The sequence below is a fragment of the Atractosteus spatula genome, chromosome 2 (assembly GCF_055471065.1).
Source record: "Atractosteus spatula isolate fAtrSpa1 chromosome 2, fAtrSpa1.hap1, whole genome shotgun sequence".
In the NCBI taxonomy this organism is placed as follows: Eukaryota; Metazoa; Chordata; class Actinopteri; order Semionotiformes; family Lepisosteidae; genus Atractosteus; species Atractosteus spatula.
The window spans coordinates 8,027,503-8,098,728 of NC_142707.1; the positions used below are offsets into that span (position 1 = coordinate 8,027,503).

The window sequence follows — 71,226 nt, forward strand, 5'->3', positions numbered from 1 at the left end:
GATGTGGACCACAGACATATAAATCTATCTAAATTAAGGAAGATTTTATAACTGTTTTATCATCTGTTACATCAAGGTTTGCAGAAGTGCAATGGGATTTATGCTGTTCACAGTCTGGAAGAATCTCAGTTAGGGCTGAATGCATAACATGTTATGTATTATGTTTATTAATTTTCACTTTAATCAGCAGTTTAGTAGTTTGCTCATATTTGTTTTGTTCTTCCTAGTTTGTGATGGTAATCACCCTGCTTCTGCTTTCACAAAAATAAGTCTTGGGAGACTCTCTGATGCTATAGTTTTTAAAGGTACAGTGTTGCTCTAAACTCCACAAAATCACAGGCACATAATACGACATGCCTGCATTTTTATTTCTTCATTCTGCAGTGGGTGTGCCAATGTTTGTGCACCACTAACTGAAACATGACAAGCCTGCAACTTGCATCTAAGGATCTGTCCCTAGCAGTTTGCATTGACCAGGCGATACAAAGACTGTCTTTTGGTAAAGAAAAGGGAAACTCATGTTGCCTTCTCTGGAAAATTCCTGCTTGCCTGTCTCATTGTGCTATCGTTAACGAATCCTCATCTGGCTCTAATTTGATTAAAAAACAACTGCTTCTTTTAATTTCCATTACTGAGTCATGTGGGCATAGTTCTTTATCTGTTCTGAGTGAAGTAGGTTCCGCTGGTTGCAGGGGAAGAAGAGATTCCAAACAGCACACCCCTTTCCAGCGTGGGTCAGCCCCTCCCATCCAGCCCGCCCACCCTTCTCACCAAGGCACTCACTCCTCCTGTTTCCTCCCCTCCCTCCAAAAAATGACCCTGATTTTTTTTTTTGCAACACTTCCTTTTTTTCCCCCCATCCCATTCCCCTTGTTCCCTGCTCAAATAGAAGAGTTAGGGGCTGGGCTTGGAGTTTCTTCAAAGTTTTATAAGACATCTGCAGCTGCCGGGATTTGTGCAGAGCTCTTCAGGCTCACAGAAAGAGAGGCAAGCCAGCCAGAGAGGTAAGCAGAAAACACAAAAGGGTCCCATCCCTTGTTGGTGAGGTTCTTTATTTTCCATTTTCTAGGAGTAACGTGCTCTGTAGGACCCTACAGAAGTTTTCCGCTTTTAAAGCAAGAAAACTCAACTGAGCTACATCTTCCAGACCTTTTGCACAAACGAAAAGCAACTGGGATAAAAAAAGAGGGAAAGAAATCGGGTTTCGACTGTACTTCATTGTCAAAGAGGATTGTTGTTTACTTTTAGGATTCTGGATGGTTTTCATTCTGTGGAAGCAGGGATTTCAGCAGCTGGGGCACTGAGCCATTCCTCCTTCTCTTGCTCATTCTCCTCTGCTCACACTCTGGAATCTGACGTCTTAGGAGGCCCGTCTGCTTCACTGTCCTACCCTGTGTGAAAGACTGCAGAGCTGGAGATTAATGAGCGATTCCTTCCTAGAGTGTCTTGAGGGGACCTGAAGATTGAACGCTTTATCTGCAAAGGAGGTGGAGGCAGGTCATTCAGTTGTTCTGTTTCAACTCAGAAAACACTGGGAATTGGTACCTGAGGCTCCTGTCAGCTTCCTTGTGATCTCTGAAAGAATGCACTGCAGTCACTTTATTTAAGTGCTTTTTTTTAAGCTTTCCCTTCTTTCACAGTGACAACTTAAGCCAGGCAGTTCTAAGTTTTGAAAGTGATCCTCTTGCAGTGGAGATGGTAAATGCACAGGATTTCCTGGACATCAACTGTGAACAATTTGCTATCAATTTTTAGAAACATAGAGAGATTTCTTGCTGCCCCCTTTCCATGAGCCCGGTTGCTCTCTAGTCCACAGAACAAAAACTCTGAGGATTTCTAAAAAGCTATCTATATCAATTTTGCATAATTCCGAGAGAATATCAATTTTTTAAGCTGCACACATGTTTAAGCTTGCCGTCACTGCACTCTGTCTCTGAAGTTTCTGCCCGGAAATCTGTTCAGGGAAGCAGATTGACACTGAAAGACAATTGCATGTGGCCAAGCCTCTCCTAGATTTCAAGTCAATCAGTAGCTGAGCAGCCCAATCTGCGGACTTTAAACATCACTTAACCGCATCAAGTGAAGCGTGTCATCTGGACTGAAGATGGAGGGGAGGATTATCATCTTTTCTTGTGCTCTGCTCGGCCTGTGTTATCTCATGGTGTGGTGCAGCACCACTGATTTGCAGTCTGTTACCTTGGACCACGATGCCACCGAGCTCCAGACAGGCAGCCTGCGAGACAGGAGGGCCGTCTCCAAGAGGAAGCAGGACCGGGGGGACGAGCCGGAAGGCAGGGTCTTAACGGAGAGCCCTGGCGTAGATCCAGTGCCAAAGAAAAAGGCAGAGAAGGCCAAGGCAAAAACCAAGAAGTCTGCTGAGGAAGTACTCGCAGGTAAGGGGAAGCAACAAGCCAGCATGTCCCTAGTAATGAGAGGTCAGGAACCCCAAGCTCGGAAACCCACTCTCCTGCAGGGTTTAACTACACATGGAAATGATCTGTGAGTGGCAGTGACACACACAGTCAAGACCTGGTATTCAGGTTGACTTATACTGTAAAATAATATAATTAGCATAGTTAAGACATTGTCACAACCCAGGACCACAAGATATTGTTGCTATCCAGAGCGAGGCCTACAGACCCTAATCACTCACTCAATTCTGCCTTTTAAGAAAAAGGAGGTTTCCAGATCTTTGAAGCTTACATGAGACCAAGCACAAAATTTATCAATTGTACAAAGCATTCATTTAATACAATTAAGAAATAACTGCACCTGTGTTTGTGGTCCGGCCAGGTGTTTGGAAAGCTTATCTTCGTAAAATGACACCTTTTGACAAATTAGGCATTTAATTTTACCACATGAAGTGGTCTTAGTCCTAAATGAACAAAAAGTAAAGAACACTGCTGCTCTTCAACACTTCCAGTCCTCACTTGTTTTTTCTAATTCCACTAATGCTCAACATGAATTAAATTAGACGCTGTGTTGTGAATCCTCAGATGTCCAAATCTTTGTTCATTTTAAAGGTGGAAGTGAATCAGGTTGAAGCCATAGGAAACACAAGCTTCCTGTCTTAGTCACAAGTTTAGGAGAAGCTATGTACATGTACAATACAAAGCTACATGCGTGCAGAACTACTAAGTGACGTGATAATTCCAGTTCAGTTTGTACAGGTCAGTGGGGAAGAGCACTGCAGATTTAAGTAAGGTTCCAACCAAGAAGAAGTTCTATCCATTCAAGGAATGTTATAGGTTATAGTGGCTAATTGATCCATCTGGATCTCACCTGCTGTTTCTTGAAATAAGTCATAGTGTGGGTTTCAACAACATGGCTGAGTAGCTTATGCCGTAATCCTACGTCGTAAGTAATGGCATGGATAGGATTCAAACTCTGTCCTCTGTAAAAGTAGCACCACAATGTAAACGGACACAGCCAACCAGGTACAGTATGTTTTATTCTGGAATTTCTTGAGTCAGTGTCTAAATTACTATATTATTACTGTATAACATTCACTAAATGCTTGATGTGTGGAATTTGTCTTTTCAATGTACCTTCTGTGTTGCTGAGCATAGCTTAGAATGTAGCCTAACGGTGACAATGAGAGGGATCAAAGTTCTGCCTCACAGGCCGTATCACTCTCCATCTCCCTGACAGCTAATGAAAAGGCAGTCAAGCAGTGATCTTTCCCTTCAGGCTAACACGCAACTTCAGTCACGCTCCTGGGTCAGAAATTTCATATGCGACTTGAAGTGGGATGGAAAACCACAAGGCAAAAGCAATGCAAAATAACGACTACAGCAAACCATATTTCGGCAATATTTTCTGTTATTGATGTTGGCGTTGAGAGCTCTGTGAAGTTGCCCCCCCTACAGACAGCACAAACGATTAAACCCACCTCATTCCGTAGTGCTACGTTTGTGCCGGTTTGTGCCGTTGAAAGTAACTTCCCAGCTGCTTCCCAGTTTCAACATGTAACTTCCCAGTGCACGCGTTTGCTTGTAGCAGCTCGATATATGCTCGACCTGTAGGAGTTAAGCACGAAGAGGTTCTAAAATTTCTCCTGTAAGCAAATTACACGTTGTGGAAGGCATGAATAACATTAAGATAATATTGACGGATAGATGCGAGTGTGCATTTTTCAGATAACGATTCAGATCGCCTCTAAATGCCCTGCAGTATTTCTAAGTGAACGACGTTTACAGAGCTAAAATACATCCAAAATATGTATCTGACACTTTTATTAGCAGATCGTTCTTGAAATTAAAGGTACGATTAATTGGTTAGAACTGTAATGCGACTATAACAATTCAGTGTAAAGTCTTGTGGGAAGTCACGAATTTCCAAAATAGGTGTCTTTTTGCATCGAAAATAGAATACTAATTTCGTGGGTTTCATACAAGTTTATAAGCATCATGAAAGATCAAACAAGATCTTCAGAACTTAATATTTTAATACCTTCGCAGTTTTTATTCTCATGGCGCCTCACTCGATATTACCCTTGGGGCGATGCATTTACTCCAACCTCTGAAACTCATACATGCCTGCACGTTCTTCTGGTATGTTATGCTCAAGTCCGCTGAATATTTAAAGGCAAGGTTAAAGCTCCGTGAAGTTGCCCCCCCTGCAGACAGCACAAACAATGAAACCCACCTCATTCGTTAGTGCTACGTTTGTGCCGTTGAAAGTAGCGTTTGTGCGGCTTTCGTTTTCGAGATATAGCGCCTGGGTTTTTCGGGGGTCGTGACGTCACTCATCCCCCTACAATGTCGTAGGGAAACCATAGCGGTCTCATTCGTTAGTGCTGCGTTTGCTGCTTTCGTTCCCGAGGTATAGCGCCTTGCTTTTACGGTGATCACGTGACCATGAACGGCGACTTTGACCGCCAGTGACCCCCGTCTGCCGAGTTCAAGCGCTCTGTTAAAGTTTAGCTCGTACCCTTAACATTGCAAAGACAATCAATATCCATAAACATATGAGCCTCCTTAGATGTGAATAATACTAAGACATGACGCATGCCATCAAGTTAACCATCTTTGACATAAACCTGTGGTTGAAATGTATGTAAAATCACCGTGATTGTAAGATCTATGTTTTTTTTTATTTTCTAAGGCACATTTTCCTTTACTTTCCCTACCGTGACACGCTGTTGTCAAACGAGTAACTGTAAGATACCATCGCGACAAGACCTCCGCAGCATGTCATGATAGGCACCTAATGTATAACGCATGTATATGGGGCAGTATTATCGCGACTGGCGCCTTGCTTCCATGCCACCCAGGCACCGCTGTCGCAACAAAGGTCTCATATCAGGATATGATATACCCGGATAGGACGTGTCACAACATATGGCCTCCATGTCGCGACATTTGGGCGGGGCATTTTGTCGGGGTATTTCATATCGCGATATACGGGTTTCATGTCGCGACATGGGGGCGGGGCATTTTGGTCAGGGTATTTCATGTCGCGATATGGGGGCGGGGCATTTTGGTCGGGGTATTTCATATCGCGATATACGGGTTTCATGTCGCGACATGGGGGCGGGGCATTTTGGTCGGGGTATTTCATATCGCGATATACGGGCTTCATGTCGCGACATTGGCGCGGGGGCGTCTGTCATATCGCGATATGTGGACTCCGTGTCGCAACATGGGGGCGTTTTGTCGGGGTATGTCATATTGCGATATATGGACAGTGATGAGCAAGTCGCAGTGGGTATCGCGATGTGATCGTGATGCGCGCACTCCTATCGTGACATGCTGTCGGAGTCCTGAACGCGCTGTGGATGCCATGACATTCGTTGTCTGTTATTCAGTTTTGACCTTAGTGCGACTTCTCTTAGATTGATTAGTAATTGGAAACCAATGGATGTGTTACTGTATATCCAGCGTGCTCGTACAGCACACGTTAACCGCCGCCACAGTATTTGGACCAAGAAGAACATCCATCACCTGTGTATCTACATGTTCTCGGAACTTCCGCTGTGGCGCTGTACCCAATCAGAGTGTCGATTCTCACTCCTCACCCAATCGCGGCCCGACCTGTTCGGGGGTTTAGCCAACACGGGTCTGAGAGCTGTTCAAGCTAGCAGCGCCAGGTGGATCGGCTTGTTTACTGTCAATGAGAATCTATTTTTAAAATGCTTTACTTATTTGCAAAATTATTACATCGGCTTGTTTTTGTATTGATTCACAATGATCCCGTACTCTTCGAAATAAATACATTTTTTATTTGCAATATAACTGTCTCCACTGCTTTCTGTAATGAATACATGGTATTTGAACAATTTTAATCGTATATTTGAGGTAGGGGAAAAACCTTCTGCTTTGTACTTCAAAAATGAATAGAAATGCAAAGTGTATGATCATTATACTATTATGATCGTGCTTTCAATTTTGTTTTTTATTGTTAAATTATATCGATCTGGAAATTAAAATATGAATGTGGGCTCTCGTGTTGTACCAGCGGTAATTTAGAAACTGGTGTTTCTTCACCAATGAAAGGAGTACACAAGCAATACATTTTCTAGAACAGGGTTGAAAATTAAAAGAAAACACCTAACCCAATGAAGTAACAGTAACTCCTCTCTAAATGTAAGACTGTTTATTCGTGTAAAGGCTGCAAAGTCTGGGGTCAACTGATCAAAAGTCACAACTGAAAGATCTGGTAGTCGTGACTTTGCTGTTTTGTACGTCACAGAGTCACAGCCAGGAAAAGAACGCGCTATTTTGAAATATATTGAAACATCCAGCCCACCCGACCAGACAGACTCGGAAAACAAAGTGCCCCCATTGTTTTCATCACAATCAGGAGTTCAAGTACCGAGTTTGTTGGTACCTGTAAACAGCCTTGTAAATAGTCAAGTGATTACCCGAAAAAAAAAACAAGGCGCTATATCTCGGAAACGAAAGCAGCACAAACGCTACTTACAGCGACACAAACCGACACAAACCTAGCACTAACGAATGAAAGCGGTTTGCTTTCCCTACGACAGTGTCACGACCCAGAAAAAACAGGGCGCTATATCTCGGAAACGAAAATAGCGGCACAAACGAATGAGGTGGGTTTAATCGTTTGTGCTGTCTGTAGGGGGGGGCAACTTCACGGAGCTGTCGTAGAGCTAGAGTGTTAGTCTACAGAGAAGTGATGCACAGAACAGCTGCAGCAGAAAGGTTCATGTATTCCTGGCGTGTTGTAACTGCCATTGTCCACTTCTAGTCTTTGACATTTAATAGAACTGTTAACTTAATATAATTTGAATAATTGTGTTATAATAATTTGTAAATGAGGCCAAAACAAAAGAAACTGCTGCTATAAATGACAAAAAGCCTGACACCAAAATTCAGACACTTTGTAAGAGAAGATAAATAACTCTTTTCTCTCTGCTGCAGAGTCAGTTCAGTGTATTAGCAGTTAAGTTTGTGATACATTGCTTTTTTTTGGCTCAAGTGGAAAAACAGCATGTCCTTACACATAGGAAAGACTGAGTATGGTAGGATTTCAGTTACTTTGCGGTCATGTCTGAAACCTAATAATCAAGAATAATCATTAGCAAGCAAAAGAATATTTCTCTTGGACAGAAAAAAATATGGAATATCTTGTACAATCTGGAAATCTGGAATATTCAACATATTCAATTCTATTATGCATTACTTAAAAGACCAGTACTTTACAGTACTATATAATGACTGTAGTATTTCCCTTGTAATACTAAAGTGATTGGATTTGAAATGTTATACCTGTATATTCCAAAGTATATCTATAGTCATGCACCCTTTGATCTGAACTGGCAATCATAAATCTTTCCGTATTTTTCACTTTAAATAAAGGCTTATTTAAGAATGTAATACTGCAAATTGGAACCAAAATAAAAAGAACACTTCAAATCAACATTTTTTCTGTCTTAAATGCTGTTTTGAGAGTGGGAAGTCAAAATACACAATTACAGTATTAAAAGTATTACATTCTTTTTATCTATGCGGTATTTGAAAATGGATGTTTTCAAATTACAAAAAGAGCACCCCAGGAACAGTTTCAGGACACTTTGCTAAGTATTAATTAAATATACATTACCCAAAGGCAAGATAAGCTATTTGGCAGCAATTCCAGACATCATTTCCTATAAAAGAATTTCTACAGATAACTTGAAACAGGATTTCCATGAAAGCTAAATAATGATGATAGACCTTTTATGGCTCAGGCACTGCAGTAAATGTATCAGCTTTTTACCCAAAATAAATATTTTCCATTCCATTAATATAAATAGAGGGTTTTGGTGGGGAAAAACGTTACTACACCACAGTTTCTTTGTAAACCAAAAGCATTCATTATTCTTATTTTGGGAAAAGGAAATAATCTGCATAGTAAAATAGGCTGAGATGGACAGAATTCACAAACCAACAGACTTTCAGATTTTTTTATCTGTGGTCCCTGGCCAGAAAAAGTGTCCTGGATAACTGAATGAAAATTGTTCTTATTTTCAGTCTGATCTCCATTATTTTATGAAAGATAGTGCGTTCTTAGAAACGTCCTTCAGTCTTCCCTATTGCTCTATTCTTCTAACCTTCCTAGCAAATTTCGGATTCTTTGCAAAGACATGCCAAAGATGCTTGCCAGGAAAGATAGGAACAGCATGCAGCCTTTTAGCTCACTGGTAAAGCATAACATTGTACTACAAACAAACAGCATTTCAGCTGGAAAGGACTCAGAAGCCCATGATGACCCGTCATTTTCATGTTTCTGACAATGTTACATTTCAGAGTAAGATAAGATAAGATCACTTTATTGGCCATATACAGTTTCTTGTATTAGGAATTTGTCTTTTCACATACCCCAGCTTGCTCTCCATGAGACACACAGACAGGGAGAGAAGCTTGGGGTCAGAGTGCAGGGTCAGCCATTTATACGGCGCCCCTGGAGCAGTTGGGGTTAAGGGCCTTGCTCAGGGGTAGGATTCCTCTGCCGGCCATGGGATACAAACCAGCAACCTTCCAGCCACAGGCACAGATCCTTAGCCACAGAGCCACTATACCCGTAACATTGAAGACTGACTAGTAAAAAAACAGAAAAAAATCATTTTGTTGGGCAACACACTAGTAGAACTTTAGAATTTTATATTAATTACAATTAATGTAATAATTTGGAATTCAGAGGATTGTGTACTACTTTGATTACCATAAAAATATATGACTGCTCTGGCATCAGTCTAGGGAAGAGTGACCATATACATGCCTGGTCTAAAAGAATTGAATCTTTTTAGGCTTGAAAAGAAATTGTCTGGGAGGTGAAACGATTCATGTGTTCAAAAGTCTCAAAGGAATTGACAGTCTATGCACAGACTGTGCACAGAATCATGTGCTTGAATCTGAGGCACATGTGTGCCTCCAGCAAAGGCTGGTGTGCCCAGGGCGTGTCAAGGTGATGTTAGGTGAAATAACTTGTGTAAACTTCAGAGAAGAATGCTCCGCTTGATCCAGACTAGGAAAGTAGCTGTCAGGGATTACTTACCTAGGCATAGTCTGAAATGTAATCTGGCTCAATGCCCACTCCTCGACATGCCTTACAGTACAGCAGGACACTTTCACACCTACACCAGCCACTCCCCTCCTAGACCCCAAGGGCCAAAAAGAGCCAAGGGAAAAAACCAGGAATGTGTAATGTAGCGAAACAACCTGTGGCAACAGGCTGAAAGACCCACTGAGCCCTGGCAGTGTCTATGGGTTCGGAGGCACTTGCCAACCATTCAAGGAAAAAATAAATAAAATGCAATGTCTCTGCATAATGTTTTTGGTCTGTGCACTGATTTATTTGAAGTTTAGCAAGGCATCCCTACATACCTCTGACCCCATGACCAGTAAGTGAGATTAACAGAATATATAACTGATAAAGAAAAAAAGTATTCAGCAATTTGAGAGCTTATTTTTTTTAAGAGTGTTTGTCTGACTTCACAAGAACCATGACATTGTCGAAGAAAGATCCCAGAATGGTATCATGCAATTATTTCCAAACTGCGTAAGGGGTTCCCGGAGGAAAGAACAGGCATGTGCTGTCTGTCTGTGCCGAGCACGTATAATGGAAAATTGTGTCTGGTACTATGAGTCACTCTCATCTTCATCAAAATCGACGAGCTTTGCTGGCATAGACATCATCCCCATTTTAAACAAGCTAGCTCTACACTGTGCTGAAGTGAGTCCAACACAAAGAACTGCGTTCTTACCCTCGGTTGCATTTGTTTCAGAAAATAAACTACCCCCTAGTGGAGTATCTTAGACATGCCATTATGGTATATGTTAAACTTAATATTCCATTTTTACTTTTTTCCCCCCAATACAAAATAATTATATTATGCTTAATGCTTTGACACAAAGAGCTACGTGAAATTATCTCACTAGTGTCTTTTCAACTTGTGTGTTTTACACTTCCATGTTTAACACTTTCATGAAACTGTCGTGAATTGTGTTTCGTGTATGACTGACACTCAGCAGGGTAATTTCATAAATGGAACCCAGCTCCCCTGCTGAAGGGCCCCTGTTCAGCAGCCTTTAAAGCCTCCAAATCTATAGCTTCTCAAGAATTGCTTCAACTTAATAAGCAAATAATGAGTTCCTTAATAGGTCATTAAGGGCTCAGGTGGGAAGAAAATCTTAAATTGTCTGGTCCCCAAAGACAGGAGCTGTGCCCCCCTGCTGTAGCTGACCACGAGAAATCTGATGGCACTGCCGGCCAAACTGTGATTTCATTATTTTACTGCTATGATATATGTTCCCCTTATCTGCAATAATTTCCAATAAGAGTGTCTATCGCCACAACACCTTAATCTTTCTCCTGACAATAGTCTGGCAATTTAAACACAAATCAAGGCTGTGCTACCAGTCAAACAGTCCAGCTCATGGCTTCACACTGATGATGGAAAGAGCCCACTTGAAAACCCCAATGAAAAAACCCCAAACCCCCAACTCAAGACTTAGGATTATGGCTAGAACCAGTGAAGTGCTCAGCATCTCCAAGGGACTGTACCTTCATGTTCTATGTGTCAGAATTGCTGAATCTGTTTCTCAAGTACACATCTACATTTTGTGCCCTTGCAGTGCAATTTTAGCTATGCTTTTATGGTGTTGCTATCTTGAGACATGTATTAATACTTTTTTTAATACTTAGGTTTGTAATAGCTGGGGCTGAGCTCAGTATAAGCCATGACCCAACAGTGTTGCTGTAACCATTTGACAACCTAAACTCAAGTAATAACTAATTCAATCTCAGAATCAGGACTGAAGTATGCTTTAAAAAAAAAGAACCCCTATACATCACCCGACATCAGCCGTTCAGAGACCATTTCTAGCTGCTTGTCCATAATCCTATTTTAATCAAATAAATTAGGGTTCATTATACGAGTCAAAGCGGCTGTTGTCAGTTGTTCTTCAGCCTGAATTCCTAAACTCTAATCCAAATGTCCTAGTTGTGTCAATGCCACATCTTCTCCTGAATTACTTACAGCTGTGGGGCAACAGCTGGAGCAGGTTAACATTTGTTCTAACTAGAAACAAAAATGAGCACCCTGTGTGCCTTGTATGTTAGGCAACACTGGAGCTGGCACTGATATATCCATACATGTAGAGTGTACTGTGTAACCTTGCTCTTCCTATGCTTGTGTTTCTTAGTGCTTCTTTATTACAAGAGCATATACAGCATTACTTTGCAATCAAACTTATTGTTTCTGTGGAAACCATTGAAAGATATGAACAACAAATGCAATGTACAGTCTATCTTAACACTGAGGGACTGAAGTAAGGAAGACTGGAAATTGGAGAAGGTTAAGATGTCTATATCACAAAGCCCTACCCACAAAGTAAAGTAGTCCTGTAACCTTCGCTGACACATTAAAAGGATCATGAAGGACCATGGAAGCAAATACGTTCATGCCACTTTTTTGGTTTAGTGTAGGAAGGTCTCTAAACCCTAGACATGTGAATGCCCAGTATTCCCAGCCATGGATTGCTAAACAAGAGGAATATATTTATCTTGACTATAGACATGTCAGCAGCGACATGTCAGCTCAGCTCGCTATGTGCTTAATGGTGTGTATTTCACATCCGGTGTCTGGTGTTCAGCAATTATGAGCAAACTTGCAGTTGTGTCAATGTATCTTTTTAGAGTAGTTGTGATGTCTGTGTTGTGTTTTTGTGATTATTTGCTGTATGTCTATGAGCTGTCCCGGCATCTCTTGAGATGAATAAAATCCTCATGCTTGAATGCATCCTCCTTCTTTCTTCGATTTCTCCTTCGAACCCTTAGCTAAGGCCAAAAAAGCAGCTGAGAAGGAGGCTAAAGCAAAGAAGCAGAAGGCGCCCAAGCCCACCAAGAAACCCAAACCTCCCAAGCCCACCAAGAAACCCAAGTCCCCAAGGCCTTCCAAGAAACCCAAGGCCCCAAAGCCCTCTAAGAAACCCAAGGTTCCCAAGCCCACCAAGAAGCCCAAAGAGAAACCAGACAAGGGGAAGAAGGTGTTGGAGGTGGAGGAGGAGACAAAAAGGAAGGAGGAGGAAGAGCGAGTGGAGGAGCAGCCGACAAAACACCCTACTCTGGAGGAGGAGGAGGATCGTATCCTCAGAAAGTTAGGCTGGGACAACCGTAAGTACTACTGTAGATTTCCCATACACTGTGCTAGTACAATCCAACACCATGAAACAAACAAATTCCACACGGAACCTCTACAGGGAATATGTGGGAATATTTGCCAACATCATCCTGCAGTCCAGAGGTCTTATTAGTCACAGACCTCAACAGGCACGGCTTGAGAGATTTTCTGTTACCTAGGAAACATCTCAAGTCACGTACAGCGCTGCTGTGTGCTTGTTCACAAGAAAGGGCGAGGGATGACTCAGTAATGTTTTTTTTTAAATCAAGGATTTTCTGGCTGGTATTTTTTTCCTCTTTTAAAAAAAAACACCATGGTTAACGATGGGAGCCACTGCTCGAGCTCTGGGACAGAACAGCATTGTCAGAATGTTGCTCTTTCAGCACGAGACAGCACGCACTTTGATGTAGAGTAAGGCTACATGAAATAAGGAGGTTACAAAATTGCAAATACGGACTGTGTTGTCATTTAAGAATCTAGACACGCTGAGGTTAATTCTGAACTAAAAAAATACCACTTCTCTTTAGTGACCCCCACAGAACCACCCACTGTGGCTGAGAGAGAGGAAATCCACACAGACCTAGGTAAGAGCTAGCTGTTCTTCTGTTTGGAACACCCCCTTGGCACTAGGGAATAATAAATAAAAAACTCATTAAAGAAAACACAAATGCCAACCAGCTGTTTCTACATCTCCTAGACAACTACACAATTGGGGAAACTGCACTCCCAGGGACTGTATATTGAATTTTACCACAGGAATTATAAATGGGAGTCGAACTGCCAACAACTAACAGTAAATATAAAATCACATTGATTTATTATTTGCAAAAAGCAGTTAACTGTGGCAGAATTTTTGCAGAAAGCTAAAGAGATGTTTCGAGATCCTCAAACAGCTTAATTGAGGCCACTCTTCACTTACACATGTAATCCTGACAGAATAAGAGCAAGACCATAAATGAAATATTGTACTGTAGTAAAGGACAATCACAAACATTTAGAACACAAGCACACGGTCTGCATACATAAAATCAGCCCCTGTCTGTCAACATCACACATTCTGACAGTATACTACCCTTGCATATTAGGATGGATGTCTAAAGTGTTCTAAAGTGCACAAATTAAAGATGTAAGTGTCTATTTGCCATGAGACTGGAATTAAATGTTTGTGTAAGTTTGTAAGGTGGGGTGCTTCTAAAATAATCGGCACAACAAAGTTTTAAACACAAACTTACATCGCTTTGGTGACATCTGAAGGGATGGTGCAACAAAACACTTACACTGTTGAGCAAGGAAAATGTACTGTATAGCATATTGGGTAAGTCTTTAGACTCCTAACTGACAAGCTGTGGGGTCAAGTCCCCATTGTGCTGTTGTTACCCTGTATGAAGCACTTTACCCCAGCTACAGTATGTGAGTGGGGACCAGCACTTCTGGGGGTAACCCTGTGATGCACTTTCCCATCTAGGGGGAGGAGTCAGGTGCTCCCTTGTCTGCTTAACACTACAAAAAACAGTTTTACTGCTTAGAAGAGGGTACCTAACAGTTCAAGGAATTTTACAGTCAAATCATTTTCCCTTTGGAAAGCAGAAAAGTAAAAAGGGATATCTTGTTAGTAATGGTACAAATTCAATATTGATAGTGTCAATTTGATGCTTCTAACCAAAATACACACAGGATGTGTATTTCACAAACTGTTCATGTAACCATTATTAACCATTGCAAACCCTGCTGAAAGTACTTTTTATTTTGCAGTGGATATTGTTTTGAAACCTGAGGTGCCCTTAACCCCTGATCCAGTGAAAGAGACGGAGGAGAAAAAAGATGACTACTGGGATGCAAAGTGTAAGGGAGACTTATTCTGTTTTTATTTAAATGCAATCTCATAAAAGAGTGAGATTAAAAAATAAAAAAATCAAATCAAATCATAAAAGAGTGAGATTTATAGGAGCCGTTTGTAAAATAAAATCTAGGAGCTAAGGCTTTGGAAAGTACTCAGGAGCCTGGCTGTGTGGCGTTGACTGGAATGTATTTCTGTGAAGGCCGCGGTGACTCTTTCAATGTCTCCGAAGGAACACGTTGGAGCACAATGTGGCTCACACAGGCACAGCAGCAAAGACACCCGAGACCACTTCTCTGGTGAAGCATGACCCTTTGGTACTCCCAAAACCTTACAGCAGGGGGTTTCCAAGACTCAATCTGTAGGCCAGTGTTTGTACAGCTTTCCAGTCCAGCTGAGCCCTTATCAAATTGTATCAGTTTACTATTAGTAAAATAGGACAACATTACCAACAACTTCAGGCGCCTGCTGGTGAAGATACACCTGCCCTCTGGGACCAGGACTGGGAACCCCTCACTTAAAGGATTCAGAATCACAATGGCATTTATTAATCCTCAAGCCATTGCCTAACATGTCTAGAGCAGGTATCAAGCGAGGGTGTTTACTTATACTGTAGCTGCCCCTGTGAAGCTAGACGCAAACCATCAAGGGAGAAATTCTGAGATTCCTGAACCCAGTCTGAACAGCGGGAAATGAAAGAGTCAGTTGAGCAGCAGTTAGAGGTCAGAGGTGTTTGAGGGCTGACTTCTGTCACAAGAGAAAACCCTCACCCCATTCTGTTCCACCGCCAGTGTCCTTTTTCTCCCTGACAGATGACATTCCAGAGCCCCTGCCTGAAGAGAAAGAGATCTACCCTGGGCCCTACACCGAAGACTGGAGCCAGGCAGTTACAGGTACTCATCACAGGGGAAGGGGAGTTATCACACTACTCTAATCTGAGGCCCGAGGCTCAGTTCTGAGACTGATGGAAGACAAATTCAGATTAAACCGAGGGACTCCGTGAAAACACAGCCCAATTCAAAGGTTTGCGGTAGTACATCTGAACTGATCTCTGTGCCAAGACCTAAGAATCGTGCTACTCACCTGTGTTGATGGCAGTAGGAGCGGTAGGTTTTTCATTGGTGTAGATGAAAGTTTTAGGCACTGGTACCGTGTATATAATAGTGTATTAAAATAATCATCCAAGGAATATGACTTAAGGGCAACAATTATTTTTTCAGAACGGATTTTGATCGCGTTGAGCACCACGTTCTTCATGTATTAAACTGACCTTTAACTCTGCGTTTTCTTAACAGAGACTAGGGTAAAAAAGTATTCTCCTGGTTAAGAGAAAGGAGAAATTTCCAGCTAGATAAAACCGTGTGAAATCTCAAATGGAGGAAGAGAAAAGCCTGAGAGCGAGCCCTCAAACATTATTTTACTCAGCACTGTTGTGTTGATTTTCTGCTCTGTTCTGCCTCAGCGGAGCCGACCCCTCCTCCGTTCGAAGACACGTGGTACGACATGTATGACTACGGAGATCGTAAGTTTCTGATAGCGGCTGTCCGTTTCCCCCTTGTCCCTGCGCAAGGCTCCGTGGTGGTGCATGTTGTGTGTCCGTCACACTCTTGGCTCAGTTTCTTTTCTCTCTCCAAAACGTTCAAGGCACATACTGTAATAATGCGCTAACGCTGGGTTAGAGAATGGAAACAAGCGATCATAGAAAACACTGAGTCGTCATGCAATAATGTGGCTCATTATTTTTTAGAAGAAGTGTTAGTTGTTAATAGAGCTCGTTTATAAAGTTCGGTCTACACATGCCAGTAAGAAGCTCAAACAAGCTGTTGTTTGTGTCAGCTAATGTCCACACAAGAGCTTCTTAGTTTTACCCTCCCAAGAGGTTAATACTTGGATGCTCACAAAAATATCAAAGAAAGCTAAGAGTCCATCTATTAAAAAAATCATGGCAAAATCTTTGCAAGAACAGCAAGTGAAAAGCACTCTTTTTTTTCATTTAAGGTGCCTCCCCAGTCCGATCTGATTTTTTTTTCACACATGCTAGAACACTTTCACAGTTTCACACAACAATAATTTCTTTATTATTTTATAAAAAGAAGATTTGTGCACTTGAAATCATTGTTCAAAACTTTGCCTCCCTTCTTGAGCAGCAAGGATGATGGTTGTAATCTAGAATAACTGGTAGAGAAAATTACCAACAGCAGTTTTCTGCATTACTCTAACTCTGGGATTCGTATGTCTTTAGCAATCAAGAAGGTAGAGGAGAAAAAAGAAGACTCAAAAAAAGAGAAAGAAGAGAAAAGTGAGTAAATGTATTTATTCAAAGATAAAATTTGCTCAATGTAGCCTGGGGCTACATTGTATCCACCTCATTCCTTTGTAATATAAAGCAGTGTCACCTGTTAGCATCTTTCTGCCTACTGTCCAGAGGTACTGTATTCTTACACACCACCTGGGTGTATATACAGTAGTACTGTATAATACTCAATGGCTCTGTAATGTTGTTCAGTAACATCTCTGATCCCTGATCTCTGAGACTCTTCACACAATGAGTAACGGTAACCACATCAGAGGACACTTACGTACAATCACATGCTGGTCCATGCGTTATATTGAACTAAGTACAGGAAAGGTTTCAAATTTTTAAAAAGGCAGTATTTTGGGAAGGAACGTCATGGGGTTGTGAATTGGAGTGTGCTGCCTTTTTTTCTACTTTATCCAGGATGTGGAAGAGAGAGGGGAAGACAGGGAGAGAGGGAGAGAAGGGCAAAGGGAGACAGTTAATAAAAACAGCAGCTGCTGCCACGTGTTGACTTCTTTGAGGACGGGGGCGAAAGGGAAGGAAGTTTTCGTTCCATAACCACTTGGGATTTCTCTCGACAGGCAAGGGCAGAAAGAAAGATGTCTAACGGATGACACATGTAATGGCACAGGGTGATCGGAGTCGAGTTTTACAAGATCTCAGGCAGCGGACAGAGCTGGAGGACAACCCTGTGTTAGATTCAAAGATCAGTCACATTGAAGGATAGTCAAATGCATGGGTCAGGCTAAAAACCCTCCCATCTTGCTAAATTCCTGCACAAGGCCTGGACAGAAACGAAAGGGGCACAACAATGGCGTTCTGGTGTTTTGCGAACGAAATAAAATGTGGCCCCATGTTTCAGAAAACAAGCCAAAGCAAAGCTGTGCTGTTATTTAACATTTCAGGAATGATCATGCTGTGCGGCATTTTACAAAGTTTGAATTTCTTCCCCTTCCCAGTTCTCATCTTCAGCGTAATTCTGTCCTCAAGAGTACTCATGTGGCTTCTCAGTCTGTGTTACATTTTCTGATTAAATTGCTGCATATGAGCATCACATTCCTTGGCTCTGAAAGAACAAAACCAAATCAAGGGTATGCTGTTCTGCATTACGCTCACGGTATTACAAAACCAAGCTCTCCAGAAGCCTTTTCACTTTCCTGAGATTACTTTCAAGGCAGTTGGTTTCAATATTACCCTACATAGTCAAATTCCCAAGTTGGTATTGGCTCTTCTCCAGTGGGGCAGACAGCTCAGAAAAAAACGGCCTTCATGCTGAAGGACTTCAACTGTCCATGTTGACAAAATAATGTTTGGATTGTCAGATTTACGCCCTCTCCACTTTTACAGAGCGTATCTATTCATAAACACAAACCTAGCTGCCGAAACCGCTGTTGACTGATGCCTGCTGCAAGGACTTGCCTTGCACATCATTTTTAAACTCCATTCATAGTAAGACCAAACTTTTTTTTCCACACCAAAACATATTGTACAGTACTTTCTAAGATCTTATAAAATCTGAGCCACTGAAGGATGAGGGCAGGACTGCAGCCCAAGCCTGTATCAACAAGATCCAATAAACAGTATTATAGGTTTGAACAGGTCAGAGTTGAGGGGGTCAAACTTGAATTTTCACATGCAATACATGCAGGAATATAGTACATACTGTACAGTATGTGCCAGTTTAATGAATACTTCAGAGCTCCTGAGAGCTATGAAACCAGTACAGAATGGGAAATATGCCATACTGCGACAGCCACTGCATTTTCTTCTGCTACATTGGCACTGTCGCGGCTTGTTTGGAAAGGAGTCTAATCACAGGCAAGTGACATCCTGTTGTCCTCATCTTCCATTACAGACAAAGAGGAGACAAAGTGGGAGGAAGAGTGGGAGACGAAACCAAAAGAGAGAATCTACACCGAACCAAAGAGTAAGAGGTTTATGACTGTCCCTCTAGCCCTCAGGGCTGATATAAAGACTGTGAAATACAGAGGGAGCAGTAATGTCACTTGTATATCAACCACTGTGTGTCCACTGTTACCTTCTTTACTGCTCTTTGTGCTGAGTTTGTTCTTTTTAGGTGTGAGATACTGTCTGACCTATTCCCAGTCTGTTGTCTGTATGTGTGGATGAGGTGAGGTTTGGAATTGGAAATAATGTTTTATTATCCCAAAAAATAGATTACAGATGGACATTCTTGAGTCAGATTTGTGCAGTGAGTCAGACAGCTGGCTGATGCTGATATTACAATACAGCTGTTTTTCCAGGAAAAGAAAACGCACGACAATCCCTTTGAGGATTCTGCAAATATACAATTTGCAGTCTTTGGAGTTCTGATAAAAAACACGGACAGGGTGACCTCAGCACCAGATCAGATAAAATGCGTACTGGTGCACAAATATCAGGACATTCTCGTAGTGATTGTCATATTCTGATCTTGTGGAGGTAAAATTATCACACCTTCAAGAAATGCTATAGGACATCTGCTGTGAAAATATTAGATTCCCATAAATTTATTTTTTACGTGCTGCAGGTTCTTGTGCAATTTGCACCGTTGAAGCAAAAGCACAATGTGTCTCGCAATTATTAACTCTGTGTACATTCTCCCTCTATAGATATATCACCAGGCACCTCGGGTTAACTTACATAAAAGCTTGCAGCTCACAAAACCTGTTCAGTGGGACTTGTATGTCTGCTGTGGCACAGAGCTGTGCCCACATAAGGAGAGAAGCAACAGGTCTTTTATGGTGGAGGGACAGTGGGAATTTGGTGAGGGAAGCTAACTGTTGGATAAAAGATTAGGTTTTTTGGAGTCAGTATTCATAGTTTTGTGAGTGACTTGAAACCAGTTGCGAAGAGTTAAAGACAATTGATGTTACAAGCACAGGCTTGACATTTCCTCTTCAGCCTCTTCACTTAAGAAACCACTGTACTGCCTGTTGAAAAACAACTGTGCTTTCCAATAACCAACACAGAGCTCAATTCCTTTTCCTGCAGCCCAGGTCCCAGAAGTCAGATTTTTAGGAAACAAGAGTTTGAATCCGATGGCAAAACAAAAAGAAATGGCACTAAGAAAATAGCCTTTTGTTGGTTCAGATAGATATCTGTTTCCCACACGTTTACAAACAGGGAAACTGGAAGGGCGCGGGCAATCCCATCATGGCTGCAGGATGTAATGTCAGTCTTCAGCATTCTGCAATTAGCCAGCATCTTAGAGCAAAAACACGATCAATCATTGTAAATTTCAGGATCATGCTCACTTTATGTCCTGTAAAACATGATCTGGGCTGAGCTTCGCTGAATTGAATGGCAGAGAGCTCTAATGTCAACAGTGATTCTGTGCTCTTGGCGTTGACTGTGTTGTTTCTGGCAGTGCCTCCAGCCTGTTCAATGTAACTGTCTGGCACTCATTTCCAAACGGCAAACACGACTTGTTGATTACTAGATCAGAAGAGGAGTGTGGTCTATAAAATCCCAGCAAACATCTAACATGTTCTCATAAGCCCTTAGCAATTTCAGAGCTCTCTGGAGATAGACCGCTGCAGTACTTTCCAAGGCAGTGCATGGTAAATCATGATAAGATTACAGCATCCCAAACACTAGTGGACACCAAATCAATTGTCCAGTGATATGATGACATTCTTAACCTTTCTAAAAATCTATCACCTTCATTTAATAATCTACTCTTGTGCCTTAAAAAGATTTTTTAAGCTTGCATTAGTTTCCAAAGCACCAAACTTAATTGATGCTGTTTTGTACAATTTTGCTTACTTGCAGTTTTTGTCAAACTGTTTGTTAAAGATCCTGCAGATTAAATTATCTGCTTAGTTGCCATACCAATGCTAGATTTGTGCATGACACTGCTTCATTTGCAGCGCTGGTGTAATTTTACATTTGCGTTTCTGATCAAAACTAAATACTTTATTGTTTTAATATTAAGACACAATAGTAATGGATTTAACTCGCACACATTAGCACTCTTACCAAGACATCTCAGTATTGCCCTTTAATAAACTGCTCTTGCTACACTGGAAAACCAGGTATAATTCATCTACAACATCTGCGGACTGTGCCAACCAAGAGGGAATATCTAGTGTTTCCAGAGAGGAATTACGGGCTCATGTCTGGTCAGGAATTAGGAGTGCGACTTACTTGAACGAAACCACGATCATGAAAGCAGGCACAAGAGTCATGATTACTGCTAGTAACTGAGTGTCACAGAGGCTGGGGGTACAGGAAGGACTGGGGAGACCTCAGCCTGGTCACCCTGCCGAGTCACTGGGCTCGAGACGCTCCCCTGATCAACAAGCAAAAGAGGAAACCACAGCACCAGAACCTCTGCTGTACTTCTACAGACAGGAAACCGAGAGAGACGGTCCCTAGAGAATATAAAACATAAATCTCTTGCCACTCACCATCCATGGCTTGGCTCTGCTCCCAGTGTTTAAGGAAGGCAACACGTGCTTAGGAACAAAGTAGTATCCAAGTGAACAGACGGAGAGCAGCTAGGAACAGAATTCACGCTTTTCTGAAGAAAACATTCAAAATTGAAAATTTAGGTATTAATATAGAAGTTAGGGATGTTATCTTTGCTGTACAGGAGCTAAATTCCTACTGGTTTTGTAAATATTATGTTCAAATACTCAAAGAATAAAAGCCAAAAAATGATGAACGATTAATTCATTAAAACAATGACAATATTAAGATATAAGTTGATTCAAAACCCAATATTCTCTTGGACAATCTCTCTCAGACAATCCTAGTATAAAATAACATGCTGTACTAGTGATTTTACATCACAGGACAGAACATCCTGACCATAGAGTTGTGATTCATGTACAGTACGTAGCTACAGATATGGCTACACATTGAACAGTTCTGTTTTCTGTGCACTATCTACAACCACCTGGAGATGATGTAACATGGGTCCCAACATGTCTCAACTGCTTTTACTCCTAGAATGCCCCCCACTAGGCATGGAGTCCCACCGCATTGATGACGACCAGCTGCTAGCCTCTTCCAGTTTAGACCACAGCCTGGGCCCCCAGCGAGGACGGCTCAACATGCAGGTATGAAGCAGCACCTAAATCCTGTGGCTTAACAATGGGAGCTCGTAGCGATAGACCGAACACGAGGAGGTCAGTGCAAGCTCATAGCGATAGACCGAACACAGGGAGCTCAGCACAGGCTCATAGTGATAGGCTGAATACCGGAAGCTCACAGTAGGCTTTTAACGAACAGAGGGAGCTCAGCTCAGTCTTGTAGCGATACAGCAAACACAGGGAGTGCAGCAAAGGCTTGTAGAGAAAGACTGAACACCAGGGGTTCAGCGCAGGAGCTCAGTGCAGGCTCATAGCGATAGACTGAACACAGGAGTTCAGTGCAGTCTTGTAGGGATAGACCAAACACTGGGAGCTCCATGCAGTCTTGTAGGGATAGACCAAACACTTGGAGTTCAGAGCAGGCTTGTATCAATAGCCCACTGGCTGATATGGTACAGATGTTTTAACCAAACAAATACCACAAATCATGAAGATTTAGCATGACAGATACAGTTCAACATAGCTAGTGGTGCATGCAATGATGTTATGTTTTTTGCAGCAAAACTACAGTAATTAAGATGAAAAAAATCCATTTCAGTGGAAAGGGAGTTCCAGCTCTAAGGCCAACTACTGTACTCTTGTACCATCAATTTACTGGTTTTATGAAACTTCCACATCTTGCAGAAGTGGACATCTGAATTCCTATATGTACAGTACTATGTTGTAATGGTTGTTTGTAAAAAGAGAACCTTTGTACCAGTCTTACCAGGATGTAGCAGATTAAAGAGTCCTATATCTGATGAAGCTAAGCTTCCAGACCAGTGAAAATTGTAGAATCTGTGTTGCTTTTATTGAATCTGAATCAAGTGTCAAAGAACTATGTTTTAGAAGCCTGTAGCAGAAACCAGAAAATTAGGATTGTGGGGAGAGCGCAGATTATTCTCTTATGTTCAGTTCACTGGACTACAAGTATTTATTTTTAAAGACACGTTTCTTAACCAATGGACATTAGTAAATTTATTTGGCTTTTTCAGTCCAACTGAAAACAGGAGGAACAAAGTTTAAAATGTAATCAAACATGAAAAAGTCTTTCCCTTTTGTGGTGGAAGATAATGCTGTTTAGAATGGGCCTCTGGGGTCAAGATGGGGGAAATCATCAATACTCACAGCTCCACGAATGACAGCTATGCCACCCTGACCTGCTCTGTGTCTTTTGGTTTCTTGTCTGACAAATGATTTCATGGCAAATGAAGTCATCTTCACAGGGTGGGGAGGATGAGACCGAAGTGTACGGTGGAGCATGGTGTGCTGAGAGTGAGGAGACACAGCACTGGTTCGAGATGGATGCCCGCAGGGAGACAGAGTTCACAGGAGTTATCACCCAGGGCAGGGACTCCCAGATACAGTAAGGAACCTCCCATTACATCACACTGGCCAGCTGAAAGGTAGCAGTATTTAGAACAAATCAAACTCAAGCCACAGGACATCACACAAGCCAACAGCAGATATCAAAGTCCCAAGTTTAGGATGGCCAAAACGTTTTCATTTTGCAAAACCTGTTGACTTTAACATTCGATTTATTCCGCTCTTAAACTTGGGTTCATCGTCTTCCAACTTTTAAATGCATCAGTCGACTGTAATAAGGGTTGATACTGCAGGTGCATTGAATCTGGCTTTTCAATAGAGAAAAAAGAACTCCCAGTCTCAGCGCATACCGTAACTTGAGTCAGTGCCACTTCCCAAGATGACAGTTCATAGACAAGATTTGTAAATTAATTGCTAGTATTGGATCTCCCCTATTCCTCTCTTCCTGTTATAAAGCACTGAACATCAAAAGCAGTCACTGTTGTATTAGCTATGGATATTTCACAATGTCCTGTTTTTTTTGGCCTCTGTGCATCAGCTGTATGTTTTCCATTCATCTCCCACCAGCAACGATTTTGTGACTTCCTATTACGTGGCCTTCAGCAATGACAGCCGAGAATGGACAGTTCTCCATGATGGCTACTCCGAGTGGGTGAGTGGAGCCGAACCCCAGCCCCATTGCAGATCAACCACAGGCAGGACCCACACTGAAGAAGCCAGGAGATTTCACTCTCAGATGTATGTTTTTTTAAGGGAAAACAAAAGAAGGAATGTGCATCCATGACGCGCTGAGATAAAAACAGTATTCATATACTGTATAAAGGTTGAGAGCATCAAGAGACAATAGCTTGTTGTTTCTCTCCCCCTCGTGCCTGAACAGATGTTCTTTGGCAATGTGGACAAAGACACGCCAGTGATGTCGCAGTTTGTCGAGCCAGTGGTCGCACGTTACATCCGGGTTCTGCCCCAGAGCTGGAATGGCAGTCTGTGCATGAGGCTGGAGTTCATGGGCTGCCCTGTGTCCAGTAAGTGACAAAGACACAGCCAAGAGATACGTTATCTTATACTATTACTTTTTGTTTCTGATTTTGCAAAGGCACCCTCAGAGTTTGTCACTATTCTTTGTGGTAGATAGGATTGGCACTGGAAGCTTCATACAATATCTCAACCACCAGCATGACTTTTCAAGAAAAAGCTAAAACCAAGCACAAAAAAAAACTTTATTTTTCGTACCTGACCCCCAGAGTTATTTTTTCTTTTAATTTGATTGTTATTGGATATTCATAGAAATGTTTTGTTTAACTATAAGAAAAGCAGGATGATCATCATTTTAGTTTACCAGGTGAGAAAAACTTTCCCCCTTATTCTGTTCTTATGTCAAGACATATCATGAGCTAAGATCATCTGAACATTCTGTTCTCAGAAAAAAAAATCTATGAAGTGACTAAGAAAATCAGTCAGTAACATACTTGCAGATATTTTTGTTGGAAGGTAAAAACAGAAGGGGAATAATAATTAATTCCTTTTCAAAAATGAAAATCTGCAGTAACTTCTTGTCCTCTATCTGTTTTTCTCTAGGCTTTAAAGGACGGGAAACAATCCTTGATCTTTAGTCTCTGTTTCAATCATTTCTAAAGATGCTCCTTTAACAAAAGTTCTCTTTCTTTCCTCAGGGCCCAGCATATACAGCCAGAATGAAGTCACATCAACAGATGACCTGGACTTCAGGCATCACAACTACAAGGAGATGAGACAGGTAATTTTCTCATCAACGCTAAAACACCAGCCTAGAATGTTCTGTGCCTCTAGTATATGATGGTGAAGAAATGGCGAAGACTCAGACTGCACAGGACAACCCTTCCTTTAGCCCCGTGTTCTTAACACAGTTCCTCCTCCTCTCTTGAAACCCAGATGATGAAAGTGATCAACGAGGAGTGTCCCTCCATTACCAGGATCTACAATATTGGCAAGAGCTCCCAGGGGCTGAAGATCTATGCCATGGAGATCTCAGACAACCCTGGAGAACACGAGGCAGGTGAGGACATCGTTCAGCTCAAACCACCAGATCTCCCATCGCTGTCAACCTGTTTCTGGGAGATTTACTAAGAGATAACGGAGTAATTCCAACACAGGCAGCCTATATCCGTACCTCTGGGTCTGGTTAGCTAATTCTCCCTATTCATCCCATTTATATTAGGTGTGCAAAATATCAGCTCTTAAGTTTTTGGGTAGGGATGGTTTTGACGTGGGATGCTAGGTTTAAGAAATGTATCACAACACTGTATACTTTACAAAAGAGTAGTCACTTAAATGAAACACTGACAAAAAAAAAACTTTACCTCCCCTTACTATTAGAAGGGTAGAGGTTATGTCTCTTCCTAGCCTTGTGATGAGAAATGCCAGGCGAAGCACAGACTTCAGAGCAATCCGGAGTCCAAATAACCCTGCTGTGGACCTGTTCTGACAGCCGATACAGCACTGTATGTACAGAGGAAGGTGTCTTGAGTGGGACCAGCCCTTAGAATCAGGCCATCTTCTACAGTTTTCTTCTCATGAATTGCAATTTCCTTGTCAGGGGAACCGGAATTCCGCTACACTGCCGGTCTCCATGGTAACGAGGCCCTAGGCCGGGAGCTGCTGCTGCTGTTGATGCAGTTCATGTGCAAGGAGTACAACGATGGCAATCCCAGAGTGCGCCGCCTAGTGGAGGGAATCCGCATTCATTTGGTGCCCTCGCTCAACCCAGATGCCTATGAGCTCGCCTATGAGATGGTTTGTGGATCAGTTTGCTCGTACTGTCACTTATTCTGTGTCCCTCTCTTTCTGAAATTTTACAATCTGGTTGCGTCTTCAAAAACTAGACATGACTGCACAAACTCAAAATAGAACACTTCATTCTTTATTTCAACAGAAATACCGCAGTATTGTAACTTCTTTATTTTGAAAATGTCACAGTGTATAGCAGAAAAGTGTTGTAGAATTGCTGTAACTCATTGTTTGGAAAAGGGTAGTGTGAAGACTCTGACATTAAATGTACAACTTTTCTCACATAATGACAATTTCATTATTTGAAATTTTAATATAATGAAAATCTACAGATGGAGAGGACGTTACCTTCCAATTTCTCCTTAAGTATTAAGTTGAGGTAGCACAAGCAGTGAAAGACAAGGGGAACTGAAAATTTAAATGACTCAGAGTTTGGAAAATAATGCCAGGCAAAATAAGAGTGGGCAGGCTAATGCACTGGTTCTCAAAAGTCCAGCTGTCAAGACGTAAATTGTCTCTAAATCATCAAGTGAGTCAATGCTTGACTTTCTTACATCTCCTTCTCCCCAGGGCTCTGAGATGGGCAACTGGGGACTGGGGCACTGGACAGAAGAAGGGTATGACATCTTTCAGAATTTCCCTGACCTCAACAGCGTCCTGTGGGGTGCAGAGGACAGAGGGTGGGTCCCCCGCATAGTGCCAAATCACCATATCCCTATCCCAGAGAACTTCCTATCGGAGAACGCTTCGGTGAGTCTGAGGAAAAGTCAAACACGGTCAACGGCCAGTTCAAGCGCCTAAAGTTGACAATTCCTGCAAGATTTCGGTTAAAGTAACAGTTATACAGCTTCCTCGGTGTAAATATACTTACAACGGAGGTGGTGAACACGTACAAATTGGCACTGCGTCATTTTCCGCAAAGTGCACCTTCTTTCTTACTTGCAGCAGTCAACCATTCCACAGAGTACTGGTAATGGAGAAAAAGTCTAAAAAAGTCTGACTGTTTTCTCTCTCATGCTCATCCAGTCAGGATTCAGTCATTCCTTACGGGTTGCCTTCATGGCTGCAGCTCCAGTATCACACGGGGAGAAGGAGAGTTCGAAGCCCCGCTCCTCCAGACCTAGTCATTACTGGACACGCTGCAAGCTTCACGGGCCATTCCAGGACGAGCAGCACGGCTCTAACTGGCATCGCTTCGAGCTTGCAGAAACCACTGCTGGGCTGGGGGCAGAGAACGCTGTCCAGCTAATGCCCATCTTCAACCATCTGTGTGCCACCATTTGGGGAATTGTGATCACTGTTACACATCTTAACTTCACTTTCCTACATTACTAGAACAGCGAAGGAAAGGAGCAGATACATCCTCTATGCCTAGATATATGTCATTCTGTGAAACTGAAAGCCTTCTTACTTAACACCAATTGCTGACAAGCTTTTAGAGCTTCACTGCAATTCAGCCAACTCCTAAGCAACAAGCATACCCCATACTGGATATAAAAAGTGTACTACTGTATATAATTGAACTATATCATCCACTGAGCAATAGTGGGCCTACTGTTCCTTTAGCTTAGAGGGATCCTCTATATTTGTGTGTCAGGTTGCCGTGGAGACGAGAGCCATTATTTCCTGGATGGAGCGGAATCCGTTCGTCTTGGGGGCCAACATCCAGGCAGGGGAGAAGTTTGTGACCTACCCTTTCGACATGCAGCGCCCGGCTGGGAACAACGGGCGCCGGCGGGGGCGCGAGGAAGAGTACGATGAGGAGGCGTGGGCCCAGAGTCAACAGCACTACGACAGCGAGCTCCGCGAGACTCCGGACGACTCCGTGTTCCGCTGGCTAGCCGTCTCCTACGCCTCCACTCATCTCACCATGACTGAGACCTACCGGGGGGGCTGCCACACCGATGATGTCACCGCTGGCTTGGGCATCACCAACCGGGCCAGCTGGAAGCCAGTTGTGGGCAGTGAGTGCACACCGCATCTGACTGGAAAAACACTGCAGTGAGAAAATCCCACACAAATCTGTACACAGACATTCAAGAGGGGTCCGCAGCTGTTCCTGCTGAGGCACAGTTCTTCTGGGGTTATGCTTAGTTTTAAATACTGAGTGAACAGAGGCCTGAAACATGTCATTTCATACAAAAAAGTAAAGAGCCCAATTTCCATCCCCAGCACAATGAGAACGTAATCCTGAAGTCAGCGCAGTTCTTCCAGACTAAAGATACAGATATGTTTTTGAGATTTTTGTACTTAATTTTTTAGAATGCAAAGTTTTCAAAAGTGTACCCAGAATAACGTTTCTGGGGCTATGTTTGACTCTTTCCAGTTCTAAATCTACACTGTCTCCAGGTTCTGAACATGCATTAGGAGGACTAGCTTAGTTTCTGTTAAAATTCTGGTAGATTGCAATATAAGGTAATGTGCAATGAGGAATCTCAATCTTAAGTGAGGCATTACAGTAAAAAAAAGAATGAGACTAATATCCATTGAAAGCATCAAACTATCACGTAACACACAATTTTAGTACTTCAGCATTCTGTCTGTTCTTGTTAGTCAGCTGTTAATGCCAGCTTTTCCACTGTCACTTAGGCATGAATGACTTCAGCTACCTGCACACCAACTGCTTTGAGCTCTCCATCTTTGTGGGCTGTGACAAGTTCCCTCATGAGAGCGAGCTTCCACAGGAGTGGGAGAGTAACCGAGAGGCCCTGCTGGTCTTCATGGAGCAGGTAACTGGGGCCACCAAGCCAGATAACTGCTGTTACCATCAGAATTCTTAATTTCACCTCTTTATGATGTCCTTACCAAGCCTTGCAGCGATATCATTGTTGCTCAGCTGGATCTGGTAAGGCTGGCTTCTAGTGTTCCTGTTGAAATACAGGTAATTGTGCTGAGAGATAATTAACTGTGTCTTCATCTCGCCTGGACAACAGAGCAAGTGAAAGCGATCCTCCAATTATATGACAATAAACCAGTCTTCCAGCTGCAAAATCTTGCCAATTTAGATGCCAGATTTGAAGGAAAATAAAAATCAAGAAACAGGTTTGCCCGCCTTTGTGCACTGATTTTACCTCAAGATGACAGATGGAAAGAAGAGGCTGCCTTCTTATGGTTGTTTCACTGGTGAGCTCCTTGTGCCCAAGGCCATGATACCGAGCTCTACCAATCGGATTCACAGACTTGCCCTAACACAGGCGTGATTCTGATCTATACAGGTGCATCGTGGCATCAAGGGAGTGGTGAAAGATCGTGAAGGCAATCCCATTGCCAATGCTACCGTGTCTGTGGACGGGATCAACCACGACGTTAAGACAGGTGAGGATTTAAGGCTTTCGGGAGGCGGATATTCTTGACAGTTGTTTGCAATCCTGTGTCGTACAGGAGTCACAGGATAAATCCTTATCGGAGTCATAACACATAAGCCTGTGTTCCATTACATATAATTCCAAAGCAAAGTGGCTATTTTAAAGAGTCCTCAGAAAAATAACAGTATAGCATGACCAGAGTGATGACAGAATAGTGTAATATACAGTATTACAATATTGCAATGGCCAGAAACTTTAGCATGAGATCATAAGATGCCGAGGGATATCATCAGTGATTAATCTCACTTGTTTAGCTGCCAACGGGGACTACTGGCGCCTGCTGAACCCCGGAGAATATCGAGTGACGGTGCGAGCGGAGGGCTACTCCCCAGTATCCAGGTTATGTGTGGTGGGCTATGAGGTCGGGGCGACACAGTGCAGTTTCACCCTGGTCAAATCCAACTGGGACCGCATCCGCCAGATCATGGCCCTGAACGGGAACAGGCCCATCAGACTCATCCACAAGAACGGGAGCAGACCCGGGTCTGCGAATGGCAATGGGAACAGGTATGTAAAGGGGAACAAGAACGGCAGACGGCGCCCGCTTTCTCGCCTATCGCGTCAGCAACTCCTCCGATTGTTGAGACTCAAGAGGATCCGGGAGCAAAGGCTCAGAGCCAACGCCACGAGCACAGCGCCCCCTACCACTGAAATGCCCCTCACTACCACCCAGCCTCTCCCGAGCTCCACTGAGCCCACCACTCCAGAAGACATCCCCGCGGAGGGCACACCATACGATTCTTGGTTCATCGTGGAAAGCCCAACCACACCAGCCGGAGCAGGTTTGTGGGACACGCCGGAGCCCACGGAGAACTACGAGTTCGAGTTCAAAATCGACGACGAGTACGAAAACTAAGCGCCGCCTTTTTTTCGTGTGCGGGCAACAGCGCAGTGGCGAAAGTCGTGAAATTCTGTAACTTCGTTAAAATCTATCTTATTTCCAGTTTTAAGATCTTCTTAGTTGGAGAAAAGCAACGCTTCACCCTGCCTCCACACACGCATGTGCACTCTTTCACTATGTTAATTACCGGCGCTTACAGGACCTTTTCCAACCTTTTAGCGTGGCCAGTAGTGACAACATGGTTTGAACAAATATTAACTGGGTGGGGAAGGCTTTGCGTCTCTGTTATTCGAACGCTGAGGAATGTAAGAAGAGTGGATTCTTAAGGCAGTTAAAGACTTATGTGTGAATGTATGAAATACCAATTGATTATTTTAATTATTATCAGTTGGATCTGATTGTGAGAGACCTACTTTATGAGGGCAGGAACGTACAGTATGAGCATTTGAGAAAAACGTTTTGGAAAGCCTGTAAGGCTTCTGCACTCCACAACTGATGCACGCAGAATGTAATTAACAACATTTCCCAAAGTTAAAGTTAATTTTTCTTAATAAAAGCACAAGATTTAAGGTTGTGTTGGACTGATGAGTTCATTTCATTCTTTTTTGTCATTTTAAAAATGCAAGCACAAATTTTGAAAACGAAGAAAAATTTCTTATTAAAAACATTACTGGTAGGAACATAATAGGTAAGGTTCCCCAATAAATAAATAAAAAATCTTATAAATTAATGCACTGTGTATTTCTGGTTACTTATGAATCACATAAACCAAGCATATATAGTACCAGATAATACAATTTTTTGCTTGATTCATAAGCCTTACCCTAAAACTAGAATCATGTTCCTCCATTTATTATTTAGAAAGGATCCTTGTTTTCTAGTACCAATGATCCAACTTTTAGTACTTAAAATCAAGATCTCCAGCAGTTTGAAAAAGTACTCTGCAAATACAATGATCTAAATATTTACTTGAAATGTTTTGCGTTTATTTTAATACATTTGAACAATCAATCATCTATCCAAGGCCAACTATCTTGAATGCAAGGTACAATCTGGGAGCAAATGACTCCCCTTCCCCACGATGCTTACTGACTGTAAGTCCGATCATTTCTTTTTAACTGTATTAGCATGCATGTACACTGAAACACTAACACTCAATGACACTTCCACACTTTCAAAGCCCATAACCATACATATGATAATGATCCAAAACATTGTCTATATGTTTATTAAAATAAAGAGTAGATTCATTTGTAGCGTAGATTTAATCTGTTTCTTAGCAAGACCATTATCTTTGGACATTAAAAGGAACATAACTGTATCTGTCCTCATTTAAAAAATATGAAATCCTTCTTCAACAAACAACTGACATTGCTATTATGGGGTTTAAACAAAACAGTGCACAAGAAGGTGTCTTTTAAATGCCACCTGCAAGTGGAACTTCCTCACTCGTGATCTTACATCACTGCAGGTTCGTGTTTTTTTTAACCTGAGCGAGTTCTATAATATGCATTATTTCTAATAAGTTCACATCAGAGGAAAAAAACACCTGACAATCCAATGCAGCAAATAGGTTGACGGAAACAGACACACTTAACTGAGTTATGGTCTCCAGCTTATTCAATTCCATAGATGTCGGAGGCAGAGGCAAACTGTAAAAATAGCTAGTGTCAGATGAATGAATTCTGTGTTAATATCTAATTCAGATAAACCACAGTGAACAAGGGGTTACTTCACAAAGAAACATAGCAGGGATTCTGGTACATCATCTGGCTGTAGAGTTACTTCCACACAGCAGGAGGAATCCAAGGTTTCTGATGTCACGACGGCCTCACTCATTCTGAACACAATCACTAGATACTTGTGAGGAAACAGTTTGTGCTTGTTAGCTTTCTTTTGCCACTCTCAGTGGCTGATGTTCATTTCGCTCTCCTCCTCATCCTCCGCTGAGAAAGCCGAGAAGCTGATTGGCTGACACTCCAGATTGCGTAGGTTGACCAGGCAAGCAGTTTGTGTTGTGCTGAATTCTGGGACAGCGACCAGGAGGACTTCTTGACCATCCGCTCCTAGATAAGAAAAGTGACAAGACAGTAAGAGTGAACAGTAGCTATTTTAAGAATTGGCATCTGTCTTTGGAATTTAATAATCTGAAAACCACTGTACAGCAGCTTACTCAATTAAGCCTGTCTGGTTCCATCAATAAAAAGCATACATAACAGTCCAAAATCCAGGTGGGTACTATCTCTACAATAATAAAGAGATACTGCATAAAACCCCTCAGCCACACACGTCATCCCTCCAGGGCCACGATTGGGAATCAGGTAGGCAGCAAAAGCTGTCTCAGTTTTTTAATTGCCAAGATATAATGACCACCTGGCAGAAGGTACTCGGAGGACTCTTCTCACCTGTGATGCGCTTCGACTGGAAGGAGGGAGCATTGCCACAGAAGTAGACGTGTGGACACTCCTCCAGAATGAAGGGATCGTTCTGGTAGAAGGGGTAGCAGCCTTTGGAAAAAACAGAAGTCAGCAACAGTCAGCTAAAGCCTTTGTCACATTACAGGACTCGACACGACTTCTAGCCGGAGAGCATGTCAAACTTAACGACTGCAGTTGCTGAATCTCGCTGCCTATTCTGTCCTAGAGGGCGTCAAATTATACGACTAGGAATTGCAGGGGGTGACTAATTACACGATTCCCTCACAACATTTCAGCACATATCCAAATCTCGGAAAAATACCGTGAGGTCGCCTCATTTTGGCAGCCAATTAACGTGGAGCACCCCGGAATAAGAGGAGGAGCATCGCATGAAAGAGAACAAACAAGCACTAAACATCGAACAGACACCTGTGCTGGCTCGAAGTTCAAAGAGCCTCTCCTCCATTCGCACAGTCCAAAACACTTGCTTTCCTTCTTTCCTTGCAGCCCCATTGTACGCATTGCACTTCCAGCGGAGCGCTCATTGACTGTCGACTGTCGCAGACTCAGGAGCCTGCCCCTGCAACTTGCGACTCGCTATGAGAGAATCAAACCTGTTTGATTTTATCGTAGCGAGTCGCAGAGAGTCATAGGGGCTGTTAAGAGCGCTATGACTGAGTCACACTGCACATTTGACGGTAACGGGCACGTGCTGCGACTCTTTACAACTCGCTGCGATTTTCGATTTATGATTATGTAAATGAAGGCTACGGCTGAAAATCCTAGGAAAAGTCGTGTAGTGTGACACCAGCATAACAGATGAGATTAGCTGACTTTACGAAGTTTAAAGCTTCAAGCAAACAATTCACTTCCAGTCATGGTCATGGATTGGTATTTACACTGCAAAATGCCAGAATTTCTCCCTGGAGCTTCTCAACAATTTATCTGTCCTCCTCAGGCAAAAAAAATGCACAAATTACAACCCTCCATTTCTCTCCATGTCTTTCTCTTACAAAAAGTTCCTTTACCACGAGTCAACTCTTGCAACATCGTAACAAAATATCCACCAAAAGTATCTACTTTGGTTCCTACACACATTGTTTCTCAGTTCTCAACCCAAGACATATCTCCCAGCTATGAGGCTACACTGCTGCCCCTTTAACTCAAAGGGACTTCTCTATAGTCCACAGACCCCTTACACAAATTTGCCTTTCTACCTGTTCTCACGCTCTCTCTGTACAGCGGCTCCTTTTCACTTTTCTGCCGGAAGCAGGGCAGCGTTCCTCTTGCCCAAACCCCTGTGACCAGCTGCTTACCCAGTGTGTCAGGTGCAGTGGGCGCAAGGTGGGAGAGTCTCAGTGTGGTCTCCAGGATGTCCAGATGTTTGTCCATACTGCTATATTTGAAGATGTCATTTACGTTCTGCCCGGAGGTCCCCAAAAATCTACAACACATAATCAGCAACAACACCCATCACCAGTCCAGTTCTCATAATAAAACACAAAAGAAATCCAAGATGGGAAACGTTAATTAGTAGTATTCATGCATTGTATCCCTCACAATAAACCCGCCAATGCATCACACTCTTAATAAAGCCAGCGTGGCTTTGAATATGAGGCAGGGAGGAAGATAAAAACATTCAAATCTACAAGCAAGCCCGGGCCAGAAAAAAGGCCATTTCTTAGACATTTATTTCTTGGCATTTATTATGAAGACGGCTACGCCACAGTGAAGCACACAGGAAAAAAGGAATGCAGACACTTTTCTGGCCTTGGAAAGGAGACACAGATGTCTGCAACCATCCAACCCCCCCCCGCTCACCGGACCCCGTTGATTTCGGCCTGGAAGGGGTTGCTGACAAGATGCAGGGTAGGGTAGGCCCGGGACAGGGGGAACATGCAGCGGTGCAGAGGCTGCTGGGGTAGAGTGTAGTTGGTTGGGTCGTACTCTCCTGGCATCAGGTCCACAGGCACAGAGGCCTAGGGAAAACAGAAAGGGCAGTCTTCCATTTCAGGAGCAAGCGAAGGGGGAGAATTCAACTTGACAACGTGGAACGGAAGCAAGACTCTCGCGTTTTAGCACTGCACACTGCTTCCACCTCAGGTTGTGAATTCCTGCCAGGTCTTGCCGGCAAAAAACACTGCAATATTATGCAGCTTTCCAAAAAGAAAAACCATGTTGTTCTTTCATATTTACGAGCTCTTCATTTAGCACATCACAGACACAAGCAGTAAAAAACAAAGGCAGGGCAAGAAAGCAAGCAAGCCCTGCTAGCAAAGAGGAAAACGCCCATCCGCTGAAGGAATCCTCACTCACCACCAGCTGCACGAGGACTTCATCCAGCATGCGGATCGCCTCCACACTGCCTGCCTGTGTCTTCTTGGTTAGGTACTTAGCCTGTGGAAAGGGAAGATGGTTCAGCTAGAGCTGAATCACTCTTGGGTAAGGTAGTGGCTGCTTAAGGTACTCACTGTATCCCTACAAAGAGCAGGGTGGAAATAAAATATACAGTGCAAAAACGGAACTTCTCTATTTTATGACTTGCAAAAGCGATGCACGCCATGCACCGTTTAAAATATTCATACACCTACATCAAGTTTTATTCAACCTCTTTCTTTTTCAACTGTCTCATGCTGACGATTCTCAACGCCATGTCATCACCGGCAGATCTGTGTCTGCGCCATTCTGTGCTTTGTAGCTTTATTTCCTGTGAAACTGTAGTGCAACAGAGCCCTGCGCGAGTGGCCTGTACGCCGCACGTGCACAATCCTTCCCCGACTCGCTTGTGCTCTAACGCAGCGCTAGCAGAGCGGTGCTGGGAGCCTCTCTCACCTTGTTGATGGAGTCCTTGCCCTGGGTGCTCTGGCTCAGCAGGTTGCCAGCGAGCAGGACGCGGGAGATGCGGGCCGCACCACTCTGCTCGCCCTCGTCGCCCAGCTGTCCGGTCACCATGTCGATGAGCAGCTGCAGCCCCAGGAGGCTGTCTGCACTGCCGCCCCCCAGCCCCAGCCCGGAGGCCAGAAGAACGTACCTGCAGGAGGAAGAAAAGGAACACAAAGTTACACAAAAACATTAGATATAGAAACCCTGATATATAAAAAGTTGTATATAAAGTAGTTTACATGTGCATTTTAAAGCACATGTAAGGAATTACTGCACAATAGCCGGCTCAGGATGAAGTCACTTGGTTTACTTGTGTCCCTTTGGAGGATGTGAAAGGCTGATTGATACAGGGCTTTGTGAGATTTTGCAGCCCTGCAGGAGATGCGGCAAAGGGTTCAGATGGGAGGTCAGCTTGCAGAGAACTGCCCTGGGTTCTCACCCAATTCCATTCTCATCTCTTCAGGTCTCCCTCAAGTCCAGGTCTACTTTAGGTAAACCCACAGGCAACATCAGGAGCCTGTGTCATTGGGTCATGCCAGTGCATTATCTCCCTCTTAACAGTGCGATGTGGTACAGGAGTGGGGAAAAAATGAAGCGTATGTGCTCGTTTACAGATTAGCTAATGGGGACGAGGATTCAAAAAAGTATATTTCATTGTTTCCCCCTACAATACTGAGCAACAATGTTGGTCTTAAACGTTTTGAGCTACAGTATGGTCTGCAAAAAGAGATCAGAAGCTCTTCTAAAGCACAGAGCTGTCAATTTTCTCTATTGAATTAAATTTGATATTTTAAGAAAGCGTACTTTAAAATACAAATACACAAGAAGAGGTGACAAAATGGATCAAAATGCATTACTGAAGATAATTCATTTTACATGAGAAGAATTTCACTGCTTTGGTATAACATCAAGGAAGCCATTCTTCCCAGTGCTTTAAAAAACACCAGGAATCACGGACAGATGATAGTCTGAGCTTACTGGTCAGCATCTAAATCTTTCCTGGGGGGTTGGCAAGGGAGGTCAGCCGTGCAGTAGCTTTCCACCGTGAATTTTCCATCGTTCTTCTCTGCACCAAACACAGCAACCACGCTGCCTACAGCACCAGGGCAGAAGAAGAGGACAAATCAGAACAGCAGAGAGCCTTCAGAGCATTCTCCATCAACAAACCCAACCATTAATCAGGGCAAACTCACTAGAAACCCACTCTCGTTGTGAATAACAGTACAGCTATTGCCACAGCACATGTATAGTTAAAGACACTAAAAATGCATGCTAAAAAGGGTAATTCAATGACTACCAGAGAACTGGCCAAAAACACTGTGAAGAACAGGGTTACTGGTTTACCCAGTTCATAACTGTATTCAATCCCCAAGCCATGACTATACAATAGAATATGAAATTATTAAGTCTTAATATGAGAATGCTAAGAACCCGAAAAACTAATGTGTTTTTTAATGGACACCATGTAAAATAAATGTATACATGTTCAGGTGGGTAGCTGCGTCAGCATGCGTAGGCTGCAAAGGAACAAGTAATAGGTTTATTCCATGCTGAAAAAAAGAAGAAAGAGAACACAACGTTTCGGCCGTGGAGCCTTCTTCAGGCTCTGAAGCCTTCTGAGCCTTCTTCACACCTGAAGAAGGCTCCACGGCCGAAACGTTGTGTTCTCTTTCTTCTTTTTTTCAGCATGGAATAAACCTATTACTTGTTCCTTAAATGTATACATATTGTAATGGGAACTGGATGAACTGTTTTCTTTATAGTGAAAGTGGCTGTACACACATAGACAATACATGAACATGTAGATACTGTATATGAGACTGAAAGATTTAACATTTTAAACAAGTTACTGAAACATTCCCTCCTGAAGCACCATCCTGTCCAATTGTAGAGTGTACCCAGCAGGACAGAGTGCACACAAAAAGTCCTGCTCACCTGTAACAAGCTTCTGTGTGTCAATGTTGCCTTCCAGTTTTATTCTCTGCAGTTCATCCTCCAGAATGAGCTCATCTGACTGGCATATGTACTTGGCCCGAGGAGGCTGGGGTAGGAGATTGTGCTAAAACAATCACAGACAAAACAATGAAAATGAATGATTGAATCCCTAGTGATGTTGGGATTCCAGGCTTGATGCAATAATGCATAATATAAAAATACATTATATTAGGCCTAAACATTATTTAGGAAAGAGTTACTGTTGTAAAGGGATTCAGAGATTCCAATGCTCTATATAAGGTTGCTGGTTCACATCCTGCGGCTGGCAGAGGAATCCTACTGCGTTGGGCCCCTGAGCAAGGCCCTTAACCCCAACTGCTCCAGGGGCGCCATATAAATGGCTGACCCTGCGCTCTGACCCCAAGCTTCTCTCCCTGTCTGTGTGTCTCATGGAGAGCAAGTTGGGGTACTGTATGTGAAAAGACAAATTCCTAAAACAAGAAACTGTATATGGCCAATAACATGATCCTATCTCTATCTTATCTTATAGGTAGATCGGAAAAGGACACTTAGTTTGAATTAATGTTTTTTTCTGTTATTCTAATGAGAACCAATTAATGCACTAATTTTATTTTTATTGCTATACTATAGCTTGTTCTTTGTGTTTCCTTTCTGTATGCTAACGCTGAGATCACTCAACACGGCCTGTAAAATAAGACAGTGGGAATAAAAACTCCTCCACTTGCCTCCTCACTGATCTCTCGCAGGATGGATGGCTGGAGCTCCATGTGCTTAAAGATGGTTCCCACAATGCAACACTGCTCCCCCATTTGGATTTCACACAGCTTCCTGATGGGCACACCTGCACCTGCAAGTAATTTCCATGGTTTCATTCATATTTGCAGAAAAACAGTTAAAAAAATAACTAAATCTCAGTTCAAGAAAGATCATGGATCTTGTCATTCAATCTATGGCCAATCAAAATGTACTCTTTCTGTTGATCACAAAAATATGCTTTGGATAGGAAGCACGCTGTTTGATTTTCATATGCCCAATATTACTGATACTTTCAGCACATTATACCAAAGCCCATACTATACACAGGGCAAAACAAATAGAGAACATAACAAACAGTACTGTGAAATGTAACTAAGGGCACTCTACGAGGCGAACAGCACTTTTGACCCATGGGACCAATGCACAGGACAAACTGGACAATCTTCTCTATCAGAAGTGATACCTTTTATCATAAATGACCCCCCAGCACTTAACAAATAAAGAGTGCTCTTAAAACACCTGAAAAATTATTTAAAAGGCAAAAATCGCTCCTCAACTTTCAGGATAACCAGAACACACAAAAAGGAGTGCCCACCCCACTTCTGCTGGGCTCGCTTAACGAGGACGGGGCTCATCTGCACGAGCCGGGTGGCGTAGATGTGGGCGTACTGGCGGTTGAAGCTGCGCTCCCCCAGTCGGAAGCGCTCGGAACAGCTGACGTACGCCGGGCGCACTCTTTCAAACACCGGCCCCTCGGAGGCAGGGGGGCCCAGCAGGGTTCCCTCCTTCGGGACCGTCAGATCAGAGAACATCCCCGGCGGCAGACGAGAGGGAGGAGAAACGAAAGGAGTTGAGACTTTCCTGCAAAAGAAAAAAGAAACATTGCTGATGAGCCCTAGCGATTTCCTTGGTCTCACTCTGCTTTTAAACCTACCTGGACAGGCTTATCAGGAGCTCCAGACCCCAAATTTACATGATCTTTCTTAGTTTTCTAATAGGACCCAGAGGACATGGAAACTCAGTTAGACTGGTGAAATGACAGTATCGCATTTTAAAATCATAACTTACTGAACGGTTTCCATTTTTAAAGTAGGGCGTGCACTGCTACAAGAGCTACAGTAGTTTGGGAGAAAGGAGTAACAACACGTAGCTTTATGATAGGGTTTAAAAAAAAAGATTTGCCTTAATTTATCGCGAAGACATCCATTGTAGCTCTAGCAAATGAACAATTCACTGAGTTAGATGATTAATATCTCGCATGTCACCGGAAACTGTTAGGCATGTCTTTATAATAGCAAAACAGCGTTCCAAAATAAAAATTCCTAATTAGCAGTTTAAACTATTTACCTAGCTTTATACTGAACAGCTTTAGCTGATTTAAAAAAAAAATATTTTATCTGATTACCATTGAAATTAACAACATATTTATAAACATAGCGCCAGATAAGTCTAAACAAAACCTTATGTATATTACGACTCATTTAATAACTATATCAGTAGCGAGCATATTTTGATATATGAACAAACACTTCACATATGCGGGTAGCGCATAACACCAACCTTGTAACACTAAACGAAATCAGATTACAAATCATGCGCCGTGACAGTTTTTAATTCTCTCCTCAAAATATTTATGAACGCCTTCCCTCTGTTGTGCTTTAATAACAACAAGCGTTCATTCCAATAATTTGCTCTTACCTTTATAATTTTATTACACAGTATCTCGAAGTAGACACGGTATTAAATGCTCCTTTTTCTTTTAATTCAATTTATCACGTCTACCGGCTCAAGGGACAACATTTGCGAACTCCCGCGCCAGCAAGCTCTCGAACTGTACCCTCTCACCTTTCACCTTTCACTTTTCACCTCGATGTCACAGTAACAAGCGACGCCATATTGAGAAGGTCGGCGTGTAATACAGAACTAAGGCTGTTTTCTTATAACTGTGGTATGTGCACTACCAACCCGCGTTTATAATTATGTAAATAGTAGTAATGACAGATTATGTGAGAGGCTATCATAAAATGTTATTTGTAGGGACTGTTGAGCTCAAATTAGAAGTAATGCACATGGTTCAGCATTTGGGATGGTGGGCATAGCTGCACTAGATTTTATTGGCATATGTACATGTATAAATTGTTATTCTCATCGTTCTCTTTGGACGTGCACAGTACAACACACAACACAACATAATGTAGTCTGCAAAGGAACAAGTAATAGGTTTATTCCATGCTGAAAAGAGAAGAGAGAAAACACAACGTTTCCGCTGTGAAGCCTTCTTCAGGTGTGAGAAAGACAGGGCAGACAGCAAAGTGGAGAGGAGTGAAGAAAGGTGTGAAGTCAAAACCTGCATGTGAATAGAGAAGATTACATGAAAATAAGTCGGTCATTGAGAGAAGGGGAACGGTGTGGACCAAGTTTCAGGATGAGTTTCGTTTCTGATCACTAACTCTCACCCGTCCCTCAAATATACAGTTAACATATATTCCACCACTCTTCCGTTTCTAGACATAAATTGATCTTCTGTACTATTTAATCTTTGCTGTCTGCCCTGTCTTTCTCACACCTGAAGAAGGCTTCACAGACAAAACGTTGTGTTTTCTCTCTTCTCTTTTCAGCATGAAATAAGCCTATTACTTGTTTCTTTGCAGACTACACATGCTGACGCAGCTACCGTAGTGATAGTATGTACAATCAATAAACAATCAGAACTACAGTGAAAAAAACTACATGGAAGTCCAAGTCAAAAGTGCTCTGAGGTATTGCACAGTTAACTGTTTATAATGCACACTGCTATAGGGTAGAAGCTGTTCTTAAACCTAGTCTTCTGTGTTTTAATGGTGCGGTGTTGCTTGCCAGAGGGTAGGGGGGAGAACAGTTTGTAGTCCTAAATTTATTTTGCACAGAAAACAAGTCAAATTAAGAAGACACCAGCAGATTTTCACTTGTTTATTCATTGGTTGATTGTGTGTTACATTAATGGTTGTCTGCAGTTCCACTGTGAGGGACTCCTGCTCCTGATGTGAAGATCTGAGGAGCACAGAAAGTGCTGACATCATCACAGCAATGTCTCACTGGGCGTGGCCTTCTCAAGACTCCTCCTTCTCGTCTCCGTGGGTGATGATGTAACAGAGGGACTTGTAGTCGATGTTGCCACTGACATCAATGGGTGCAAGGGAGAAAGCTTGCTCAACCTGGAAAGAAGTGAATGGATACTGGTTTATCCATATTTCTTCATAGATCTATTTGTCCATTACGCCATGGACAGTATAGAAAGGGTGTACAATGATAAACTTTAAGATGTTTGTTATGTCGTTTCCCACTGAGGTTGAGAAAATCTTATGACACAACCCAAGACAGCGGGCAAAAATTATATGTTCATGAGCCATAAATGGATGGTTACTCCTATATTGTCGTATGAAGCAGAGAAATCTTGGAAGAAGATTACATAGCAGTGCAGCACTGGGAATTCATTTGTAATGACTTAAGACCATGTGGAGTGGATTTTCCTGGCTATAAAGATTTGAAACTTATTTTGTTTTATTTTGTTCCTTTTTATTAGAACTGGGACCTCATGTGTTACTCACGTGGGACCTCATGTGGTCCTCATGTGGGACTGCAGTGTTAGGGAAACCACTAATCACGGATGTAGAACTAAGAAAAATCAGTGAACACTCACTTCTTCTTCTGTGAATTTGTCGGCTTGGGTCAGTAGCAACCTTCTAAACCTGGCAGGCAGAAACAAACCAAGAAACAATGTTAAAAAAAACATCCAAGCGATGAATGAACGATAAGTTTGCCCCTCTAAATGTTCTCAAACGTGGCAGCTGATTTGGAATATAAGGGTAGAAAAGATCATTTCTGTCATGTATGATATTACGCAGAAGGTCTGTAAAATCCTACAAAAGATTTTGGACGACCATAGGCGAGGTAAAAAAATATTTTATACTCCTATCAATTTTTTACTAGTTTTATTCATTTGCCAGCTCTGAGTATTTGGGGGCAGTTCTAGAAATGCCAGTTTAAATCACAAACGTCACAGATTCCAAGTGTTGCCGTGCTATCACCCCCATTGTTCATGGTATTAGTGCAGGTCTACATCAGCCGACTAGGCCACAGTCTCTCTTCCAGTGCATACTCACTCATCCTTGTTTACAAAGCCTGTGGCACTGGGGTCAAAAAGCTTGAAGGCAGCAAGGATAGTCTCTTCTGGGTCTGTGCCTGTGAAAGCAGTGCAGCTGTGAGTGAATTTTGTTGTGAGAAATAACAGAAGCTTCCATTGTTGATAATCAAAGGCCAACTTACAGAGGGCTCTGGGCTTCTCAGAGTACCCATACTGGAATTTCTGAAACATTTGTGAAGGTACTGGAAATTATTTTCCTCTAGGACATTAACTTAGAATAATTCAACTTTTCTGGCTTTGCTTTGTCATTTACCAGTTACGTTCAATTATTTGCACGTTTTTCTTTGGGGTTGTCCCGTAGGAAGGAATATCTGCACCATTCCACAGATGAATAACAATAAAAAGAAATTAACAATAACAACAGTACAACTTCCATAGTGGGTTAATATTTGTCATAGTTTTATGAGGGCTGAAATTTAGGAGACCACTCTCAAATAATGAAAAGCCAACTTCAAAATAATGTTTATGTACACGCAAATCAAAATTATTTATCTGTGTGATTTTAAAAGAGGAATAAAGAAATAACACAGTATACAATTTTTATGTCTTCAAGAATTACTCAGCTTTGAGTGTTAGGAATGTGACCTTTAGAGAAAATAAACAAAAGCAAAAGACCAGCTGTGAACAAAAAGAAGCTGGTGGTACCCCTCCAGCTCTTCATTAATTAAAACCTGTCAGAGCCATGTGGTTTCAATATACCAAATAGCCAGCAGTCACAGGCACACAAGCAATAATCATGCCACCTACCATTAAGCTTCTCCCCAAAGAGAGTGAGGAAAACAGTAAAGTTGATCGGCCCTTTCCCCTCCTGTAGCATCGCCTCCAGTTCTTCATCTGACACATTCAGTTTGCCTGCAAAGCACATGGGTTACCTTCCAGGCTGCCTTGAAAACCCAGATTATACAGGCAGCAACAATGATTCCCCAACAGACATTAGCTGAAACTAGGCATCGCCTCAAAAATATGACACTTCACTGGTAAAAGCTGAGATAAATATTTGCAAGGTTCCTTAGAATGTTGATACACTGTGACAAAGGTAAGGAGTTAGAAGAAATCGTATTCATGCAAACGTTCATTTCATGGGGAAATGGCATGTTGATTTCATGGAATAATAAGGGATGACAGTAACTATGCTAAGATAAAAAATATAAAAGCAGTACCCAGCTGTGAGTAGGTCTCTTTTAGGTCTTCTTTTTTAATGATACCATCTCGGTCTTGATCAATACAGCTGAAGGCCTGCAGAAGAGCGAAAAATCCAGTTAATTCATAATTTGCTCAAAGGACTATGTTATACGCAGGATAGCATGCATGGCAACACTGTGTGGTACTGATAGTGAGAGACAATGTGTAGTTTCTTACCATATTTGCTACCTACTGTCTAAAACATAATTAACATTTAGTAGCTGCATAGTATCAATGGATATCAAAGATCACATAAACAGTACTTAGTTAATAGTACCTTTTTGGGTATTTTATGTATTTCCAAGAAGAACATGCACTTATATGAATTTCTAACATGACAAAGGAACAGGTAGATCATGAGCAATATTGTAAAGATCTTTGTATTTTGTAACATTAATGTCAGGTAAAGGCGCAGCTGTCCGACTTGCCCATCTTATTTCTAGCAAGTGAGCAGTCTCCCACAGGGAGAAATAGAAACTAAAAAATACAGTGCTTCTTAGAACACGTGGTTCAACATGACAGCGGAATATGAGCATGTGATTAATATGCGGCACACTGGCGTACCTCCTTAAACTCCTGGATCTGGGACTGCTCGAACATGGAGAAGACATTGGAGGACCCGCGCTGGCTGCGTTTGGCTGCAGCTTTGCTCTTTGTTGCTGCTTTCCTGCTCGCCTGGGCCACATTTCACACACTGTTATATTTACATAGAAGTCACCTATTCTAGCTTAACATGACCCATTTCTTACCCACCTACTGTATATTATTTTCTGGGGATATTGACAAAAGAACAACTGCAAAACATGTACAGTAGAAGCAAACACTGGGATTCTTCAGAAAGATCTGATTGCTTTTCAGATTTAAATAAACAATTGACTCAAAGCGCTATAAAGTTGTTTGGTTGCTCGCTTGCTGGGAAACTGTTATGTCATCCCCCTTGAGTGGTTGGCGTAATTTTATGTTTCCGAAACAAAGCTGCTTTCACACACAAAAGTCAGTAATTTTGAATAAATAAGCAACGCCTGGGAAATTGCAACATCTGTTATTCCAGCACGGAATGATTATGTACAAACAAATGCATGGAAAAACGATTTTTAAGGACGGTCCCACAACAGTTCCATTTTCTTTAAAAATCCTAATGCGCTTTATTTTGTGTATATTACAATTCAAGCTATGTTTGCCATGAATCACTGGTCACCACTTTTATCTAGTGTAATCCTTGGTTCCTTATCATCTGAATTCAACATGATGGAGATCATCAAGGCCATGATTTGAAACCTCCAGTCATCCACATTTAGGAAATTTAGAAATGTAGGAAAGCAGATTGAAGTGTTTGCACATACACATGTACTGTACAGTATTGCATCTAGCACAGGAACTTCCATCAGTCTGATTTGAAACGACGCAGTATAACTGTGCCTAAGAGGAGTATTCCAGCCTAGCCTGATCTCTCTTTATGTGTCTCAGTCATCCGTTCTGCCTTGAAGCAAGATACAAGACAAAGCATTGAGGCTTGAAAAGGTGGCCGGTGTCATACTCACCATGTCTGCTCTGTGTGGGTATGTCAGAGGTCCCAGCCTGGCAGATCGCTGCGCTGGGTTATATGACATGCCTTATCTGCTGGCCTCCTATAATAAGAGCTGAGGGATTGCAGTTCCTTACATGGCAATGCCCAGTTCTGAGTTCCAAGTGGTACAGATAAACTCCCAATTCCTTGGATTCCTCGGCAATTGGGAAAGATAGGGAGCAAGAGAGGGACAATGCATGCCGGATAGCAGACACCTTACTCTGATGAGCCGGAGAATGAAAGAGTGAACTCGGCACTGGCAGTGCAGTGAAGCAAAGTAGCAGGTACACCAAAAAATAAACGTGGACACCTCAGACTCTAGTAGACCAACATGAATCCCAGTGGAAGACATACAATTCTAGACAGGATAACGTATGGAGCAAAATCAACTTAAGTAATCGTGTTCCTTCTTTACAGAAGTTCTAGAGTACTTTAGTTTGATCCTCCTTTAGATGAAAAGGATGTTGTACTGTACATTCCACAGAGAAGGAGCACAGGGTAGGTGCCACCATAGACAAACTCTAATACAGTTTTATAGTAACAGATAACACACAGAAATTATATTAATGAACAATTCCTTTATGCAATTGAAGCAATATGGTTTTAATTATTGCTAATTAAATCTGACATTAATTTATGCATGAAGAAAGTGCAAATGAAGTTGTTGATTTCCTCACACAACTAAAGGATTTTGAGTTAGAATACGCTACTTACTGTAGCTTATACTCTGCAACATTGAAGGTAAAACTGCTCATGCCAATAAAATATTCAGTTTTCTGATGGGTAATCTTTTCAAACAGTTTTACAAATATTTACATACATTACATTTAGTACATTTTTAGATTGACATTTTACCTTAATTATTTGTCACTCAGATAAACGTTATTTATCTAGTGTACAGAGTTATCCAATGAGCAACATTCTTTTCAATGACGGTCATTTTTAAGTATCTACTTGTTATTTGAATTTAAATATTTCAAATATTCTAAAAAATAATAATCAAATAAAAATAACATTTACTTTCTGTTGTAGTGGTACAGTATGTATACCATGATTATAGCCTCCATATGTTATCTCCATCGGCTAATGAGGCAGGACAAACTACTTCCTTAGTATCAGTGTTTGAACACTTTCTAAAGTGACACACAGTTCCCCGTCTTTAAACATGGATTAAAGAGCTGAGTCTGCTGGAACAGCAAAGCACTTTGCTGGAGGTACAACATTAGGCTCCTGATCTGGGACTTGAACCCAAAACCTCCCCCTAAAGCCCTTAACCCTGCTCCACGCTGTCACTCATAATTGCTTCTGTATTTACTTTGGCATTACTAGTGAATTGTTTGCTAGCAGCTGTAGGTCAGAGTTTACTCTCAGAATGACTTCTGCCATATCTTCTGCTATGTTTGAACTAGGAAAATATTTCCAGGGACTCCTCTGATCATGACTATTTACATCTAATACATCAAGCTAATACTTCAAGCAGCACATATTAATAATATGGCTGGTTTCACTGTTGATTTAACAAGAGTAACAGATGACTGGTGTGTGTTCTCAATACTGGTAATGAAATTAGGTTAAGTACTGTAGTCACAGCAGTCAATAGTCAGCAAATGTCATTGGACAACACAGCTCTAATATATATTTTGAAATATAAAACATTGATTGGACCTTTGGTGTGCAGAATTATAAGAAAGCTATGAATTTGTGATGGGTTGTCTAGGCAACTGTTTAGTGAACTTTCTGTCGCAAACAGACCCAGAGGACATAATGACAGTACCAGTTCTGTAATCAAATATAAGAATTTATTGTTTGCAGTGTATTACTTTACATAGAATTGAATTCACTTAAAAGAATCACATCCAACCGATGTCTGCACACACATTTCCCTGATAAGATGCGGCTATGCAGCAAGTGACTGCCTGAGTGACACACTCAAGAAAAATGGTCTGTCCTTTCTTCCCCAAGCAATGCAGCCTGGAACATTTCAAAACACATGACCAGGACAAACGCCATCGGTTAACATGGACAGAACAAAATTGCAGTATTTCAACACGAGCAGCTAGTCACCTAGTCAAATCCTACTTTCAGATGACAGATCTCACAAATTGTTATATATAACATGTATAAAATAGATCTTTTGTAATTCAACAATCATCCAGGTGGGGGCTACACATTGGTGGTGGAGGAGAGTCCCTATTACCTCTAAAGCACTGTGAGTGGAGTGTCCAGAAAAGCACAGTTTAAGTGTGTATACAACAGTATAGTATAAGTGTAGGGAATTATTATTATTAATTCTTATAATCAAGGGAACATGGGAGAAAACTTTTTCATTTTACCAACATAAGAAAGAACACAAAATCAACCAGAACCTGTATCTATCATCTTTCAGATTTGATTTAGTTAATACTAACAAAAAACAATTTTAGGGCTCTATTTGGCTAAACAATGCAGACTTTTTTTGTTGCCGTTTAATTCGGATGATCAGGCAATTTCATTCCTGGTGTAACACACAGATGTGTTTTCAGTTCTTGTGAAACAGATAAGATAGGTTTTTGAAGTGGACCAGAACTGGAAATTGAGATTTTAAAAAGAAATGGTGCAGTACAGAAGAATAGCAATTTAAAGCAAAGAAAGAAGCTCTATACTGTATCATAAGTGTCTAGCTCAGCTTTACAGTCCCCTACACTGCACAACCTTTAACAAACACTACAGCAGCCACAAGTCTACTATAATATTTACAAGGATCTACTATTTTTACATGTACAAGGCACTACTTGTTTACAAATTATATGGAATTTGCCACAGATTATTTATCACAGTTTATCCTGCAATAACCCATAAGAGATTAGTTATATTTCCACTTTGGCATGTAAACAACACTAGGAAAACAGACAAAAACATAATTGTGGCTATTAAAAACAAACCGAAAACAAAAATGGCTATTATACCACTACAATAAATGAATTCAGCTTTTGTACAATCTGGATGCTGCCGGCAACTTTAACAGACTGCACATCAGTGGTCTACAAGACAACTGACTGAACAATGACTTTAAAATAAATAAATTAAAAAAAATATTCCACTACTTCTGAAAACCAGGCTGTTTTTATTTTAGCCTGTGTTTTGATGAGCAAAGGCCTGCTGCTAATGGTGACACAGAGAGGTTATTGCAGGAATTACAAGAGAAGACTGCTCATTAGTTTTTGGTATTTCATTTCTATGGCTTTTGCCAGACAAAGTGTGTATGTTTTGTCTATACTTCATCAGTTTCAAGCCATACCTTGCTTAAAGTTTGTCTTGAAGGAGGCAACAGCCAACTCTGATGTGTTAACTAGTGAAGTGTCTGGTCTGACTGCCTACCAAAGCTTCGGAAAAAGCTTTGGCCTAGAGCTACATTTGCATGTTTTTCATTGATAATAAGCTCTAAATCCCAGAATCCCCTGTGCTGTCCTCAGTATGACCCAGGCGTCTCCTCCCCCAGACGGGTCATCCCTTCATGGCATTCTGGATGAGTGGTGCAGGAGGGGAATTATCCTGGCGGGAGACATCCCTTCTTGGCACAAGGAAGGTGATGGAGAAGTGGTCCAGTGCTTTATGGTCAAATGTTGCAGAGCGAGGTTTCCTCCTAGTGGCGGGAGGCTGCAGGACACCCTCATTGGCTCAACATGCACGCCATCTTGCACGCCACGGCTGAAATTAGGGCCGCCCCCCTCCCGCTCCCTTCTTCGGATTGGATGAAGGTGATGTCGCAGCGAGGTGTCAATTCCCGCACCACTTTGTGGAATTTTTCTTGGAAACTGGCCAGCAAACAAAGGAAGACAATACAGACACCACTTATAAAAGCCAGGCAAAGATGTCAAATTGGAGATTCATTATTAAACCTGAATTTGTGCATGTACTAAACCTTTATTTTTATCATTCTATTTACAAGTGGAAAATGTAAGGTAAAAGCAGTGTTAGTTTGAAGACTTTATTAACATACAGTATCTATAGTTCATAGGACTGTAATGCACTATGAGTTTAATCTCCTTTGAGTTACCTACAACTGCAACATGTACAATAGGAAATAGAAAAGGATTTGTCTCAAATTATCTTCCATCTAAGCAGTTAATTACATGCTTTGGAAATGTAGAATTTTAAACACACCCTTCCCGCCGCTCTGTCCTCTCCCTCTTACTCACCAAGGGTGCAGCTTGTAGACGGAGCCGTCCACCCCCACTGTGATCTTGAGCGTGTCCGCGCTGCGGCGCTCCCTCATGCGGTTGATGACCCCGGCCAGCCCCGCGCCACACATGTGGGCGGCCCGCGTGGACACGCCCTCGCAGGCCAGCCGCACGATGTCGCAGTCCAGCTCGGAGGGCAGCACGCCCAGGGTGGTCAGGATGTTGTAGATCTGCTTGCGGTCCCCAGTATCGCTGCAAGACAAGAGCCAGAGGTTGAGTAAAAATGTCCAGGGAAGGAACTCTGTGCTCCAAAGAAAACCCACTTATCTTGTTCCACTTATCTTGCTTAGACCAAGATCTTTATCACAGTTTAATTTGTCACTCCATTGTCCATACATCCATTTCCTAACCGCTTCTTTCAATTCAGGATCACAGGGGAGTCGCAAGCAACAGGACATCCAGGACAGGACACCAGTCCATCACAGGACCACACAGACATAGACACTGGCACACAAACACTCACAGAAGCCAGCTTTCCCAGAAGCCAGTCACCCAACAAGTATGTCTTTGGACTGTGGGAGGAGACCAGAGACCTTTGTGGAAACACGGGGAGAACATACAAACTCACGCAGATAGCGCCCCAGGTGCGGAAGTGAACCCAGGACCCTAGCACTGCAGGGCTGTAATGCGAACCACTGCGCCACCATGCTGTTAATTGGACTCATTTTTTCACACTTTTACTCTCAGACCTTGATTCAGAGATCCCCTGAATCAGAGAGCCCTGAGGGACTCTGATCCTAGATAACAGGAATTATATTGCACACAAAGGGCATCAGATACAAAGTGAAACCGTTTCCATGCCCTTCTTTCCTCTGTGAACCCCAGCAGATGCCAGTTTGGTCTTGGACAGCGGCAGGTATTTATGATTGCTCGTACCTCTCAATCTGGGAGACGAAGCGAGTCTCGAAGCTGCCCCTAGTCTTCAGGATGTCAGAAGCTTCGCCGTTGAACAGCAGGTTCTCATTGACCAGCTTCAGCAGCACCAGCCTCACCAGCTCACCCATGTACTTCCCACTGATGATCTTCTCATAGCTAGTGTTGGGAAAGGAAGAGGGCAATTGGCTTACACCACAGCACACATTAAACACTACTACTAAACACGCCCTGCCTATTCCTGAGCAAGCTCCATAACTGCTCCTACGTTTCCTGCTTCACAACTGCTCCTGCTTCATCCCTGGATTAAGAATACCAAGAATGTGGTATTGAAAGGTCAAATGAAGGGGTGGTAAATTATTTTTTTTTCCAATTAACCAATTTTTTCCTAAATTTCCAGACCAATCCTGATCCATTCAACTGCTGTCATATCAGAGTGAGCTAAAGGTTTTTTTATAGTCAATCTGTGGCAACAAAAGAAGCGTCAAATCTTCAATAAAGCCGATCCACAGCGTGTGTTTTTCCTGTTTAATGTCTAAATTGAGAACCGACGAACGCTCATTGTCAGATGCGTGAGTCTGCCGCCTCAGCTGAGAGCAGTGTGGCCGCCATGAGACGCTGAGAGTAAACAGCCATTAGCAGCGCAGGGCTAATGGAGGTCAGAGTGAGCCGGCGCCATTACATCGCATTAGCCTGTGTCCAGAGGCAAGATTGATGTGCGCTTGATGGGGCCAATTTCACTGTGCTCTGCACAAAAACAAGACATTGACAGGGAAACCACACAGGAGAGGCAGGTGAGCAGCAGGTGAGTGAATGAGAGAGTAGCACACTTTCCACCTTCACATTTCAGTCACCTCGGGCACCTGACTGGATAACCTGGTTCTCCATCCTCTCTATAGTGTATCCTGAATGTACAGTACACACAACGCATATCCAGCTACAGTTATCCTGTCTGGCTCGTTTCTGAGGTTTCCTCATTTTATTCGTTTAACTTTTTTATGGGAATGGAATTTTCAGTCTCATGCATACACATCAGGTGCAAATTAAGAAAAGCTTTTAAGAAAGAACTCTCTTTTGGCTGTTTGTATTTCCAAATACATGTGCCAGACATACAGTACTGTATGCGCCCAGCTCTCTCTCAGAAAGTGGATCATTGAAATCCTGTCCGATGTGTGACCTGTTTTGGTGCAGAAGGACACACCGCCCTTTATCAGGTCAGTCCTGGCACAAAGTCACGCTGTTCACTGCTTTTCTTTTTCCTCAAGCTTGTCCTTCATCACCTAGGGAGACTAATACTTCTCCCAGCCCCCCCTGCACATACGACTGCGCTGACCTCAGCGTGTCTCCCTGCCAAGTGCCCGGTGAGGAATCCGCGATTCGGAAGTACATTTCCTGCTGTACCCGTTCCCTAGTTGTAGAGGGATTGTGCAGCGGGAAAGGAGAGGTGTCACTCACAGCTGCTGTCCGGGGTTAAGAGAAGTCTCGTCCACCACGCGGTCGTACTCCAGCCGGAATTCCTCCAGCTCGCCCGTGTCCCCGAAGGCTCCCCACTCGGTGTTCACACACATCCGCCCCTCCTCCCCCTCCACCAGCTCCACCGTGCGCATCTCCTCCATGTAACAGGCATTGCAGCCTGTGCCTGCGAGAGGCACCCGGAGAGAGAAGAGAGTAAGAAAGGGAACATCGGTCTCCATAAACCCCTGAGATGTCCAAGCAGGAAACAATACGACATCATTAGTACCTGTCACTGGTTTTGCTTTATTAAATAAGACGTACTTAGAGTTTTTCACACAACAACATCCAAAAATAAGTCTTATCCTGCTGGTATCAAAACTAAGGATAACCTTAAAGCAAGCATTATTATCCTGTTCATACAGCCTCCTCAAAAGCAGGGAATATGAGAGTAAATACTGAGCAGAGACAGCAGAGAATTGTGGGTAACAGACCTTAACTTCAAAGAAAACCTACGAGAAGACTAAACATTTCAAAATGTTGAGTTACAGTAGCTATTGAGTCTTAGCACCATTGGTTCAGTTTGTAGTTATGAAGCAGCTCCAGTGAACATTTTGAAAAAGAACAAGGAGGCAAAACGAGAGAAATGTGTTCCAAACAGGGAACACCTTTTCCTATACTTTTGAGCTGGGGTCAATAGTCACTCTTTGGTGATGTTTTTAATTACTGAATACTACTGTACAAACAAACATGGCACTTTCTACAAACATTGCAAACATATCACATAAGAAATTAAAACGGGACTCATCGGGGGCCTTCCTCTTACCCACAATCATCCCCACTTCGCAGCTGCGGTCTTCGTAGTAGCACGAGATCATGGTGGCCACTGTGTCATTCACCATGGCAACCACATCCATTTCAAAGTCCTAAGGAACACAGCGTTACAACATCACTTTACCTTTTCTAGTTGCACTAGACGTGTGCCATGCGATTAGTGCAAGGCATGCCAGAAAGATCTGGAACAAAATACGTTAAATAAATATAAAGCTCTCTGTGCTTGATTGAAATACAGTACATAGACTGCCCAGCATAACTGATCAGGCCTAAGCCTGCCCTAGCTAGGTCTCCTTTATCTTTGATTTATAAGGGTAGGTGATTATAGTTCCCCCAGGTTTAAACCTGATATGAAATGTGCTTATTTCTCTTCATGTACATAGAGGGAAAAAAAGAAAAAGAAACGAAGACAGATAGGAGAGAGACTCACCCCTCTCCTCTTAATGGCATCACGGAGCAGGCCCACCACATTGTTGCCTTCAGCCCCTGAGGCCTTGAAGCCCTTCGTCCAGTTCAGCAGGATGCCCTGCGTTGAGTGGAAGATGAGGTGTTAGGAAACAAGAAAATATCAACGACCAGCTCCTGAAACACTAGGACTGTAAAGTAGACGAGGAACCAATTGAAATATCTATCTTAACCACCAAATGTTTTTTTGTTTCCCTATTTAAGAAGTACATACAGTACAGATCCGCAAAGAAAACCCTCAGAATAAGCCCACTGCGATATTAGGAAAAAAGCAAAAAGCTTTTCTTTCTAACTTAACCAATATCTTCAAGAAAACGTGACCTCATTATTAATTGTTTTTAATTTTTAGATATTATACTTTCCACCTCATAAGGTTTGCTATTTTATCTGCGTCTGATGAAGCCCTGCTGTGTGGCAGTCAACATTAGTAGAAGGCGTTCTAAATTTAATTGGGCATGAGATAGCAGCCTGCAGTGGCTTGTGGAGATAAGTGCAAGTACAGTATGCGCCAGTGGCTTCACGTGTGAGGTGACGGCCCCCAGCCTGGCCCGGGTCTGTCTTTCACCTTGTCAATGTCCTCATGTCGCACTGGGAAGGAGAAGGTGAAACCCAGGGGGAGCTTCTTGTGTTTCATGTTGTGCTTGTCCAGGAAGTCTGAGATGCACTCGGAAATGTAGTCAAAGAGCTGGAAGAGACAGTGAGAGACAGAAAGAGAAAACTCAACCAAACTGATTTACAGACCAATGTTTTAATGGTATATATTTTTTCACACAAATAGTTTTTTCTAACCATGGAGAACTTTACAGAAAACAATCCTCAGGTTGCTCTTTAGTGTATTAAGGCTGATGTAATCTTAAATTCGAAGCCCATTCCTTTTAAAGCTGTCATCTTATGCCCACATTGGAGTCACTGTAGTCACTTCAGCTCACAGAAGGATACAGAGCCGGCCTCCCTTACCATCTCGGCGGTGCCTGTCATGGCGTCCTCAGGGATAGAGTACATCTGGTGCTTGGTCTCCACCTTCCAGCCTCGATCGTCATCCTCTCCCACCTTCACCAGCATCACCCGGAAGTTTGTTCCCCCCAAGTCCAGGGCCAAGAAGTCCCCCACCTCTGACAGAAGCAATGGAAAGAAGATTCAGCGGCTCAGTGCAAACAGGGCTCAGTGTGCTCCCTCTCTGAAATCTAGACAGTGTAAAACTCCACCATCTCAGAGGATTGATCCTGAGTTCATTGCTTTCTCAGGAGAGACGCTGTGCATGCCTCAAATCGCAGCAGGGGCAGGGAGAGCTTCATCACAAATATACTTTTTAACTTAATTAAAAAGCCATTAGACCTTACAGGCCTAGAAAAGTATCTCTCGGCATCAGGATCAATTATTGTCTGCACTGCTTACTTTCAAGAGAGGTCATTTGGGAACAATTTTCACATGATAAAAAAGAAGACATTAGGAATTTTTGGAAACGTTCTGAAATTAAATTGCAGGTTTGTCTTGGAATTACAATTTATGACTAAAAATCAGATCATTTTTTTCCAATATCTTCTTGCTCATTTCTGCTTGTGAGTTTCTGTTTAGTTTGCTAAGGGTCAGAGACTTGCGAAACACAGAGGTGATCAGCAAGGGGACCCCTTGGACCTGGCTGTCCCGTACAGGAACACATCTATTCATCCATCCAAATTTCTAACCTCTTCATCCAATTGAGGGTACTGGAGGAACTGGAGCCTCTTCTGACAAGCAAAAGACACAAGGCAGGATCCACCCTGTACAGAATGCTAGTCCATTGTAGGGCACATATATAAATTTTGTGAGGGAAAACTATTGTTAATATGATTGTCATTTTTTTATGGGGGGATGGTCTCTGAGTTTTGTAGATTTTATGTGTAAAACATACTGAAATATCATGGCTTATGCACACGATTAATACACATAATGTTTCAATGCAAATCCTCATCCACAATCTCGAACACAGGCACTGTTCTCTCACCCAGCGGGGATACCCTGGTCATTCTGCCGGTGTGTATGGCTGTGGGCGATCAACTTACCAGAGCCCTCTGGGGTGGAGCGCACGTAGGTGGGTAGCATCTTGACGCTGGCCTCGTCGTGTGTTTCCAGGTGCAGTCCCCGATCCATTTCACGCTGCATCCTCCTCATGATCTCCTTCAGCTCCTCTTTTTTCAGACGGAACTCTGAAAGGATCTGATCCACCTGAGAAGGAAGTTGCAGGGGTGGGGGGACGACACAATGAAAAGTCAATATATCGATACCTTCTCTCTCCAGATCTGCTAGGGTTTCCATCAGGTTCCTTGCGCAGCATTAACAAAGCCCTGAGCGAAGGACAATCTTTAACAACGAGCATAACTCAAGTACTTATTACTCAAGCCATGGGATTTACTTTTGCAGAAGACATTTTCCCTGTTTCCCTGTATTGGCTTTTAATTTTATTTTCTTGTGGTTGTATCTTGATCCTCAACAATAAGGGTTATCGGTGTATTCACAGCCGATCTCCAAAAAAAAATAGTTTAATTTAATAATCATCCAGTAAGGAGAGCTATAACGATCTGAAGAAAAGCATCCTTACCCTAAGGATTTTCTCAAAAATAGAGCTGCGCCTGCGGAACTGCCTCATCTTCTCTGTCTGTCTAGAACGCATGTTCTGGTGATTTCTGGAAGACTGTCTGCAAGAGTGTGTGTGTGTGCTTGTTCAGCACAATCTGAAGAGCACTGTCTGTTTGGACGCGGAACTGCTTTTATACCGGAGTGAGGCGGGCTGGATAGTCTGTCAGACTCAACACCCCACATACACACATCGATCCAAGGCCTGTAAGTCAGGGACAGTTCCTCTCTTATCTCTGAACTGTTACTAAACTTGATTGCACCCGACATGGGTGCAGGTGAAGGCCATATGTCCATAGCTGATAATTTTAGAAATTCTTTGTTATTGCCTTTTTTTGGAAACTAAATATTTGTTTTATTAATGACAGAGCCATTGACCCAAATCACTGCAAACAGAGTGGCTTAGAATCTTTGCTGTGAGAAGATAAGTCTATTGCAAACAATGTGTTCAGCAATGCAGGCTTTTTCACTTTGTTTTTATTTTATACCAATGATAGCATCTTAGACAATTTTCAAACCTTAATATAGAACTAATTTTCCTGGATTAAAAAATGAGACTCTTGAAAATAAAATGCTCCCATTTTGTACTGATTCATACAATTGCCTACCTATATTCCTTTACTAATAGTCAGAATTGTTGAAAAGCACTCATTCCACAAACACATACTGTTTACATATTAATAAATGCTGTAGAACTTCAAGCCTTTAGTAAATCAAAATTGCCTTTATTAACCTTCTTTGCTCAACAACTTGTGCCTACAAAGAGGTCTTCAAATGTGCCTAAATGCAAAAGCAAATACAAACTTCTGTTTCACATTTTAAGTACAAATGCCACAAAAACTTCACGAAGTGCATCCGATACCAACACATTCAGACATAAACACATAGGATGCAGTACATAAATTAGAGATGATTTGTTGGTCTAGAATTATAATGAGAAAGAATCTTGTGGATTCACATTCCATACAGAGCACTGCTATTGTACCCTTGAAGAATAGAATCTATACATTTTGCTTCAGTAATGTTCTCAACTGTATAAATGGGTACAGATTTAATCACTTTGGAACAGTGTTAGTATAATAAATTATCTTCTGATTTTCATTCTTGTATGCTTCTCATTGATGAGTTTTCTGTTACCTAACTGAATAACTCAGTGGTTTAATTATACTTGCTCTTCCTAGTGTACTTGTTAGACCACTCAAATGCATTTGAAATTGATCGGCTTCATCTACTCAAAACCAAATATTTTACAATGCAAATACAGCTTTGAGCATAGTGCGTAGTTCCTTCTCAAATGTATTTACATTCAAAAGCACTTGCGTCTCAACTCCACTTTATATCATGTCAGTCACCAAAACAGGTTAGATTTTGGGTACAATAAATAATCCTAGGGTCAAATAAGCAAGATGTATATTTAGTTCAGGTGGGTAGCTGTCAGCGTGTGTAGGCTGCAAAGGCACAAGTTATAGGTTTATTCCATGCTGAAAAGAGAAGAAAGAAAACACAATGAAGCTCACACCCGAAGAAGGTTCCACATCCGAAACATTGTGTTTTCTTTCTTCTCTCTTCAGCATGGAATAAAGATATTATATTTGTCTAGCAGAATTGAATTCTGAAAATATACAGTTGCCACGATTACAACAGCATTGTTTTTGTTATTGGCATTTTGCACGATGTTAAATGACAAGTCTGTAAATAAATCAACAATAAAAAAGGTTATGAATTATGAAGCTTCTTTATATAATGCAACACCACTTAACCATTAAGCAGTCAGGAAAGTGTGTATCTTACTGTCATTTCAAAGTACAGTATGTGCAATAACAGTTGATGATAAAGTACAGTATTCACTGGTGTGATATGGCACAGATTAGGGTAGTCATACAATTGAAAGACACTGGGTAAAGAACTATAACACTAGAATTTTTACTGCTCAGGCTGCTATTATAGTAATATCAAATATAAAATGCAGCATCTAAACAGCAATCTACAATATGCAGCCATTGTTAACAATATATCATCTGTTTAATGCTGTTTCTTAAAATCTATGATGCTTCAGTAGATAGCTTACTTGTATTTGAAGAAACATTTATGACTGAAAGGGACACTAAGCCAAGCACTATAAAACTTTGTTAAAAAAGTATTATCCATTATATTATCATATATATGTATTTCTTTCACCTTTCCAGTAAATTGATTCAGTCCATTTTTAAGAACATCTGTCAATTTGAAGATCTGAACCTAAAATATGCAATTCACAATAAAACAAAAGTGTTAAACTTTAAACAAATAGTTCTGATAAAAAAAACTTACTTGCACCAATGCAATGGCCAGTTCCAATGACAGCAAAGGCTATTTGAGTATTTGATTTATTTTCACGTGCAGAAAATTATTTTTCTCATTTCTGATTTCAGCTTTTCTGCATCTTATTGGTTTAAGGAGAAAACATTTAAAAGAAAAATACAAAACAAGAAGAGTGCTTCATGTGTTTTTTTGGGAGGGGTGGGGATTTTATTTTCTAATTAATCTAATCAATAAGAAAAGCCAATGAGCCAAGATGATGACCTTAGCAGAGGTTGGTGTTTACATCCTTTTCGGAGCCTGACTTTGGTGTGAAACAACAGGGGTTTACGTGTTAAGATGGGGGTCTTTCAGAGAGTAATACAGTAATACAGCAACACCAGCTGCCACCCCACCACGCACCTGTTCTCAAACTGCCACGTCAGATCCCTTGATTCCATGTGATGCAGTCAGTTTGTGCACCAGTGTACATGAAAACACCTCTCACCTCACTGCACGATGTTACAACGATAAGAGAAAACCTTGTTTACATTCACTGTCAGGAGAACTAGTGTGTTTATAGCCAGCCAACATATCCCCCTGCGTCTCACAACTCATACCCCAAGCTCAGCTCAGCAGGTGTGAACCTCGTCAGTACCTGGATGGGAGATATTGACCTGGACACTATACTGTAAAAAAGGTGCCATCCTTCAGATGAGGTCCTGACTCTCTGTGGTCATTAAAAATCCCAGGGCGTCTCTCAAAAAAAGAAGGGGTGTTGCCCTGGTGTCCTGGCCAAATTTCCCCCTGGTCTTTACTAATCATAGCCTCATAATAATCCCCATCTATGAACTGGCTTCATCACTCTGGTCTCCTCCCCATGGATAGCCGATTTGTGGAGAAAGTACTGGCACACTTTGACTGCCATTGCTTCATCCAGATGGGGGCTACACATTGCTGGTGATTATTATTATTATTATTATTATTATTATTATTATTATTGCAATGAAAATTCTACCTTTCACAACCACTTGAAAGGTTGTCACAGATGCAAATGATTTACTGGCAAGTTGGGTCATCCAGCAATTCATCCATCTTGCCTTAATATTTAACTTCAGTGATTGATTAACAGGCATCTTAGCTTTTTATGTATCACTAGTCTGATGTCTATTGCATAGCACATTAACGTGTGTGTGCGCTATACATTTTTGATCCATGAAAAAACTCAAACACTTCAAATTTTCAAATATTTTGATAACCAGAAATGGAAATGTTTCATTGCTCTCTGCTATTACATGCAGTAATTATACTCTAACCTGAACATAAGATGAAATACTAGACTCTAAAATAAAGATTTAAAATATTATACTGTATTGCAAATTGATCTCAATGAGCTGCAAGACACCCTTGCTTTAAAGAACAGAAAAAGTTAACAAGAAACCCAAGAAAATATCAATAACAATCTCTGATGATGTAGGGATATATTGTGTTGTTCATATGTCTTTGCACCTTTTTAGGGAAAAGAATGAAAATGAAGCTAAACATTAGCTAAACATTCGTGACAAGAATATCTTAGCTATCTAAGTCTAACAATGTCTAATAATGAGCCAGTCTGGCTGGTTAATTTGGAATTATAGTGGTTTTAAATTTCATTACATTGTGAAAAAAGGAACTATTTAATATGCAGAGTACAAATGGCACATCTGTAATGTTGACCGAAAACTCTGCAATATTAAAAAGGATACTTTACCCTACCAGCAATGATTGAATAGTCTAGCAAAATACATAATACCCCAAAAATATGGGGTATTTTTTTTCAGTTTTCCAGCTTCCAAATGAAAACCCTTTTTCTATATATCAGTATTAGTATTAGCAAAGAAGAGAAACAACTCAGCCAAATATTTCAAAAGAACAGAGAAAGAGTGAAAAAATCACATTTGATAGTTTTCCACTTCTTTCGTAATATTAAGGATTCATTTTAGTCACAAAGCCTACCCTTGACCTCTAATCTGTAGCTATAAACAGACCAATGTGTATGCAAGGATAAGCCATTGCCCTTCAGAAAACAGATCATCATAGGATGGTAAGAGATGAGCTGTGTCTTGCAAGCATGGTCACTGTGTTTGTTGATCTTGGCTGGGGATACATGAGCTTGGGTTTTTGCAGTGTAAGGACACATTAGCACTTACTGTGCCTTTCGTGTCACAATTCTGTGGCTTTACAGTTCTGAGGAGAAAGAAACAGCAAGGCAAACAAACCTTTTCTTTAATCTACTGAGACAGTCAGATTGTAAATAATAGTTTGATCTAATCTATCTCATACATATCTATAATCATATATACATAAGTTCATACATATACAGTGATAGTGATACACAGTGACTTATATTTTAAAAAAATAAGAGAAACAAGTTTTTACCTGACTCATTCACTACACTCACTAGAAAAGGGTTTCTGAAACTCACTTTTACAGATTCTGCAAAAAGGTTTGATTCAGGCCAGGCTGAGATTGTCTGAGTTGAGCTCCCTCCTCCTCAGTTCACATGTCTGGCTACAACCATGTGCAGATCACCAGAATGATTAGATGGTTCTCTCAAGATACGGCTATCAGTACTTACTGGTTACCACAGGGTTGTATTTTTTGACGATGTGGAGACTGAAGTACTAACAGAAGATGCTTGCATCTCAGTAGAGGGATAAAAAGTTAAGAAGGGAGCCATATTAGACCAGGAAACCCACTAAGCTGTAGTCAAACTCTTTGAGATTTCATAGAGGGTCAATGAAATTAAATTGGATTTCTTGCTATTTGTAAGAATATAATTAATTATTCCAAACCAGAGAGAGAAGTTAAGGTAAAAAATGTCACATGTCTAGTATTAATAGTATTAGGACAACTAATATTAATGCACATAGAAATACAATAATAAAATTATTCTGTACTTCAGTCAACTCCTCATTAAAGCGGACTAGAGGTGTGATGCGCACACTGGAGTGAGCTTTACTGGAGTAAATCGCCTGGCAGAGGAGACCTACAGCCTGCCTGCGAGGAAGGGGCTGTCAGAACCCCCCTTCCATGCAGAACGAGCCAGGGAGCTGCAGCAAGAGTGAAGATGGGGCGGAGGGAGGTGAGAACAACAAGAGCAAGTAAACAAGAAGCGCGATGTTTAGAAGTAGGTGGGCGGAAGTGTACAAGATAATCCCTCCCAGACATTTGTTTAAGACTCCATTGATCATCAATGTCTAAATTTTCATCGTAAACAATAATGTTATTGTCTGCTGTACATATTTTCCTTCTAATCTGGAATCACACGCTGTCAACCTTTGTATCTGAGAGCAGATATGAGGACAATAGAAGCTTTGTCCTCCCTTTGGTGGATAATTGTGTCAAAAGGAAGAGTAATGCCACTCTCAGTGAAATACTGCAAGATCACAGATGCCTATAACACCTGTGAGGTCTTTGGTATACAGCAAGTGGAGGATGCCTTTTCTCACTTAAACCCATTGAGATTGGTTGGTTGATTATTCTATTGTCCAAGCAATGAATCAGCCATGTCTTCAACACAGAGTGGTGTGTATTTAGCTGTGTAGAAATGAAGCAATGAAGAACATAACCTTTACTGAAAAATGTGGCTATTACATTTTTTATCTACTTCCTTCATGTCACATCTATATCCTCTCAGTTTAAATGTAGCTATTACTTATCCTATCTACTTCCTTCATGCTCCATCTATATCCTATCTGTATTCCCAACAGTGTCCCCTAGTTGTTATAAAGCAAATCAAATACAAAGTGAACACAACATAGAGCTTAATCTGAGCTTCTCACTAGCCCTGTACTAGCTGAGCCATTTGGCAGACCACTCTATCTTCACTGTTCTTAAATGTTTTATAGGGTGTAAAGCAATGATTTCATACGGCACTTTAAAGATTATAACAGAACACAAAGCATGTGACATAGTGTACTGGTTAGGAACGTGGTTGCAAAGGTACATCAGCTATTCTACATCAGTTCTGGACACCCTAGACTCTGAATATCACATCCAAACCGTGGAATGAGCTGAGGTGAACAGGGTTGTAGGCAGCGACCCCTGAATCACTGTTTGTGGCTCTACGCCAAAGGTTACTGTGTGAAACTATTCCAGCTCATCAATACAAACACAGGTTTATATTTAGAACTGACCCTCTCTTTCAAGGATAGTCTTTCTGGGTCAATAGCTCCACAGTAGCTGTGTTGAAATATTGTCATTTCAAACCAGAAAAAAACCCCAACATTGCAGGTATTGCAGCGCAGCCAGTAAGTTAAATACACGCAACCCAAAAAAACATTATTTTCTGGAAGAATCTTGTTGTACAGGATTCCTCTCACTAACCTTAGTTCTTCTTCTTCACAGGCCAGAACAGAGAGAGCTGGCCATATGAGATATTAATGTAAAAAATGCAGTACTGAGAAGCTTTCTCTGTTGAAGATCATCAAGGTGGTTTGGAATGGCTCTGAGTGGATGAATAGGAACATGAGGGTAAGGTATCCACTACTCAGATACTCCTGAAGCTCTGATTGTGGACAATGTGAGCAATGGGCTGCAGTGTGACAGACCACGATGCTGATCCCATCCATGTTATGCGGAAATGAGAGTGACTTCACAAAATATGATCCCACATTGATATTGGGTCATTGCTACTGTATGGATAGCAGGGATAAAAATAACCCTTTATGGACAACACAGGAATGTTAATTGCTTATCTTTGTTTGAGTTCTGCAAGTCACAGCAATAATTACTTAATGCTTCAAATTTATTTGCATAACTTTAAGAGCCTCATCCTCGCTTAGGACAACAGCTTTGTCCAAATTTACAAAGTACCAATGTATATTTGATCAGCACATATGAATGATCAGAATGGCATCCTGCATCTCTCTGTTCTTGTTTGTGTGTGCAGGAGAAAGAAAAGAAACAAGGCAGAGAAGGAACACTATGCTGATGACTATTTTGTTGGTTTATGAAACTGAGTGAAACATAGTAAATACTTGTACATTCGACTTTGGTGCTGGCATGACACTTTCAGAGCCTGCAAGGACTTGAAGTCATAAGCACAAAAAACACAGAGTGAAGATGTGGATCTGAATTATTGTCCAGCTACCTCTTCAAAGTGCCCAGGTTTTGGGTCTCAGCTACCTGGGTGTTCTAGTTAATCACAACCCTGTGTAAAAAAGTGTTTCTCTGTCTCTGTCCTAAATGAATTGTCTTTCAGTTTCCAGTTATAAGCCTTTGTGGTGTCACTGTCTTAAAAGGTCCTCTGGGTTGATTAGGCCGTTTGATATATACTTAATAAAGTTTAACAACAATGATTTGTACTCTGCAGGAAAACGTGGTTTTGGTATCTAATGCAACTAAACCTTGACAATGGAATAATACTGAAAATGAACTGCAATAATAAACAACATATTTTTTCATTAATGGTTTTGTTCTCTTCCCAGAGTGATCTGCTCTCTAGAAAGAAGAAGCTGTTAGAATGTACATGTAGATTTTATTTAATGCATAATACTATTTAATTGGTGCAGTCGCTCTATAAATATATGTATGATATTTTTTGTACAGCCCTGATTGCTCCAAACCTTAAGCAAATTCAGTCCAGACTCGGCCATCTAGATTATCTGTGTGTCACCTCAGTGTGGTTATTCCTGACTGCTCTCAGTGCCCTTTGACCGAAGTGGGAAATGAAGGATGAAATGAGCACAAGCAAAAAAAAAAAGGCTAAAAAGAAGAAAAGCAAAAAAATATGGTTGAGCCATTCTTGCTCGACCACACCATTAGCTGCATAAACCTTTCTTGGTATTTGATTAGTGACACACGCCAAATAAGGATCTCAGTTGAGTTTGTGCCAAGTGCATTGACAGAGGTGATTTGCACGAGTTATTAAACACAATTAGACTGCTCTTACTGTACTGTTTACGTAGACTGTCTATTGAGTTACCTCATGAGCATATACTGCAGCATTCAGGGAGGAGACTGGGAAACCTGTACAGTATACAGGCAGCCTTTACACCTTTGCAGCCATCTAGTCCACATTCAAACACTGTTGCTTGCACATACACATGTACAAATATATATATACATTCAGACCCTCTGTCTGGTGTATGGCGTGATGTGTACACATTTTCTAAAACTTAATGTTCTATTCAGCACATATGCTCATACTGAAAGACTTGTAAGGGTAAGATAAGTTACAGAAATTGTCAACAAACACAAAAAATTACAACATGAATAATGTAAGTAAAGTATTTAGACCTATGAACTCAATAGTTGGTGAAAGTCACTTCAGTATCACTTAGGTGCTTTGTTGCAATTCCCTTGAGGGACTTGAGATGTACTGTTTTTTTTTTCCAGTTCCATACAAGCCCCCTTTGTTGACCCATGGGCATTTTCTCCCATCTCAACCACTTGAGTCTGTAAGTCTTTCAAAGTCACTGCTGGCCTCACAGTAGCCTCCCTCACCTGTTTCCTCCTTGTCTGGCTGCTGAGTTTGGAGGGACCTGATCAAGGCAGTGTCTGGGTGCCTTCCATTTCTTAATGATTGCCTTCTCTATACTCAAAGAAATATTTAGGGATTTCAGAATGTTTTTATATGCTATATATAGCCCAATCTTTATACTTTGTACACCCTTTTCTCTCAGATATTTTGAAAGCTCATTGGTCTTTGAAATGTGACCTTTGAAAAGGACCTTACAGCAATAAGTATATTTATTCTGAAATCATGTGAAACACTAACATTGTACACATAGACAAAGGCCACCCAACTAATTGTGTGGCACATTAAGGTGATTTTGTACAATTAAATTAATTTCGGCTTGTCACAAAAAAGGGCTTGAATACTCATGCAATTATGACAAAACCATTGCACTTCTGCATCACACTGAGCACATACTGTGGCAATAGAAGTAATAGCCTTTCAAGGCTAAAGTGGAACACCATGTGGGGCTTGCAAACAATTGTGGGTATAAATATTAACTAGCACTTCATCCAATCACTGCGTCACAGAAGACAGTCTTACCATCTTATCATTCTTATCAAAGATATTATTCTACCTTGTCACACTTACTATACAAAATCAAAAGTGGCAGCTAACTTTGACTTTACAGTATATGCACAAGCATTATTACATATACAGAAATATGCATAAAAAGTTAAAAACAAGGAAATAAGCAAAATCAGCAAATGAGACCAAAGCTCACTGTCCTGGAATAAGACATTCTATGGTAATTCAATTTTAATACATTCTTCAAGAGCAATAAGATTTATGTTATTAATGTAACCTCTAATATGATAGACATTTGTAGTGCCTCTAATAACCCAAAAGATTTCTAAATCTTTTTAGAAAGTTACAAAATGAAAGGAAAATCAAGAAATATGTCAGAAAGTTATGTTTCCCTTTCTTGTTGCCTTATTTGTGAGTCACCTGTGTAGCCAAATCTACTGTACTTTCTAGGAATCCTTGAAAGACAATAAATTGTCTACAAAAGCAGTTTGCAAAACAATTCAAAACTAAAAAAGACAAAGTAAACTCAAGAACACTGTTATTTATGTATTGCCCTGCAAAATATAAATGACAAGCCAAATGTATTTCATTGACCAAAACACCACAGACTAAAGTATACAATTTATCAAACTAATTATGCAACTAAAAAAATAGATGTACAATATAGCAAACTGTCATATATCACACTAATATAATTAAGTAAATGTCATAAACAGTACCTATATCAAATAATGTCAATGTAGCAAGGTAGATACTAAATACAGCAAACTAAATATTTAGCTCATAATACATAATATACATATATAGGTACATATATGGTTTGTTGCTGCAGTTGTATAATACAGAGATCTAATTTTGATTTGAATGGGCATTCACGTGTATCATCTTGTATATTATCCAGGTAGAAAGATTATTTACAGTGTCTTTTTTATTTAGTCAGTAACATTAAATTGGTTATTATTCACAAATAACTGCAGCAATAAAATTTGCTGATGACATGATCATAATCTGATAACCTGTTGTCACCCAGCAAAGGTACAATGCTGCTGAACATTCCAAGAAGTTGGTTTATGATTAAAATTACATTTTGAGTATCAACAAAGTTTAAAGCGGGAAAAATATATATAAATGTACTCTTAAGCAGTTATGAGGAAACACTCTAAGTGAAAGTAATTGAAGTTAATTAAGAAATATACTAAGTGAAGGCAATTCAGTTTTGGGCTGTTTTACAAAATAGGAACTTCGGAAGGTGACGTCAGGGATTTATATACCCTCTCATTGGGCGTATCAGTTAATCGCTATCAGGCTAAAGATTTTGAAATAATAAGCAATTCAAGTGGAAGACTGATTTAATCTTACCTTCTCCATAATATGAGGATCCATCGTACTTCTCCCACCGGTCATGAGTGCTACTGTCCAGGGGCTCGCTTGCGTCTAGTCGGGCGACCACACTGGGTGAACAATGAGGCTAGGTGCCGTTGACAGATGGATACCTTTCCCGAAAAGAACTACACCAAAAGGCTCATAATTAAAGCTGTTTTTGTAAGGAGGGATATGGACATGGAGTTTACTCAGAGCTCCGATTTCCCTTTGTCACGACAGTCTATTATTACATTTTCCCCAGTTTTTAAAAAAAAATTTGATTACCTGTTTATTTCTGCTTCCGAAAACTACCCTTCCTCCTTAGTCTATCTGCCAAGATGGGCAAATTCACCTTGCATTTCGTATAAGGCTTCGCTGAGTTGGAAGTGATACAGTACAACAGCGGGAATATCCATGTGTTTATTCATGTTCACCAACCTTAATGTACTTTCACCAATTTGTACCCTTCCAAGCTTCTCAGAAAAGTGAGCCTTTCTTTAAGGATTAGTTTTACTGTCCATGTTCAAAGCACTTCTGTTCTTTTATACTGTATGTGGTGCGTAAGTATATTAGTGTTTTGTAAAGCAAAAAGTTTCCTACAGTATTAGAACTGCGCTCTACAACACCTTAAAAGCGCAACTTTAAATTCAAGACCCCAGTGTCTTAAATACGGGACGGGAAGTTGTCGTCTGAGTAAAAGTCATCCTTTCCGTTGTCTCTCAAAGATCATTTTAATCGCATTCCATACTCGTGCCAGTCGAGACATTGGGCTTCATCGTGGTAGCAGAATATTTCAAAAAGTTTTTTTTTATTTTAATTTAACCAAGACAACTTGGCATATCTCTCTCCAGAGTGCAAAAACACCAACAATTCAACTCCAACCCGACATCGTTTATTTTCACCCTAAGATTTTCAAGGAAATAAAAAAAACAAATTGAACTAAGATGTATAATTAAAAATCTAAACGAAAAGAAAGCGAGCATTGATCATTTTAGTCCCATAATAGTTGCGCGCTTTAAACACGGGTGATCAATTTAACAATTCTTAGAATCCTTTCACGTGGCATATTACTCTATCTTTAATTTCTTCTTGTTTAAATTAGCAATATATTTCCACCCTAATTTTATAAGTCCCAAGAGGGACGTACTTGCATTGATTTGATTTTAATTGGCCAGAAAGCGCGCAGACAGGACACGGTTATCCATCATCCCTCCCGTTTCCCCGGTTCTTCATTCTGTTTCCCTGGCAATCGAGAAAAAAAACGACCCTATTGGTTTCTACTAAAAGCACTCGCACTGCCATTGCTGCCACAACCACCAGGTGCTTTACAGACCAGTCCTCCTTCCCGTTGCCTTGGCGACAAAATTTTGAATCCGTTACCCTGGAAATCTCTCCATATATGCTCACCTCTGGTATGGAAAACACTTATCAATGAAGCGAGTGGACAGTAGGAAATTGTTAAATGGGGCAAAATTACTTAGGAAAACATTGGCTTAGTTGCAAAGTCCTCAATTGCGTGGCTCCCACTCAAGCTTGACTGTTCATCAGTAAAGGACACATAGCGATCAATACAGCGAAAGGCTGAGATCATTTCGCTCCGGCAATTTTGGGCATCGCAAAAGCTGGCAGAGGTATTAGGCTCTGGGATTGGGTGGGAGAATGAGAGGAGGAACTGCAGCTTTGTCTGAAAGGTGATTTCTTCTCGGCCAGACCCTAAATACTCGTCATCAGCGGAGCAATTCGGAGATAAGATCATAAGCAACTCTAAGATGGTGCAGGTTTCGCGTCTCCTCCCGCTTCTACATAAAAACCCTACTGCTTAAATCACATGTTTTTTTCCCATATTCTACAAAGGATGAACAAGGAAACCTAATTTAGGATAACGCATAACATAAGCCTATTAAAATTCACTAAACACATTCTCAACTCTAAAATTCACAAGCAGATTTTCTGACATATTAATCTATTGACTAAAAATGAATCGGAACGTGTATGAACGAACCTATTCATAAACAACAACTTTTGGTCACACTAGGACACCGACATTATGGTAAAATCTGCTTAGGCTGTTGTCATCAAACTATGATCAGAAAACGTGATCGAGTTATTAATGTACTGCAGTCTTTCGAGTTTGATCAAATCAAACAAGTACATTTTCAGATAGACTTAGTAAATAAAAAAATATTCTGCAAATCTATAAAAACGTTGTGCATGTTTGAACTATCTGGGAAATATTCTCGATTTTCACAAATGTTGCAATGTTTCCTGTTATCCCTGGTGAGCCGAGTTAAGAAGTGTCACAAATCTTTACGATTCTTTACGATACAGCGCCATCTAGTGACATACCACTCGGTATTTGCTTGCACTGGAAAAATAAGCCATTCTGTTTTATTATTTTGTTTTTAGAAAGGGAAAGCTCAAATATGAACGGACAACAGGCGTGTTACAAAGCTTTCTCAATAAAGAGGGATTATTGTCAATATTCAATTTTTCCAAACGAGTCCAATTATAATTTCAGAATTATTTCACATCATAATAAATTCCAATATTCTACAACGAGTTTAATTCGGAATTGCTTGTATGACTTTCTTTTCGACAATTATAATGCATGGACAGGCGCAACAAAGCGAATACTTTATTTCGCAAAACTCCCTATAAAATCCAGTGTTTTGCATCATTCAAAACGAAAATACGATTCCCAAGGCCAGTTCTCGTTCAAGTAAAATTCTTTCTTTCAGATGTACATATTAGGTATTATAAAAATAATTTACTTTTGTAAAAGCAAAGCATAACGTTCATTTTCGAGGGGTCCTGAAAATTGATGCGTCTTCCCTGAGGTGCAGACTCACTTAACTCTAGGTACGGATCATGAGAGGCTCGTGTTGCACTTCGGGGGGGTTTGAAGGTAGGACCTTATTCCGCCGGAGTTGAATGACGTGGTTCGGGGGAAGAAAGAGAAAGGGAGTTTCTTTCGGTGTTGTCTGGATCTCAGTCTTCTTTTGGAGGGTAGCTTTACAGTTCGGATTCTTCATTACGTTCGGTGCAGTTTTTTCTTTTCCCTCCATACCTTCAGTAGAGGAATCGACACATTTCTGCCTTGACGTGGCTGTTGGAGCTATAATACGAGTGGTCTCTAATCGTCTGAAGAGAAGCAACAGAGTAATTGGTAAGGGGAACTAAGCTAATCCTTCCCCAAAACAGTAGTGTTAATAGGGAGAAACAGATTCCCATGATTAAATCGGAGACAATAAGATGATTGGATAGTGGCAGTATTAAGTATTCCCTATGAATATATACTTATATCGCCGCTTAATCAAGACCAACTGAGCGTGTTCAGCAGTAAGTCGATGCCGTTATTAAGTATTGTTGAGAGTAAATCTAAAACACGAGACTCTGGTAACACGGAAATAACAGCCCCATTTCATATCCTTGAACTTTTGCCATTTAATGTAATGATAATTTAAATCGGGCGTTATTGGTCAGGAAAATGTCGGGAAACCTAATCGTTTTATTTGTGAAAAGGTCCGTGGCTATTTAGTCTTTTGCATTTGCCGTTTAATACCACAAGGACAGCTGGTGCAAAGAGCAAATACCTGCAGCATCTCATACGCTTGTTTTAAATCAGGAAAGTTGACGTTTCGTGAGCAGCATAACAGCCCGACTGCGACATCAGCGGTAAAACATTAATTGTAAAAAAAATTGATGATCTTTCAGGGAAAAGAAGTGATAAATACTACTCTCAATACAACACAACACCGTAGTTCACGGTAAATAAGTGGTCAATGTCAGTGCATTCGGATTAAGAAGTTCGCTTTTCTGCAAGGACTTTCCCAATCAGCTCATGGCGTGCCTTGCAGCACAGACTAAACCTCCCATGATATTGACATTGATATTTCACTGTTGCGGCCTACAAGCAGCACCTCTTTAGTGTCATTGCAACTTTCTTTTGCTATGATTGTTTACAATATATTTTAAAAGAATGTACATCTATAGGATTATTGTGACTCCTTTATGTTTGGTCTTCTTTGTTGAAATAGGCTGTTGCTCTCCAGATGAAGCAAATGTAGTCTTTTTGGTGGTGGTGGGGATTACTGGTCAGTGAGGGAAGACGTGCTGCTCTGTACTGGTTTGCTGTGTCTCGGTGTGTTTCAGAGCTTCTGGGGCACCCAAGTGATTCCAAGTGTGAGTCATAATGAAGCTTTACAGCCTGAGTGTCCTCTATAAAGGGGCGACCAAAGCCAACCTGCTCAAAGGTGCCTATGATTTATCCTCCTTCAGCTTCTTCCAGAGGTCCAGGTAAGTTCGTACCTTTTCCCAGAGGCGTTTTGCTGTAGTGATTAAATGAACAAATTGGCAGTCCAGTTATTGTGAATATGTCCTTCCAAACCATGTGACCTCTGTCTCACTCATTTTGTCAGTGTAAACTGACAGAGAGAGTCACCAGCCAAGAAAGATACAATGTGAGTTTCTCTTCTGGAGCCAGGTTCTTGTAATTCCTGGTTCAGGGAAATTGACGGTCTCACTTGAAGGGTCTAAAATAATTTTTGATGAGTTCAAGCCCAGTAGTTTTGCAATTTTATCTTAAGCAATCAATTTTATTGGCGAGTTTAAAAAGGCCACATGCAAAACTCCTGTCTTGAGAATTAGTCTAGGATTCTGGGAGAACATATCAAATCAGTTTTTTTGTATGCTTATGTAATAGGTAGGACATTTCTACATATTGTTTGTACCTGCACAGTTTGGCATTGAACAGGTAATAAGGCAGAAAAAAAACATTATATCCATTCAGAATGTAATGCAAGATTAATCACATTCTTTATTTGTGTTGTAGCGGCAAAAGATTTGTGTACAGCAAATGTGGACCAGGGGGTATGGTTTGAAATTTCTGACACTGTAGGGGATTGAATATAAAAAACCCCTTAAGGGGTTAAGGTTTTGCACTTAATCCAACTCATTGCTTGGTTTCTATGGAAGCGAAGCTGAGTGAGAATCCCACAGATTCAGCTTCAGCAGCTG

The 71,226-nt window shown here is 41.3% G+C and overlaps 5 protein-coding genes across 5 annotated transcripts in view; 2 read left to right on the forward strand and 3 right to left on the reverse strand.

The window, feature by feature from the left end:
* The first annotated feature begins 909 nt into the window (after positions 1-909).
* aebp1a (AE binding protein 1a) lies at positions 910-30,712 on the forward strand. Its single transcript, XM_088933001.1, has 20 exons — positions 910-2,393; positions 12,286-12,621; positions 13,156-13,212; positions 14,381-14,470; positions 15,278-15,358; positions 15,928-15,987; positions 16,708-16,764; positions 18,620-18,691; positions 21,721-21,830; positions 23,057-23,208; positions 23,736-23,820; positions 24,049-24,193; positions 24,842-24,924; positions 25,080-25,203; positions 25,744-25,940; positions 26,505-26,684; positions 27,532-27,898; positions 28,524-28,663; positions 29,150-29,249; positions 29,554-30,712. Exons 1-20 carry the CDS (start codon positions 2,105-2,107, stop codon positions 30,153-30,155), a joined length of 3,327 nt encoding a protein of 1,108 aa, XP_088789127.1. The 5' UTR covers positions 910-2,104; the 3' UTR covers positions 30,156-30,712.
* Positions 30,713-31,104: 392 nt separating this feature from the next.
* Positions 31,105-40,009, reverse strand: pold2 (polymerase (DNA directed), delta 2, regulatory subunit). Its single transcript, XM_088905128.1, has 11 exons — positions 39,851-40,009; positions 38,748-39,013; positions 38,122-38,243; positions 37,376-37,499; positions 36,419-36,533; positions 35,390-35,588; positions 34,874-34,954; positions 34,379-34,536; positions 33,874-34,001; positions 32,546-32,647; positions 31,105-32,206 (listed from the first exon to the last, which is right to left on the reverse strand). Exons 2-11 carry the CDS (start codon positions 38,962-38,964, stop codon positions 32,046-32,048), a joined length of 1,407 nt encoding a protein of 468 aa, XP_088761254.1. The 5' UTR covers positions 38,965-39,013; positions 39,851-40,009; the 3' UTR covers positions 31,105-32,045.
* A 1,077-nt stretch (positions 40,010-41,086) lies between these two features.
* myl7 (myosin, light chain 7, regulatory) lies at positions 41,087-45,166 on the reverse strand. Its single transcript, XM_088933013.1, has 7 exons — positions 45,059-45,166; positions 44,082-44,192; positions 43,496-43,571; positions 43,083-43,187; positions 42,295-42,373; positions 41,832-41,880; positions 41,087-41,346 (listed from the first exon to the last, which is right to left on the reverse strand). Exons 1-7 carry the CDS (start codon positions 45,125-45,127, stop codon positions 41,242-41,244), a joined length of 594 nt encoding a protein of 197 aa, XP_088789139.1. The 5' UTR covers positions 45,128-45,166; the 3' UTR covers positions 41,087-41,241.
* A 1,706-nt stretch (positions 45,167-46,872) lies between these two features.
* Positions 46,873-55,624, reverse strand: gck (glucokinase (hexokinase 4)). The gene is made up of 10 exons (XM_088933025.1): positions 55,507-55,624; positions 54,971-55,133; positions 53,886-54,040; positions 53,494-53,613; positions 52,894-52,989; positions 52,456-52,555; positions 51,633-51,816; positions 50,181-50,336; positions 49,263-49,496; positions 46,873-48,878 (listed from the first exon to the last, which is right to left on the reverse strand). Exons 1-10 carry the CDS (start codon positions 55,576-55,578, stop codon positions 48,734-48,736), a joined length of 1,425 nt encoding a protein of 474 aa, XP_088789151.1. The 5' UTR covers positions 55,579-55,624; the 3' UTR covers positions 46,873-48,733.
* A 13,519-nt stretch (positions 55,625-69,143) lies between these two features.
* Positions 69,144-71,226, forward strand: part of ykt6 (YKT6 v-SNARE homolog (S. cerevisiae)) — a 13,616-nt gene continuing 11,533 nt past the window's right edge. Inside the window, exons 1-2 of the mRNA XM_088933037.1 lie at positions 69,144-69,376; positions 70,363-70,506. Coding sequence (XP_088789163.1) covers positions 70,403-70,506 — 104 coding nt within the window. The 5' untranslated portion in view covers positions 69,144-69,376; positions 70,363-70,402. The remainder of the gene's footprint in view (positions 69,377-70,362; positions 70,507-71,226) is intronic.

Coding starts and splice junctions, on each gene's coding strand:
- pold2 (XM_088905128.1), bottom strand. CDS start 38,964: ATGTTCTCTGATCTGACGGTCCCGAAGGAGGGAACCCTGCTGGGCCCC. Junction 34,537..34,873: donor AAGTCCTCGTGCAGCTGGTG/GTGAGTGAGGAT, acceptor TGTTTTCCCTAG/GCCTCTGTGCCTGTGGACCT. Junction 32,648..33,873: donor CACTGCACCTGACACACTGG/GTAAGCAGCTGG, acceptor TTTTTTCCAAAG/GCTGCTACCCCTTCTACCAG.
- gck (XM_088933025.1), bottom strand. CDS start 55,578: ATGCGTTCTAGACAGACAGAGAAGATGAGGCAGTTCCGCAGGCGCAGC. Junction 54,041..54,970: donor CTCCACCCCAGAGGGCTCTG/GTAAGTTGATCG, acceptor TGCTTCTGTCAG/AGGTGGGGGACTTCTTGGCC. Junction 51,817..52,455: donor CGAAGTGGGGATGATTGTGG/GTAAGAGGAAGG, acceptor TGCCTCTCGCAG/GCACAGGCTGCAATGCCTGT.
- myl7 (XM_088933013.1), bottom strand. CDS start 45,127: ATGTCATATAACCCAGCGCAGCGATCTGCCAGGCTGGGACCTCTGACA. Junction 43,572..44,081: donor AGATCCAGGAGTTTAAGGAG/GTACGCCAGTGT, acceptor GCTCTTCTGCAG/GCCTTCAGCTGTATTGATCA. Junction 41,347..41,831: donor ACAAATTCACAGAAGAAGAA/GTGAGTGTTCAC, acceptor ACTTCTTTCCAG/GTTGAGCAAGCTTTCTCCCT.
- aebp1a (XM_088933001.1), top strand. CDS start 2,105: ATGGAGGGGAGGATTATCATCTTTTCTTGTGCTCTGCTCGGCCTGTGT. Junction 25,941..26,504: donor ATGAGCTCGCCTATGAGATG/GTTTGTGGATCA, acceptor CCTTCTCCCCAG/GGCTCTGAGATGGGCAACTG. Junction 27,899..28,523: donor CTGGAAGCCAGTTGTGGGCA/GTGAGTGCACAC, acceptor ACTGTCACTTAG/GCATGAATGACTTCAGCTAC.